This window comes from Rosa rugosa, chromosome 7 (assembly GCF_958449725.1).
Source record: "Rosa rugosa chromosome 7, drRosRugo1.1, whole genome shotgun sequence".
NCBI classification, from domain to species: domain Eukaryota; kingdom Viridiplantae; phylum Streptophyta; class Magnoliopsida; order Rosales; family Rosaceae; genus Rosa; species Rosa rugosa.
In genome coordinates, this window is record NC_084826.1 from 19,643,842 (window position 1) to 19,715,129 (window position 71,288).

At 37.2% G+C, this 71,288-nt stretch overlaps 6 protein-coding genes and 1 long non-coding RNA gene across 12 annotated transcripts in view; 4 read left to right on the forward strand and 3 right to left on the reverse strand.

Moving 5' to 3' along the window:
• The first annotated feature begins 7,053 nt into the window (after positions 1-7,053).
• LOC133721060 (fra a 1-associated protein) lies at positions 7,054-9,337 on the forward strand. The gene is made up of 2 exons (XM_062147578.1): positions 7,054-7,330; positions 8,736-9,337. The coding sequence occupies exons 1-2, from the start codon at positions 7,137-7,139 to the stop codon at positions 9,112-9,114; spliced, it is 573 nt and encodes a 190-aa protein (XP_062003562.1). The 5' UTR covers positions 7,054-7,136; the 3' UTR covers positions 9,115-9,337.
• Positions 9,338-12,589: 3,252 nt separating this feature from the next.
• Positions 12,590-16,729, forward strand: LOC133721179 (calcium-dependent protein kinase 1-like). Its single transcript, XM_062147718.1, has 7 exons — positions 12,590-14,270; positions 14,576-14,719; positions 14,847-14,999; positions 15,283-15,398; positions 15,529-15,696; positions 16,005-16,229; positions 16,319-16,729. Exons 1-7 carry the CDS (start codon positions 13,289-13,291, stop codon positions 16,442-16,444), a joined length of 1,914 nt encoding a protein of 637 aa, XP_062003702.1. The 5' UTR covers positions 12,590-13,288; the 3' UTR covers positions 16,445-16,729.
• An 8,248-nt stretch (positions 16,730-24,977) lies between these two features.
• Positions 24,978-28,736, forward strand: LOC133722134 (protein WVD2-like 4). Its single transcript, XM_062148957.1, has 9 exons — positions 24,978-25,334; positions 26,180-26,429; positions 26,525-26,890; positions 26,981-27,036; positions 27,192-27,269; positions 27,365-27,446; positions 27,529-27,600; positions 27,701-27,808; positions 28,001-28,736. Exons 2-9 carry the CDS (start codon positions 26,190-26,192, stop codon positions 28,508-28,510), a joined length of 1,512 nt encoding a protein of 503 aa, XP_062004941.1. The 5' UTR covers positions 24,978-25,334; positions 26,180-26,189; the 3' UTR covers positions 28,511-28,736.
• An 8,463-nt stretch (positions 28,737-37,199) lies between these two features.
• Positions 37,200-40,555, reverse strand: LOC133720069 (fasciclin-like arabinogalactan protein 16). The gene is made up of 2 exons (XM_062146255.1): positions 39,041-40,555; positions 37,200-37,625 (listed from the first exon to the last, which is right to left on the reverse strand). The coding sequence occupies exons 1-2, from the start codon at positions 40,368-40,370 to the stop codon at positions 37,561-37,563; spliced, it is 1,395 nt and encodes a 464-aa protein (XP_062002239.1). The 5' UTR covers positions 40,371-40,555; the 3' UTR covers positions 37,200-37,560.
• Positions 40,556-55,769: 15,214 nt separating this feature from the next.
• LOC133722103 (uncharacterized) lies at positions 55,770-58,889 on the forward strand. 3 transcript variants are annotated; one of them, XR_009852471.1, is made up of 8 exons: positions 55,770-56,407; positions 56,658-56,815; positions 56,982-57,061; positions 57,594-57,831; positions 58,060-58,286; positions 58,392-58,478; positions 58,592-58,649; positions 58,816-58,889. It is a non-coding gene; the product is annotated as an uncharacterized LOC133722103 (long non-coding RNA). The 3 variants fall into 3 exon arrangements; XR_009852469.1 differs by having other exon boundaries at positions 56,982-57,021; XR_009852470.1 differs by lacking the exon at positions 56,982-57,061.
• A 7,627-nt stretch (positions 58,890-66,516) lies between these two features.
• On the reverse strand, positions 66,517-68,535 carry LOC133720786 (uncharacterized). Its single transcript, XM_062147256.1, has 3 exons — positions 68,148-68,535; positions 67,704-68,053; positions 66,517-66,810 (listed from the first exon to the last, which is right to left on the reverse strand). The coding sequence occupies exons 1-3, from the start codon at positions 68,393-68,395 to the stop codon at positions 66,650-66,652; spliced, it is 759 nt and encodes a 252-aa protein (XP_062003240.1). The 5' UTR covers positions 68,396-68,535; the 3' UTR covers positions 66,517-66,649.
• A 1,905-nt stretch (positions 68,536-70,440) lies between these two features.
• The window catches only part of LOC133722493 (E3 ubiquitin-protein ligase RHF2A-like), a 4,427-nt gene continuing 3,579 nt past the window's right edge, over positions 70,441-71,288 (reverse strand). For all 4 annotated transcript variants that reach the window (XM_062149378.1, XM_062149380.1, XM_062149377.1 and 1 more), the window contains 2 exons: positions 70,870-71,236; positions 70,441-70,705 (listed from right to left, as the gene is read on the reverse strand). In XM_062149378.1, coding sequence (XP_062005362.1) covers positions 70,924-71,236 — 313 coding nt within the window. In that variant the 3' untranslated portion in view covers positions 70,441-70,705; positions 70,870-70,923. The remainder of the gene's footprint in view (positions 70,706-70,869; positions 71,237-71,288) is intronic.

Below are 71,288 nucleotides of genomic sequence, written 5' to 3' on the forward strand. Positions count from 1 at the left end.
GCAGTGATTTGGTGAACAAATCTGCCACATTCTCCTCAGACCTTACTTGATTCACTTGAATCTTGAGGAGGACCTGTTGTTGCTGATTGTAGAAAAACTTTGGCGATACGTGTTTTGTATTATCACCCTTGATATATCATAGCTTCATCTGTTCGATGCAAGCTGCATTATCTTCATAAATGCAAGTAGGCTCTTCAGTGGTAGAACTCAAACCACTAGTCTCTCGAATATGTGTGATGATAGCTCTTAACCATACACACTCACGAACTGCCTCATGTAGAGCAATGATCTCTAAGTGGTTCGAGGAGGTAGCCACAAGGGTTTGCTTGGTTGATCTCCAAGATATCGCCGTGTTCCCAATGGTGAATACATAACCAGTTTGGGAATGACCTTTATGTGGGTCAGAGAGGTACCCAGTATCAGCAAAACCAACCAAAACGTCATTTGGCGTTTTAGTGTAGGGAGTGGCGCTTTCGCCATCAAAATTTCCTTTAGGGATTGCAGTTCCATCTGTGGTCCCTCTTGTCTCTCTGTAGGGAAAGAACAGTCCCAAGTCAATGGTTCCTTTTAGGTATCGAAGATGTTCTTGATACCATTCCAGTGACGCTGCGTTGGCGCTGAGCTAAATCTAGTTAACAAGTTCACTGAGAATGCAATGTCTGGTCGAGTACATTAGGCTAGGTACAATAATGCGCCTATTGCACTTAGATAGGGAATTTCAGCTCCCAACACCTCTTCGTCATCTTCCTTTGGACGAAATGGATCTTTCCTTGCATCCAAGCTTCGACCGATCATGGGAGTGCTAGCAGGATGCGCTTTGTCCATGTTATATCGCCTGACTTTTGGACATACGCAGACTGGTGGATTAGTATTCCACAAACTCGGTGTTCTAGTTCAAGGCCTAGATAGAATCGAGTTTTCCCAAGATCCTTCATCTCAAATTCGGATTTCAAGTAGCTCGCGGTTTCTCTTATTTCATCAAGAGTACCTATTATGTTCATATCATCGACATATACAGCTACAATTGCAAATCCGGAACTTGTTTTCTTTATGAATACGCAGGGGCATACTTCATCGTTCTTAGATCCATTCCCAATCAAGTAGTCACTTAGACGGGTATACCACATCCGCCCGGATTGTTTCATTCCGTAAAGTGAGCGTTTCAACTTAATTGCAAACGCACTCCGTGGTTTAGAGTCACTTGACTTGGGTAATGTAAGGCCATCAGGCACTTTCATATATATCTCTGAATCTAGATCCCCATAGAGATATGTAGTAACCACATCCATGAGCTACATTTCCAGTCCTTCGGAAATTACTAAGCTAACTAAGTAGCGGAACGTTATAACGTCCATTACGGGAGAGTATGTCTCCTCGTAGTCAATTCCAGGGCGTTGTGAGAAACCTTGCGCCACAAGACGAGCCTTGTACCTCAGGACTTCATTCTTCTCATTACGCTTTCTGACAAAGACCCATTTATGTCCTATAGGCTTTACACTTGGTTGGGGTTAGCACTACCGGACCAAATACCTGTCTCTTTGTCAGAGAATCTAATTCTGCCTGGATTGTTTCTTTCCATTTAGGCCAATCTGCTCTTTGTTGACATTTTGCAACAGAGCGTGGTTCGATATCATCGTGCTCTATGATTCCTTGAGCAACAGTATATATCATCAATGTGTATGGAAGATATTTCTATCAACTCATACGCACTCTCATAATCCTTTGAGATTTCTTTGTTCTCTGGAATCATTTTAAACATCGGAGCGTCCTCCAGTATTGATTCATGGACATAACTATAATCAGAGACAATCTCATGAGAGGGATTCTATACATTGATGATTGGTTTATGCCTTACTCGCCCTCTTCTTCCTTGGGTGAGTGTCAATCGAACCAAGTGGTCTCCCCCTCTTCCTTGGGGAGCCACGGCCTCAACCACACCTCCACTAAGTGTGGTTGCAGTGCCTCTATCTGCGGTACCGTGCCCCTTGTTGGGGACTTTTAACCTTGCAGGAACATTTGCAGCTGGTATATGTGATTTCGTCACTTTTGCGATATCAGTAAACGCATCAGGCATCGAATCTGCTACGTTCTGAAGATCAATTTTTCTTTTCACTTCACTTTCACTTTGTGAAGTGCGGGGATCAAAATGAGACAGAGTGGGGACAAACCACGACAATTCCTGTCGTTCCGTTGGAAAATCCTTTTTCCTATCTCCCCCTAACGACGGGAAGACTGTCTCATCAAAGTGACAATCCGCAAATCTAGCGGTAAAAAGATCGCTTGTCAAGGTTTCCAAATGGCGGATAATTGTTGGGGAGTCGTATCCAACATAAATATTTAATGGTCTCTGAGGACCCATTTTGGTGCGATGTGGGGGCGCAATAGGCACATATACTGCGTAACCAAATATGCGTAAGTGTGAAATGTCAGGCTCATATCCAGTTACCAACTGGTACGCAGAAAATGGTTGGCTAGCAGTGGGTCTGAAAAGAAATAAGTAAAGTTGCGTACAATATTGCATAACCCCAGGCAGATATAGGCAGGTTGGTGCGCATAACCAATGCCCTAGCCACCATCTGTAGCTTTTTGATGGTGGCTTCTGCGAGACCGTTTTGTGTATGCACATGGGGTACAGGATGCTCTACATCGATCCCAATAGACATGCATCAAATGCTTTTGATGTAAACTCTCCAGCGTTATCAATCCTTATAGACTTGATAGGGTGATCAGGGTGGTGAGCCCTTAAACGTATAATCTGTGCTAGGAGTTTTGCAGCATTTCTTGTGGACAATAAAACGACATGTGACCAGTGTGTCGAAGCATCCACCAGAACCATAAAGTACTTGAATGGTCCGCATTCTGGATGGATAGGTCCACATATATGTCCTTGTATCGTTTGTAAGAATGGAATGTTTTGTTTTGTATCTTTAGCATAGGAAGGTCTCGATCCTGTTTTTTTCTAAAGAGCAGGCTTTGCAAAATGAGTGATGTGCCTTTGAAATAGTCAATGAGGCATAATGGGAGGGAGGTAGTGCTTCTGGTGCTTCAGAAGGCAATGACTGCATTTGAGCAATACTAGAACCGACACCTTGCAGTGTGACGGATTTTTGTCCCATTTTATTTTTCACTCGAAAGAAGGGATGTCCATATGAGTTCGTTAAATTACGGATCATCATGTCATTACCGGGGTGCCCTAGATGGTCATGCCAAAGCCTATATGAGTCAGTGTCCCACATTTCATTGTTGGTGACAGCATAGGATTCAATAATCCGAATCGTAGTGAGGTACAGTCCGCTAGATTGACTCATAAGTTTCTCTAAAATGGGCTTCCTTCCACATTCATTAGAGGTAATATAAAAGTATTCAGTTCCATTCTCACAGTTTGTTTTTACATGATAACCGTTGGCACGAATATTTTTGAAACTTTAACAAGGTTCAATTAGCTCTTGGTGCATACAGAGCATATCTCATATTCTTTAGAGTATTTGTATTTAGGTAGAATGATAATCTTTTCATTCTAATAATTTTTTTCTCTAGATGTATTGCTTTACATCTTTATAGTGCAATTTTGAACCATGTAAATATGTGTAGTAAATAAATTTGAATAAATTCAGTGCTTCAGAATAAAATTTGAAATTTATTAATAAGCCAACGGTAATCAAATCAAGGTCTTTGTTCAGAAATCTAATTCATCAAACCATTCTTTAAGACCAAATAATAGTCTAATTAAAAATGAGGCATTATGCCTTCACATCTGTCTTTTGAAAATAAATAGATAAAGCAGGTCAGTCAAAATCTAGTGCATCCATTGACTGAGCAAGTTCCTTGTTGCCATTGAGGTCTGCAATTGTGAGGTTGACATCTGGGTCATGGCCTCCTTCTTCCATATAGTGAGTTTCTTATTCTTTAGACTCCCTATATCTCTTGTAAGTGGCTGCAACTATGTTGCTTGCTTGGTAGTTCTTGTACCAATGTCCAATGACTCCACACTTATAGCATGGTTCATTGCCAACTCTATCCTGTTTGACTGAAGGGTTCTTAAGTGCCTTTTGCACCTTGTTTCCATCACCTCCACGTCCCTTTCCACGTGGTGCATTGTTTCCACGTGGGTAGGGATTAGCACGTCCAAACCCCTTTGCATTGGAGTTCTTTCCACCTTTTATTTTTCCATAATTAGCATCGGGAATTTTCTTTGTCCCAGTGGGCCTAGCATTGTTGTTCAAGAGATCCTCATTTTGCCTCTCAGCCACTTGCAGTAGGCTGATCAACTTATTGAAGGTTGTGATTCTTTTGTTGTCATACTCCATCCTATACTTGTCCGCTAGCATAAACGCTGAAGTAGGAAAGGTGGAAAGAGTCTTGTAGATCATATCATCTTCTGTGATTTCCCTTCCACAGAAATTGAGACGTGCCTTTAAGCGCAACATGTCCTTGTTGAAGTCATTGACCCTTTTATAGTCAAGCAAGCGGATTCCATTCCACTGAACAGCCAGTCCTGGGAGCAAAGTGTCATGAATGTTCTCAAAACGTCCTTTAAGAGCATCCCACAGTTCTGCGGGGCGTGACATGCGATGTACACCAAGAAGGTCTTAGGCGTCAACTTGTTAAGTCAGTGGCTTTGATTTAGGGTTTGAGTTTTTACATTTTTTTTTTTTACTTTTTCTTTTTTAGTTTAGTTTGTTTACTTTTGGTAGCTTTGCTTTATACAGTCTGATCTGTGCATCGAGTTGTAATATGAGGAATATTCCAATTCCTCTAGTTTGATCGAGAGAGATCATTATATTAATGGAACCTGATTCTGTTCCCATAAAAAAAAATTATATGCAAGGATTTATTGTCTGCTGAATTTTTTATTTTACAGTTACGATTTTTCTATTTTAATTGCTTAAGTTTACTCATATGAGGTTGAAAGTTTACCAGTTTCGTTTGTTGCAACCCGATGCACTATTCGATGATGTATAAGTTAATCTTACAGGTCAGGGTAATTGCGGTTGAAGTCGAGATCTTGGTGTTGCAGCTGTAGGTGTATGAAGCTAATTTTGTTGTTTTGCTTTTGTTAGACTTCCGCTATGTAGTAAGCTCTGAGGGAACGTTTACTTATTAAATTGTTAACTCAATTTAATTTGTAAATTTTGTGTAATCTAATATATGAAACTAAAAAATGAGTTTATATTGACATTGAGAGTTCAGAACATTGTCGTATGCTTGATTTAAAGAAAAAAAAATTTCCAATTATTTTGTCTCGATATCTAAACCATCACACCTAGTGTATCTGTGATTCTTTATCTTGTTTGTCAATTGTGTTTGAAAATCGAGGCATGACACAAGCTACCAGAGGACAGTGTAATCAACTATTGATATTTGAATTATGGAGGAAATTGTAAAGAGAGAAGAACTTGCGTATGTCAGTCTTGCCACGTGTGTGGTACTGCTTACCAATAGGTGCACATGTAGGGGGTGTTTCGGGGGTATTTTGGGTACTTCATTTTAAGAAAATAGTAGTAATTTCATAATAGAATCAAAGTTTTATGAATTTTGATTGGGCAGCCGTACCAGCCCTGTGGCACGACTATAGTATATAAGACTTTGTCACAATCCAAATGCAGTTTTTACAATCGGAGTGCTCTAGTTTTGTAATCTCGCAATTTCATCTTACCCTTTTACTTTTGGGAAAATGTCAGTTTACCAAAATTTGAGCTGCACTAACCTCACTTACCTAAACATCTTATGAGATTCCCCATTTACCCAATAAATTACATATCTTTTGCGTTAATACCCAATATAAGTACTTTTTATTGGTTATTTGTTGGAATTTTGCCCCCTCTCTCTCTTTACCACTTAGAGAGAGAGATAAGTCATCGAAGACTTCGTTGCACTCCGGTGACTTTGGAAATCGGAGTCCCGCGACTGGTGATGGGAATCTGGTGATCGGAGATCGGAGTTCCGCGACCATCAGAGTCAGGCATCCAGTTTTATTGCTCCCTCAATAATACCCAATAAATTGTATTGCCCCTCAATAAAAATTATTGTGTTTTATGGGGTAATAAAAGTCTCCGGTGACCTCTTTGGAGACCTCCAGCAACCTCCTGACCGGTGACTAAAGTCCGGCATCCGGTTTTATTGCCCTCAAATTATACTAAATACACTTTTATTGCCCCACAATAAAACCTAATAAAATTGTATTGCCCCCCATAAAAATTTATTGTGTTTTATTAGGGGATAATAAAAATTTTCAGCGACCTCTCCGGTGACCTATAAGATCTCTGACGACCTCTTTGGGGACCTCCAGCGACCGATGATAGGAGTCCGACATCCGGTTTTGTTGGCCCCAATAATACCCGATAAACTTTTATTGCCCCTTAATAAATATTTTATTTGGGGTAATAAAAGTCTCCGGCGACCTCTCCGATGACCTATAAGATCTCCGACAAACTCCTTGAGAATCTTCGGTAATTGATGATTGGAGTCTGGCATTTGTTACCCCAATAATATTTAATAAACTTTTATTGCTCCCTAATAAAAATTATTATGTTTTATTGGGGGATAATAAAAGTGTTCAGCGACCTCTCCGTTGACCTATAAGATCTCCGACAATTACTTTGGGGACCTCCGGAAACCTCCAGCTGTGACCGGATGTCGGCTACAGGTGACTGAATTTCGGCTATCGGTGATAGGATTCGGGCGAAGTAATGACTTTTTAATTATTTGGAGGGTAAATTTATCTTTTTTACATTTAAATGGGGTAAATGGGCACACAAATATTTTAGTGGAATAATTTTGTTGAACTTAAATTTGGTTTTCTTTGCTAGGGTTCGTCTATTGGTGAAACCCTAGGTTTGGGTTGGTTAGCGGACCATGCGGTCACTTGATTACAATTTTTTTTTTTTTTTGGGTTAACACTAGATTACAATTTTTCATGTTTCTCTTCATTAGAGTTGGCGAGCCCAATATTCATCCTAAGCCAGCCCAGAAAGGGCCCAATTTTAGACCAACGGTACCTTCTTCTTGTGGACCAAGTAAATTCCCATTTCCCAGACCCAAACACCGAGTACTAAAATCGCAGAGGGTTCCCGAATATACAGAAGGCACAAACAGAGAACAGAGCCAAAATCAATTCAAGCGAACGAAACCAAGAAATGGGTTGGGTATGGAGGGACGACGACGGCGAGGTTAATCCATCTGCGGCTGACATCAGCCCCAGATCGGACGGCGGCCGATACTCCACGAGAAAGATGCTGAGGACGCAGTGCAAGACGGAGGAGGTGGAGCCTGGAAAGTTCATCAGAAAGTGCGAGAAGACCGAGGAGCTTCTCCGCGACTGCGTTGGCCGGTAACTTCATCTCTCTCTCTCTCTCTCTCCATTTTCCTTAATTCCATAGACAATTAGGAGCTGTCACCGCTTTTGTGCTTTAGGGTTTTGGCAAATTGCTTGAAATTGCCCAGCGAGAGTATTTTGATTTTGTAGAATTGGGTTCCGATTACACGAACTTGCTTGGACTACTTTATGATTCTGTGAGAGTTGATGGTTTAATTCTCAGCATTACTGATATTTGAAGTTGGGGTTTTTGTAAACAAACAAAGGAAAACTAAGATTTGAAAGTTATAATCTCTGAAAGGTATTGAATATGCTATCTTGGATTAGGCACTGAATTTATGGTGTAGACTTATTTGGGTTCGAATAGGCCAAAGCTTGATTAGTAAAGTTGATTGTTTGTAATGCTGTAGGACAGTTTAACCTTTTTTAGAAAAGACTGAAATTGTGTTGTTGGGACATATCTTCGGAGTTAAGATCAGGAAAGGGTTGGAAAACAAAATTCTGATAATACAGTTCTTAAAGTGAATCGAAAGACGTTGTTCTTTCATTTTGCAAGAAAACAAAATTGAAGACATGTAAGATGAATCTTGATGCCTTCAATATGCAAATTTTTAAGTGTGTTTCATGGACAGTCTTGTGAAGAAGACTAGTGTGATTTCTGGTCTTCCTTATTCAAATCGGATTACAACTCATAAGCCTGTTTTAGCTTCTGAGCACTGTTTCATGATGGCAATGATCAACCCAAACATTAAACATGAAATATGCTATTTGTGGGAAATCAAAAAAGAAAATATTGGTTCTGCTGTAATTTGGTCAAAACACTTTCCAAAGTGAATCAAGATTCTTTCTTTCATTCTTTTTGCAAGCAAACAAAATTGAAGAATTCTAAGATGAGTTTTATGTCCTCAATATGCAAATTGGTATGTTCAGATGATTTGCAGTTTAGTGAATAATGAATAGTATGTTATTTTTAGGTTTGCTCTCCCTTTAATGACAACTCCTAAGACTTCTTGTATGATTACTCCGCATAGAGTTAGTATGAGGCTTTTGATTATCCTAAATTAGATGAACATGCTCAAAGTACTTGTATGGTGATGTAAAATAGGTTGTTGGTGCCCTTATCAGAACCAATGTAACCAAAGTATCAATATGATTGAACATCAGTTCTGCAAGTTTTGATGCAATTCATTTCTGGATAACTGATTCTTGTGGTTTTAAATGGCTTATTTGTAGTTTAAAGGGCATCCTAAACCATTTTATGGCTGATTAATGGTAGGATGAGCTACCTTTGCAGCAAAAAGTGTTCGACTAAACATATCAATCTTTTTTGTCTCTCCTCCGTTGAGCATTGTTGGTTCTTATTGGCTTGTTTACTATAACATTATGTATATAATCTGTTCTGCACTTTACTTTTTATTAGGCCCGTTGAAGTGGTACAATCCAACAAAGAGTACACCGAAGATGATGTCACGGACCAGGTGCTGAAAGGGTCTGTGCCCTTTGGGTCATCAGACAATGGAGCATTTAACTTCCCTGGACTACAGAGTGATATTGATGAAATTGAACGCAACTTCTTAGGTGGGCTTAGCCGATTCTTTGAAGCTGCTGAGGATATGAAGAATGGATTCTTCAGTTCATTTGGCATTCCACACATCTTTGATGAGGGACCCTCTACTTCACTACCATCTCCGAGGAGAGAGATACCTATTGACAGCCATCGTCAGCAGGAAGCTTTTCCCAGAGCAAATGGCACAAAATCTGGGGAGGTTGATCTTTCTGGGTTGGCAAGAGATGTTTGAAAAAGTCCCCTCTAGATCACTTTGAAGTTGCCAGGTGGTTTGTTGAGAGAATGACTGTTCATTTCTGCTGTTCTCATCCTACCTTTCCTTTCTACTTAGTATAGGGTACAGTGGTTATAGGAGTGGACTTTCTATGAGTGCTTGACTACAAGCCCATTGCAGTAATATGTTCACACGTTTAACGGTTTAAGCAATTTCATGGTTTTGGTTTTAGCATGAATCATTTCATTGCCTTGATATGTGAATGTGGATATTCAAAGAGTACAGAAATACAGAATTGCTTGGTTTGAATGGACTGTAATTGATCAAAGGAATTATTAGTCCAGATAAATGAAAAGGCCCCTTCTCAATAGAGGATATAATTATGGGTAGTTTTATCTGAATTTCCGAAGTTGCTCAGTGGAGGATATAACTAGCACACACTATTCTTTTGTTAATATAATCTTATGCGACGTTTCGTTTCATCATTTTCTGAACTATACTACGAGCGGCCTTGACGATGGCAGCATAAGATCGATTCGATCCATGGGCCAAATTCTGTTTGAGAGACATAACTCTTCCTTTCGGGAAGGGATTGGGAAAATCCTATTTTTTGAATCGAAAGTGTCAAACTTGATTAATAATTCGAGCAAGCAATACAAAAGTGATTCACCTCTAAAGGGTTATCAGAAAGAGCCTATTCTCAGGGTACAAAAACCCATTCTATAGAATAAGCTCTCAGTACCCCAAAATAAGAGTTTGAATTAGGGCTACCATTTGGTTTGGTAATTATCGAACTGACCAAATACCAACCGATATTTTAAGTTTGGTAAACCGACCTTTTTATAGTCGAAACAGATAAAACTGAAATCGAATATTACCGGAAAGGTTGATTTGGTTTTGGTAAATATCAAATCTATCGATTATCTAAATATTAGCTACTATACTATAGTTTTCACTACACATACATGTATATTAAGAAATATAAACATAATTATTTTCATAATAGTATTAACATTATTACTCATACTCGATTAATAGTATATTTATTTTAAGTAACATGGTAAAAGATCATTAAATGACTAGTTTAATTAAAAATGACTAAAACTTGATGTCATATGTACATAAGGAGAGCTATAATCAGATAAGCAGATGAATACAACGTTTTCGACAACTTATCAAATTAAATAATCTAGTATGGTTCATTCTAATTATATTATTAAAAAAAAAAAAAACTTATTGTAAAGTTAGTGATACCAAAAATTGAAATACCGAATTTGATAGATATGATTAAATACCAAAATTTTGGTTGGTAAATGGTATCTCCATTTTGAAACCGTGAGCTTTGGTTTTGAAGTTGTTAAGACATATAACCGATTCGAACCGACAGAGTGACAGCTTTAGTTTAAATGGTATTAGTCCTCCGTCACTCCAAAATAAAAAAGATAATCTCGTAATTCTTAGTGTTTAGGTGTGTCATTTTATTTTTCATTGTAGTCAAACTTTTTTTTTCTTTCTTTTTTTTTCTTTTTTTAAAAGAGGATCAAAAGATTTCACTCCTACCCCCATGGTGACTCGAACCCATGACTTCGTCCCTAAAATTGTAGTCAAACTTAAACATGTGTTTAAGAGATAACTAACCATATACTCATAAGGGGTATACATATTCTCAAGACTTTCGAGCCGTATGCGTGGTGGTTCGGGTTAGATCCCATGAGCGAACAAAAAATAGATCTGTATTGGATATCACTTGAATTACCTCATCTATCCTCAGGTTTCCCTGTTTGGACAGGAGGAGTACTCCATGGTAATATGCCTCAGATGATCCACATCTAAAGATCAGGCTCGAATGAGCACTCTAAATCTAAAATTTTGCTATGTTCGAATTCTCACGAGTTACGAATTGGTGTATATGACATTTCCCTAAATTTTCACAAAGATTAAAAGTGACCAAGTAAAAAAAATTGAGGTTTAAAGTTGATCCTCATGTGATCCTAGCCCCTAATTTTTTATATCATGCCTTTCTTGCATTGGAACATCACATGTTTCTTGTACATTGACCGAATTTTCAAAGTATCTTGAAGAATCCGTCCGGAGTTAGTGGAGCACCTCAAAGTCTTGCTGGAAATTTTGGTCAGCATTCTCTATATATTATCACGAAGTTTCCAAAACAAGCACCCACCAATCGAATGCAGTTAATGCTACACAACTACAATGCCATTGTTGACCAAACAAAGCAGCCAGCCAAGCCAACCCCGTGGAGAGTCTGCAAGTTTCTACGACCTTAATTATCTCCACTGTAATCCGTGTTAGTATCATCATAATCTTGATTAGCTGTGACTGCTACATTTCACCAACATATCCAATGTAATGTGTGCTCGCCATGTCGACCATAACCTAGGAACTTACAAGGAAACTTCTAAAGGTCCTAAATCCACGATGAACAATAAATTAAAGAGTAAGCAAATGCTTATAAGAGATATTCCATCTCTTACAACATATAATAGGATCCGGGACTAGTCTAAAGGGTATCTATAGAAAAATTTCCAAAAAAAAAAATGAAAAAAGGATTAGGAGCCATGCATTACTCTACAAATGGAGAAGTTGCATTCTAAGATGTTGTCAACTCTTGCTTTGTACGAACATGTAGTAGTCTTTCTTTCATTTTGAGTTTTGTTAATGTTTTACGAAACGAGAATTTAATGAGATAACTTTCACCAACTCAGTTTTGTAAATTGAAAAAATTTAGTGAAAAATAAAAGAAAAAGCTCGAATGGCATGGTTGCATAACCAGGCCTAGTGCTAGGTATAATAAGGCCTATTTGGGATTGTTTTCCGGAGTCCTATAAGTGCTTTTGAATTAATAGAATAATTTAATTATAATTAAAAAAAAGTGGCTTGGATAATTGGATCAATTTCGGAAGCACTTAACAACATTTGAAAGTGTGAGACAGTATTTTAGGAGCGGTCATAGACTTTTGAAAAACAATCTCAAACAGACCCATAATCTTCGCCATATATACAATCAGAAACAATATTTTGTTAGGAAAAAAATCAAGATAATTACGTAACTTATTCTTTAATCAAGGCCCAATTACCTAATGCACCATAAATGTTATCTTCCCTCAAAATGCACCATAAATGTCTCCATTTCCTTAATTTACATTTTTAAGATAAAGATGGTAATTGGTTAGAATATATAAATGTTGTTCAAAGTCTTTTTACAACCGAAAAGGAAAGTTCAAACCCGGCTCCGGCCGGCCACAGTTGTATTAGAACAGTGCCGGTCAAAACACAACAGTCTAAAATCCTCCAAACCACAGAATCCCAGCCGTTCGTTCCTGCACCTAATTGACATAAATATTTCATCCAATGGTCCAACCAATAAAACAAGGAGACAAATACCATAGTAATAAACAAAACAAAAAAGTCGCATAGGTCTATTCTGTTTTCATTAAAAAAAAAAAAAAAAAAAGCATTTATATGTTTGACGCGTTTGAAGAATTCCAACAGAAAAACCTAACCCTCTCTCTCTCTGTTTCATTTTCTCTTTTCTCTGTTCATCCCTTCTTCATTTGTGTGCGGAATGCTGGTGATTTTATGATACTTTTGGAACAATTAAGGTATAGAAACCGAAAACCCTAGTCTCAAATCCTCAAAAACCACACTCATTCGTCGTTTTTTCTTTTCTCCCTGTTCCTTAGGTCCTACGCTTCCTCATATATATTCTGATATTTTAAGGTTGACGTGGAATTCGTCAATATCACTTTGGCCCCTCTATAATTGGGTTTTTGTTGAAGTTTCTGTTTAGGGTGCAATAGTCTTCTGGGGGGGGAATAGCATTGGGAGGTTTGAATGGTTTTTGAGGAATTTCTGTGCCTTGGGAATGTGTTTTTCTAACTTGTAAGAGACTTTAGAAAATTGGGTCTTGTGGGTTGGTTTGGTTGGGTTGAGTCTTGTGTTTAATTCTCTTCGTCCTGGGTTTATGATTATTTGTTTGAAATCTATATAAAAGGTCAATGGTGAGTAATTGGGATTGAGTTGGCATAATTTGGAGGGATAATGCTCCATTTTTGGCCCTTTCATTTTAATATCCCTTACCTTTTTGGGAGAAAATTAAGAAATGAGATTTGGGCTTTTATATGATCATATGTGTGATCTTTAGCTGCTTGATGAGATTAGAGATCAATATCAGATGGGAAACAACTGTGTTGGAAATTCCAAGGACGGGCTTTTCCATTCGGTCTCAAATTCACTCTGGTGGACTCGATCAACCGGGGGTTTGGTTACTTCTACAACTAGAGAAATTAAAAGTAGTGATGCACCACCATCATTGAACAATCAGTCAGAAACTAATCCTCATGATGTTCAAAGCAATCCCCCGGAAGCAATCAAGATGATTACGGAGGGCTCTAAACCAGTGCAGCCCCCTATTCAACAGACGAAGGTTCATCCCGAAAAGCAAAAGGAAGAGGAGACTAAACCAGCAGCACAAGCAGCAATTCCGAAGGGAGAGACTAAACCTCAACAACCGGTAAATCATAGGGATCAAGAGACCAGACCAGCGCAACCCATAACACAAAATGGAGGGACTAATCAGCCAGCAGTGCCTGCGAGACCGAAGAAGCCCCATAATGTCAAGAGGGTATCGAGTGCAGGGCTTCAGACAGAGTCTGTCTTGCAAACCAAGACAGGTCATTTGAAGGAGTACTACAATTTGGGCCAGAAGCTTGGACATGGACAATTTGGGACAACTTTCCTTTGTGTGGAGAAAGCAACCGGAAAGGAATACGCATGCAAATCCATTGCCAAAAGGAAATTGTTGGCAACAGAAGATGTGGAGGATGTGAGGAGGGAGATTCAAATAATGCATCACTTGGCAGGGAATCCCAATGTCATATCGATTAAGGCGGCTTATGAGGATGCTGTTGCAGTTCATGTTGTTATGGAATTATGTGCAGGGGGTGAGCTGTTTGATAGGATTATCAAGAGGGGGCATTACTCTGAAAGAAAGGCAGCTCGGCTAGCAAGGACTATAGTTGGAGTTATAGAAGCTTGCCATTCTTTGGGTGTTATGCATCGCGATCTTAAACCCGAGAACTTTCTTTTTGTTGATGAGGAGGAGGATTCAGCACTCAAAGCTATAGATTTTGGGCTGTCAATATTTTTCAAGCCAGGTTTGTCTTCACAATTGTCCTCCTTTTTTTCCCTTCATAGTATTATGATTTTACTGGTAGTAGCATTTTGACAATCTGATGATCACTACATACTACAATGTATAACATTAATTTCTTCTACTTTCTGTAAACATATATGTAGTTATGTTATTATTGATCAACCCTTATGTTACATTGTGGACTGTTGTTTTGCATGCTTCCCTCTGCTTCTTGATCAACCATACAAGAATATAAGAATTTGGTGCTACATACAAATTTCCCGTGTCTTAGGACTCTTGTCTAACATTGACAACTTAATTTGGCAGGTGAAACTTTCAATGATGTGGTTGGAAGCCCATATTATGTTGCACCTGAAGTTCTGCGCAAGCGGTATGGTCCAGAAGCAGATGTTTGGAGTGTTGGTGTTATCATTTACATTCTCTTGAGTGGGGTGCCTCCATTCTGGGGTGGTAAGAGATTTAAGATGTCTAGTACTGTATGATATATTGTTTTTTTCCCGTCTCAAGTCTAAGTATTTTCAAAAGCACTCGTCAATTTTTCTCTTTTCCTAATTGTTTTTTTACCATATCAAAACAGAAACTGAGCAAGAGATTTTTGAAGAGGTTTTGCATGGTGATCTTGACTTCTCAACAGATCCCTGGCCTAATATTTCAGAAAGTGCGAAAGATTTAGTCAAGAAGATGCTTGTCAGAAACCCCAAAAAGCGGCTAACTGCTCATCAAGTTCTATGTAAGTTCATATATTTCTATTCACTCAGAATTATTAAGAAACACAAGGACAATACCCTTTTCAAGGGTAGCCTTTTGAGATATGAACTCATTTATATTTCAGTCTTACATTTTGAGTTATGAAAGAGTATGATCATTTGGCAGTTTTGGTGTTGAATGTAAAATGAATTCCAATCTCATTCCTCAAAACCATCATTATATTGGTTCAAATGAATTTAAACGTTGAGTCTCATCTGTTAGAGGATGCCATCAGCAATTGAAGCTGGTAATGTTTGTTCCGACAGGTCACCCTTGGGTTCAGGTTGATGGAGTGGCTCCAGACAAGCCTCTTGATTCTGCAGTCTTAAGTCGCTTGAAGCAGTTCTCTGCAATGAACAAAATTAAGAAAATGGCTCTTAGAGTAAGTCTTTGCAGTTGTATCTTATTTTGAAGTTCAGAAATTTTAGTGACTGTTAGCTTTAAATAGTTTTCAATACCAAAGTTCCTTCGAAGGTCACAAATGGTCCTCTAATTTACGTTATTGCCTGCAGGTCATTGCTGAAAACCTCTCTGAAGAAGAAATTGCCGGTTTAAAAGAAATGTTCAAGATGATAGATACTGACAATAGTGGTCAAATTAGTTTCGAAGAACTGAAAGATGGACTGAAAAGATTTGGAGCTACTCTAAATGAGTCTGAAATATACGACCTGATGCAAGCTGTAAGTAATTTTATCATAGTATTATTCTTCTAAATTCAATGATGCTACATTGCTACACGTATATTTACCTGCTTAATTGGTTAAAAAAAATGTTGAATTCTGGATATTCCCATCATCATACTTGCTAGGCATAAGGATTGCGACTATCAACGTTCTTACTTTTTGAAATTCCATTGGCCAATTATCGTATTTGAAGTTTCGTTTTATGATTTTATCCATCACATACTTGTCCAAGCATAGGGAAAGAAAGTAATCGTGCTGTTTGACGATTATTCTAAATTTCTAATGCTACCTGTTGTGAAATGCAGGCTGATGTTGACAACAGTGGCACAATTGATTATGGGGAGTTCATAGCAGCAACATTGCATTTAAACAAAGTAGAGAGGGAAGATCATTTGTTTGCAGCTTTCTCATATTTTGACAAAGATGGCAGTGGCTATATAACTCAAGATGAACTTCAACAAGCGTGTGAGGAGTTTGGCATTCAGGATGTCCACTTGGAAGAGTTGATCCGAGAAGTCGATCAGGACAATGTAAGTACACATATTTCAAATTCATTCCAGTGATATTAGCTAATGTTCTTGTCTCTGATATTAAGCATCATTACTGTTTTATCTTTCAGGATGGTCGAATAGATTACAATGAGTTCGTTGCCATGATGCAGAAAGGCAATCCAGAGTTTGATAAGAAGGGTATTCAAACCAGTGCTCTTGGCATTGGATTTAGGGAGGCACTATCTGTTTGTTAATATTGGTAGTGACTAGTGAGGCAATTTTCTTTGGGTCAATTTTTCTTCGATCTTCCTGAATTGTATGCAACTTTTCAAGGTTTCACATATAATCAGGTCTTCCGTAAATAACTAATAGATGCTCTGCTTCTCTACCGCTCCACATTTGAGTTTAATCAATTAGTTTTGGTTTGTTAATTTGTATCTGAACAGATTCGACAATAGACTACCTCCTCATGTAATATAGGAAAAAAAAAAAATTATTGTACATAGAGATGTTTGATCTCATTTCTAGTTCTTTTGCCATATTCGTTTCCCAATGACATTTGTAGGTCCCGCACTCTCGCAAGAACAAGGTAATATTGCCCCCTCCTATTTGTTTAGTACTTTAACTAGTTATATGCTTTATTTGATCTAATATTATTTCGAGCTGTTTTTCATTCAAACTTATATAATTAGTTTTTTTTTTTGTTCTAAGATTATCATTAATTAAGTCAATCAAATCGAAGATCTTTCAGTATTATACGGCTTAACCACTAAAAATCATATTTAATTCTTAGTCCAGGTAAAATGAAGAATATAAAAATATAAAAATAAAATCCTCTTGGCGGATGTTAGAAATTTGTGGTACTAAAACGACAAAAGAAATTTAAAAGGAAAAAGAAGTTGTATGGTCATGTTTATCTTATTTTCTCTTCAATATCGTTGATTGAGATCTCAATATCATGCACACTCCTAACTCATCATTCCCTCATCACGCACTCACAATCGAATATCTTTGAAACAATCATTTGTCTTTATGCCATATGCATAAAAATAAAAATAATTGAAGATTATTCAGTGTAGTTTTTTTTTTTTTTTTTCCAAGACAAAAGATCAAACGTTCTAACTTTTAAGCTATATGATCAAAAAGAAAAATAAAAGGGACCGTCTATTGTCATTTAGGGTACAACACTTTCATTGTTTTGTCTAATAACACGACGTTTGTATTGATATCCCACAATCTCGTTTTCATGTTTCATACTTTCATATAACTGATCTTGTCCTAGCTACAGTGGGAAAGGCAAATTAAAGTCTGTCTTTGTATAGGTTATCTGGACCATATATATTGTTGTAATAGTGTTGGGTCTGTTTTTCAATGACTGATCTGTCTTTGGATGGATCTGGATAGAGACAATTGTATCAAAAAGATCCACACTATTTGATTAGAGGAAAAACTTTTCTTGAGAATCGGATTAAAGAACATTATTGAGTGATGGTGTTATGATGATCCCATCCTATCACGGGTTTTCTCTTTTTTTTTTCTTTTTTTTTTTTTATGACTATCAGTGGGGTTTGTTTCGTAAGATAAGAACTTAGAAGGCAAAGTGGGGCATTAATTCAAGTTAATCATGCGTTTGAGTTGATCACATGTTAATCTTCTCTTCTTCAGAAAGATCCAAGTGCTTACTTACATAAACTATTCATTTATATTAAAAAGAAGTATATAAGGTAGTTAAGTTTATCCGTACGTTTTACGGTCTTAATTATGTGGAATAAAAACATTAATGAAGAGATTGTAGAATTCCGAATCATATCACGTAATCATTCATGAGCATGACCTAAGTGGCCGGCCATTAATCCAGTTTCACTTATACATGAGTGGATGAATTCAAAGACTTGTTAAGATAAATATTAAATAAAAGATGAGGAGTAGGGGAAGACTAATGAAGGTGCTTACCCTAGCCTTAAGGTGCTTAGGATACCTCACATAATGTATGATATTGGGAAAACGATGCTTGGCATTGTTGGGACATAGACAATGGTGTAGTTGCCACTGGGACAATAACTAGTTTGTCTACGCTAATCGACAACTATTGAAGAAAAACTGCAGTTTGAAAATCAAACAACTCATGAGCTTCACATGATGGAGCAACCCAATTATGTACTCATTTTGGCCTAAATGGCCTCCATCCACTTGTTTTAAACAAGTTTTGGTTTTATATATATGAGTTTTTCTATTAGAACCTCTAAATTTACTCACTTAACCTCTTATCAAATTTTAAAATACTAAATTTACTCACTAAACTACCTCAAATAACCTCACTCACTCATATAATTTGCAAACAAATTATTATCTTTAAAATAAAAAAAAATTAGTCATTTCAATGATTTAATCACTCTATAAATCTTAACTAAATATACATTTTTTTAATCAAACTTGAGTTTCAAAAATTAATGTCTAATCAATAAGAAAATGCCATGAACTATTATGTTTTTTTTTTTAATTTATTTTATTTTAGCTGTGCAAAAAAAAAAATGAAGAAATCATTTGTTTTTATTCTCAAAAAAAAAAAAATCATTCGTTTTTTAATGTTTATTTTTTTCTGTATTTTTTGTACCACATGATTAATTATTTAATTTTTTTTTTTTTTTTTTTTTTGCAAATATAATGATTTAGGTCATAAATCATAAGAGGATTTATTTTGTTTTCCCTCACCAAATTTTTAATTCTTATTAAATATATATGAATGCTTTAATGAGTACTAGACTCCAAACACACCCTATGGGTGTGGATAATTACCTGGGAAGTTATTCCACAGAATGTGGAGAAAATTACTGCACATATTTTGTTTTTTATTTTTGATTTTTTTTTGTTAAATTTCTTTTGTTTTTCTTTTATTTGTGAATTGACCATTTTGTCTTTCTCAAATATTTCAGTTCAAATATTTTTTAATATTTAAGGGATATTTTGATAAAAATTTTCTGTTTTGGCTGACAAACTCTCTTCTCTTAATAATAGTATAGATGTAGTGAAATTGAAAAATGAAAATAAATAAGGAAAATAATAAGGAATACAATCTAATATTATTGAATTGGAAAGTCTACATAAAATAAATATAATATTTTTTTGGTATAATTATTGTCCTTAATAGTCATTTTATAATAGGTTATATATGTCATTTAATAATTCATAATAGAGTGAGGTCAAGTGAGCAGATTTGGAGGTCCCAATAGAAACTCTCATAATATGGTTCGCTTTGAGTTTGATTTGAAAGGAATTAGTTGGCATCACCGTAAACTCTAAAAACTGTTTAAAATTTGGTAGTGATTATATATAAAAGAAAGTATAATAATATTTCAATTGAGGATGCACCTCAACTGGTATAGCATTGTGATATACTATTATAAAAATAAGCGTTTGGATTTAATTTTTTTTCCCCTAAATGATAGTTGATTTTGTCAACTCATTTGATATTACCAATAAAGACACAAAAGAGGAAAAAAGAAAAAGGTCTCTTCTTACCTCCATAAACAATACCTAGTCTTTACTGTGGAGAAAATTTTCTCCTCCAACATAAACCCTAAGGAATACATCAAAATCTATGAAAAAATGTGACAAGAAAGTATAGAAACCTACCCAAGATGAGTCGGCCAATAGAGGAAGATGGTTCCAAGAATGAGGAAGATGAGTTTAATATTGGACCACTTTCTGTTCTGATGATGAGTGTCAAAAATAACACCCAGGTCCTCATCAATTGTCGTAATAACATGAAGCTTTTTGGCTATGTGAAGATGGTCCTTGAGAATATTAATGAGATGTGGACCGACGTCCCAAAAACTAGGGCAAGAAGTGCAACCGGTTAAGAGCAAGTTCATCCATTTGGTCACTGGGTCAGACATTATTCACTGATTTTTTATGTTTATTTCCACCCTCTGGATCAGTTCCAGGTCAGTTTGTAGGTCACGAAACTGACCTAAAAAGTGACCCATAGTGATCCAGATCAGTTTGGAAACTGTGTCAGTGACTCAGATAGTTGGAAATAAACATAAAAAAGTAGTGAATAATAACTGACCTAGTAACACAACGGGTGAACTTGCTCTAACAAAGATAGATTCATCAGCAGGATGTTCCTCCATGGTGATTCTCAAGTCCACCCGTTGAGCTTGACCGGTCAAGCTCAACGGGTGGACTTGCTCTTACGAATCCTAAGTAAGATGCTCTACAACATTTGGAATTCCAAGAATTTGTAGAAATGGTTTTTGACTTTTGTGTGAATGGTAGATTGTAAATCCCCTAAAAGTTTCACAGAAGCAACTGCACCTTCATCCAATATAGTTTGGAAAAAAATGCAGTACTAATCACTTATCTAGACTTTTGATTCCCTTCGTAGCACGTAGTATGAATGTCAAACATCATAGTTCAATTTAGGACCTAGCTAGACTTGGTGCTAGTCTTGTTAGACTTAATTATCCAATGGAATATGTGTATCAATGTTTTAGACTTTAGAATCAGAAAGTTGGCATCACATAATGTGATGCTGTATTTAGAATTTATGTCTCTTAAGAAAAAGTTTTTATTGAACGAGGGACATTGTGGGAAAATTATGGAGGTGTAGATATTATATTGGTTATTTTTTTTTTTTTTGAAAGGATATATTGGTTATTTGTAAAAGTAAGTTGGAGGTCTATTAAATGAGGATGTCTAAATGCTAATTTTGGAAGTATGAATAGAAGCTCCTTTATAAAAAAAAATTATAGAAAATGACATAACATCACTAGACAAACATTTAAAAACACAAATAACTGATCTTATATTAGATTCATATATACATATCAGAACACAAAGCTCAAAAAGGAAATGGAGCAGGCCTAATCCCTAATCTTTCATGTGCAATTACGAATTAAAACAATTTTTGTTAAAATTATAGCTCTGCCACTAAGGTAGACTAACGGCAAAACAGGGGTCTTCGTCGGTAATCCAAAAAACTTTAGGATCATCAACACTCGAATCTTTATTCACAGCGAAGAAATCAAAGATATTACATAGCCATGCATCGATCTTCTCATCTCGATCTCCATTCCTAGTAGCAAAATGCTTCATCCTCGAATCCATCTTCAAGCAGTAGCAAAAGGTTAAAATCATACCTTCTCCATCTCCGGCCAGTAGCTTGATGCACGTTGATATCTTTATCACTAATACATATCGTCTCGATATACAAGGAATAGCAGAATTTGCAATCGATCTCAAATCCAACTTTAACCACTAGCAAAAGTTTGTCATTTATTTTTCATCTCAAAGTATTAGCAAAGCTAACCTTCATCTCACTCCATCTTGAAGCAGTAGCAACTAACTTCAATATTGTCTCAATCTTCAAGTAGTATCAAAACTTTGTCATTTATTCTCCATCCTAAAGCAGTAGTAGAGTTAACATTTATCTCATCTCCATCTTAAAGCGATAACAGCCAACTTTCAATATTGTCTTGATTTTCAAGTAGAAGCAAAATTGAACCAGTGCCACCAATTTTCATAAGGTAATTTTTCATGCATGTATGCTATTGTTATTTTACTGTAACGAAAGCAGAATATGTGTGCTATTTATGATGTGTACTACTGCTTGCGTGTGATTCATTGTTAGTGTACAGTTGATTGACATATTAGAAAAGACAATATCCAAGCATGCACCACCATGTCTAGGACAGGGTCATCACTCATCAGAAGGAGAGCCACCACCGAACTCCACCAACAACGCCTTCAATGGGAGGAAATTGACACTATACCCCGAGATAGACTTATTTAACACCAACAAAACACAAAATCGGTCTGCGCCATCATGAAACTTCCTTCCGGTAAGAGTGAAGGGTAGAGACCCGACTCCGCTAGGGTTGAAAAGCTATTCAATGTATACTTGTATAACAAGAAAACAATTCTTAGCCTTTGTTGTGGAGTAATGAAATTTTTCCTATTTTCTTTTGTTCGAAAGAAATCCTAGGTTTGGAATCTCATCTACTTTTTTGAGGAAACTCTCTTTACATTATTGAATTGTTTGGCCTAAAATTAAAATCCTTGTGTTCATATATATAGGAGAAATTTGTGTTTAAAGAAAAGAAAGAATTTTTGTTGGGCCATGAGGGCCATGAATGGAGGTGCCAAATCAGAGTGAAAGACGACACTCGAGAAGCCAGCCTAGACGTTGAAGGCAACTCACCACCCGCAAAATCCCAACCCCAGAAACCCAAAACAATTCAAACGTCGCCGAAACGTGGTGCATGATTGAGGCCCCAATCGACGGCTGACAGTGGCTGGTGAAACTGGAAGCCGCCGTAGGATCTTCGCAATCTTCTTCCCACGCACGTTGTCTGAGCTCACGCGCGGTAGGTGGACGTGGTGGGGTGTCCAGGTTGGCCTAACGTGAGACCAATCATGTTGCTCGGTCGTTCCACGTCAGCAAATCAAAACCTCCTCCCGGAATTTACGTTCTTGTGCCGTCCGGCCTGCTTTTCAATCATTCGTTCGTTGTTAAATGACCATTTTGCCCTTGCAGTTCATTCTGTTGGTTTGTTTTGTCATGACCATAATGCCCTGTTATTAACTTATTTTTAATGGCAGTACTGTACATCTAATCAGTGAATTTTTAACATAGTGAATGATAATTATCAGATTTGCTCACCTAAGAGACAGTTATAAGAGACTGTGAGGAACAGATGCATCTCAACCACATGTATTAAATATAAAAGCATAAATTATAACACCTTAAAACTGTGCATTTATTTTCAGCTGTCAAGTGAATCTGTCCCTTAAAAACTGTCCCTTAGGTGAGCATACCTTTGATAATTATATTGTCAAAATTTATTTATTTTCTCATTATTCTCCACCGTTAGATTTAGATTCAACGAAAATCGAGCATGACTGAGAAGAGAATTCATTTAAGTGTGAACATGACTATTGTTCATGATTAGTATTGAAACTCAACTATCATTGATTTTGATCATCAAATTTCATTAAATTTTATTATTTTGATGTGTAATGGTGTACATTAATCGTTCTTTATTTTCCTTACAATAATAGAACCTTCAAATTGATTAATCCATAAAAAAGTATTTAATTAATTTTTCTATGTCTGATATTGATCCTTACATCTTCATCTGATTATCTATCACAACCACTAAATGAAGGAGACTGACAATGAAATAAGAAAATCCTTAATTATCTTTCGAACCCCTAATAAAATATTTGAGTGAAACCTCGATTAGTTATACTCATTGTTAATAAGGATAATCAACATAACTAATTAAGCAATAAATATATTGTTGAATGGTAACACATGATTAAAGTGATGACCAAAATTGCAGTCTTAGAAGTAACACTTCCCTACCCAAATGTACCTTTAGTTCTCATAACTTCAGTGCTAACCAAGGAAAGTTGTCCTTCTCTGGAGTCAATTGGAACTACACTCCCCCTATATTCTTCCCTCGAGGGGCTTTTTAAATTTAGAAGTTGATAGTAAAAGGCTAGATTGTCATGGATCATTAGATCCTTGATAGTTATTATGATCATGCTAGCTACTACATTAAGGAAGTTCAGATTAGTGTAAAAAAGGTAGCTTTATGTATGGATTTGTATTGCATAAAACAAAAAGGCAATAGAGTTTCTATTGAAAGAACAAAATGACATAACAGAAGAAATAAGCAGATAAGTTACGAGTAAGATCTCATCCAATGTACTATATTTCAAAAGACTAATGATGAAGATGACCAAATTTCTTACATAGATATATGCCTGCACTAAAATTTCTATTTGAAGTCAAGCACACCTACAATAAAAGTTGGATTCTAACCCTCCATAAAAAATAAAAAGTTTTCAAGCAATTGGGTCAAAACACAAATGAGCCATTATTGTTGACAATATTAGTTTCTTATTGTTTTAATATTCATTTTTCTTTGATAGGGTTCAATACTCTTTCAAGTGAAATATAAATGGAGATGAACTCTGCAAATTTCTTATTTAGGTTTGTCACTATTGGGACACATTACTTAAAAATTCTTAGTTATAATTCTTAAGCTTGTAGTTGAGACATAATTGACTTTCAACAGTCATTTGAAGAAAAATGAGACAATTAATTAAAACTTTCATAAGTATCTCTAGTTGAAGGTGTTTAAACTATTTTGATTGAAATAGAGTTCTTAAGTGAGACTCTCTTTTTTCGGACTAAAAAAAAAGATGATACTGTTTTAACTATTAATAAATCTTATATATTAGTGGACACGAGCATTGAAACTCAACTAGTATATGACAAATCGATTTTAGAGTGGACGCCTACTGTATAAACACTCTCCGAATATAAAAAAAAAGTGTGCAAAATATTCTCTAGCTATATTGAACCCCGAACCCCTTTATGTATTTTTTGTTTGCCAGAACTATTGATGAGCTCCTATAGATATGAAAAGAGCTGCAACGGTTTTAGCATATAGCATTTATGTCTAATTTAACGGTTGACAATCTTGAAGTTCTTTAAATTCATTAGAAAATAACGCTCATTCCAAACTCATAAAATGGTAAAGAAAATTCCCCTCAGAATGCAGAGGCATGTGAAGTTATTTTCCATAACCTTCCTTCTCTTTAGTCCATGATGAAGACCCTTGCAAGTTGCAACATCCTTCCCTAACTCCCTTTCCCTCCATTACCATTCATTTAGAATTCAAAACCGCCATGTAACTTCCGTAGTGGCAGTTTAGTCATTGTCTTCTCTATTTACCAATCTCTATCCACTCCAACCAGAAAGTCCTTCGTTTTCTCATTTACTTTCCCCAACTCACTCTCGGATTTCTCGAACCAATCCAGAGCAGCGTGCCACCAACTCTCTCTCTCTCTCTCTATACTCTACAGCTTTCAAGTGCAACTATGAGAAGCACTTGACCATCAATCACCCAAGTGCTTCTAATCCACACTGCTATCAACATATCCCCCAATACTCCCTCTGTTGTTTCTTTCTTCTGTTCCTCTCTTTCACTTTCTAGCATAATTCAGTCTTGGAAGTTTGTTCGCATTGTGCCTTTAGTCTTTCTATCAATCAGTCTTTTAGCGGTTACTTAAATCAGTTTGGCCCAAATTCAAGAACCCAAGTTTGAAAACCGCCCTACTCAACACTCTGTAAGTTCTATCTTTCCTTGATCTACAATGGTTTGTGTCTTGAATTCCCTGACTTCTGATTCCATCATTGTATTGGGTATCTGTCTTTCCGTTGTTACTATTGCTTTTCCTCATCTGGGTGTGCTTTGAGTTCTGCATACATTGTTGATCCTTGGAAACCTCTGGTTACTTGGAAAAACAACACCATTTGGCTTCATGGGTTTGACTTCATTCTTCCTTTAAGTAATTTTGTGAAAAGCTTGATGGGATTGGGTTTAAGTGTTGAGTGTGAGTCTGTAAAAGGGTCAACTTCCATTGATGTGGAGATGGTTATGATAGAGCAGCCAACTGTTTGCATGTTAGAGAATTGTGGCTTGTGCTTTGAAATCTATCTACATAATCATCTAGAAAGCTTCAGCATTTGACTGAAATGATGGGAACCCTTTCTCGAGGAAGGTCTCTTAGGATAATTTCGCAATGATCATTTTCAGAGTGTTTTTGTCAGGCCATAAATTTTGTTTTACAGTTTCTTCCGGATAATGAATTGATTATCTGCAGGTTAGCTGCTCATCTTTCTCTTTTGTTACGTAGCTCTTAACCTTTTGAGGATCTCATTGGGTGATTCATGATTGTGGATGTCCTGTATATTTATATCTCCTGCAATCGTTATGTCTTGCTGGTGTTTACTGTAGCTGCAATATTCCATTATGTGTTTTGGTTTCTTTGTTTCCTCCAGATTTCTTTGAATGCTTCCTATGGTGTGTTCAATAGTTGTGATTCGCTTGATTGTCATTTTCCTTCCCGTCCCTTTAATGATTGGGGGAAATTGATTGATTCTGCTAACATTTGTTTTTGGTTTCTTGAAGTTTTGGCTAAATGGAGTCTGAAAATGGGATTGCTTTAGGGGATGAGAATTGTGCTGTTGTGGAAAAACATGTAGAAGAATCAGTACTGGATTTGAACACTGAAGGAAAGAATGTTGATGCTAATATAGAAGTTCCTACCATGAATGGAGTATCTGAACCTGTAAGCAAAGATGAAGGCATTAACCCTTCAGGAGGTGCAGTTGAAGTTGCTGCAAGTGTTCCGCCTGGTAAAAATTCAAAAACAAAAAAGGTACTTGTGCCACAACTTTTTGTCGTTTCGAGCTGTTTCTCTTTTGAATTTTCATGACTCAAACATGTATAAATGTATTTTTGCCTCCTGCTCAGGATCCTCATGCTCCAAACAATGGTGTTTCAAAGGGAAAGTTGGCCAAGGATAAACCCAGTGTGAAAGGTGCAACTCCAGTTTCTCGTACACAAAGGACAATACTTTCTCAGAGTCTTTCGTTCCCAGCCAGGGGAGCTCGCGTTGATGCTATGAAGAAGAGCATTGATGTTTATCCAGTGAAAACAGAAGTCAAACACACTCGAGGGAATGCAACCAAAGCTGAGGCCCCTTTTCCATCTTCTCGTTTGAATCATCAAAATAGGCGTGCATCCACAGGAATACACTCAAATGATGAGAACAAAGCTGGTGGAGCTTCAGTTAGGAGGACTACTTTAGCATCAATACCTAGCATTAGATCCTCTGCAGTAAGTCTTCTTGGTTTATTAGATCCTATATTATATACTCTTCATATTATTTCCTCTCATGTCACTAATATCCGCTCTTTGTTGTATCAGTCAATGAAGTCTGGCTCTGTGAGTAAACCTGCTAATTGTTCATATGATGTGACCCGGTACGCTTTATTTAGTACAGAATTTTATTTAACCTTTATTATTGGTCAAGTATGTAAATCGGTATGCGCTACTGGCCATTTTGCTTTTATAATGTGCACGTAACACATTTGTCCACATGAAACTTATTTTTGTAGAATGTTTAATGTAACTACAGATCAGTTGGGCAGATCTTAAGTGCTGTAAAAACAACCCTGCCAATCAAAGAGGATGATGATGCTCATTCCATTGCTTCGTATGACTCATTTCCCATGTTATTATGACTTATCTTATTACTCCATTGAAATCTACTGGTTCATTTTTGATACTTATACGATATTCTGTATTCAGAAGCACTACACCTGGTGGGCGGAGGAGCAGTGGTTCTGCATTTTCCTTCAGGTTGGATGAACGTGCCGAAAAAAGGAAAGAGGTTGTTAACACATACCTCTAGACTTGGTTGCTAGTGTTATTCCAATGTTTAACTCTAATCAACTTCATTCATTGTTCACCAGTTCTTTACAAAGCTAGAAGAGAAGATACAGGCTAAGGAAGCAGAAAAAAATAATTCACAAGCAAAATCAAAGGTTCCATAAATCTTATATAGAAATTTTATTCTGCTTTTGTGTCTCATATATGTTCCTCTTTCAGCAAATGCAGGATATCTTATGTATGCTTGTCTTGTAGGAAAACCAGGAAGCAGAGATCAAGCAACTGAGGAAGAGCCTGACATTTAGGGCAGCTCCCATGCCAACTTTCTATAAAGAGCCTCCTCCAAAAATTGAAATAAAGAAGGTAAGTTAACTATCTTATCAGATGCTAACTATGCTGGTACTTCCCTACCGTTCTTACAATTAATCTAAAGTTTACCTCTTTTTCTTTTTTTTTTCTCTTGAATTCCTGTACTACTCTCCTCTTCCCCTTCTGCTTTGCTTGCTTTTGTATAGAAAAATTGTGTATGACTTTCATTTATACCGATCAATCTAGATACCGACCACACGTCCCATATCTCCAAAGCTTGGAAGGCACAAGAACTCCATTTCTTCATTGAACAACCCCTCAGAAGGTGGCGGGACGTGTCTTAGCCCGCGTCTGAATCGAGAACAGAACAATTCAAACCAAGGGTTAAAGGCAACAGGTGAAAAAGATGTCACAGAAGCAAAGAAGCCTATCAGGAAGTCCCAACATCGGCTTCATACTCAGGAAAATGTGGCTGCTAAAGCTGAAGGAAAGCCCAGTAAGTCACAACTGAAAGTGGTCAGCAAAGAAGAAAAAGAAAGCCCGAAGGCATGCACTGGAGAGACAGAAGAAAGCTTCCAAGACCAATCTGAACATCTTTCTGAATGCAAAGATAAGATAGAGCCTGAAGTGAGTGTTGACCAGACCAAAGAACCAGTCGTCAGTGCAGTTCCTGCTCCTGAGATCATGCCTCAAGAAGTTACCATTGCAGCTCCTGCCCCTGAGATCATGCCTCGAGGAGTTACCATTGGAGTTTAAACAACATATTTCTGATATATTACCTTGTGTTTATACCATTTTAAGTTCCATGTTGTTGTGACTTGTGAATATAGCAATTCTGGGATCCTCATATAAAGTCATATGTGGATATATATCTACAGGTTTATGTAGCTTATGTGTATTATCTTGAGTTAGTATATCACTGTGGAAATTTGATGTTAATGCTGCCTTCAGTAATATTATATGGACTATGCTTTCATATATACAGTGGTTGACGATTGCCCTTTCATCCTACCATAAATAACTAAATGCATGACAAGTAAAACATGAAATCTGATGATTGCTATTTCTTCCTAGTAGTTTACCAGTAATGGCAATAGTAACGATGGTGGTGGAAATAGCTGTATCAGTGGTTCAACATGTATGGATGCTCTAAAGCCAGGTACACCTGGGCCTGAGGGGGCACCCAAAAATGCACTATCTCATCCATCTTTAGGCCCTCAACAGCAACTCCCAAGGGAGAGCCTTGTTCATCAGCGTTTACTTCTGATAGTGAGATTGGACTTCAATTGGTTCTGTCTTGTCACAAATGTGGACAGCAGTTTACAAAATGGGAAGCTGCTGAAACAGAACTCTATCTAAACATGGTGGTATGAACCATTGTTCAATTAGACTCTCATTTTGGGAAAATACTTCTCCTTTTTTCACATTGTAAATATTTGCTAAAGCATCTACAATATCTGTTTTCCTTATCCTCTCGGGAATCAAGACCAACCGAGTACATGCCACAGGCAATTTTTTTTTTCCCGGTTACAAAGAGGCCTAAAAGGGCCTTAAAACAGAAAAGAAAAAGGCAACTTAGCCCCCAGGGCTTACACCAGCTCTCCTATATCTATATGACAACCAAGGTCTTCCAGAACAGCAGTAATGACATATCTAGGAGGATCATCAAGAATATTAATCATATAACAAAGTCATGCTCAATACTTTTCTTAGCCATGGAGTCTGCAAGACTGCAACCATATTGCATTCTCGACAAATACGAATAAGAGACACAGAATTGAACCTTGTCATCAGCTCTTTGCAGCAAGAAAGCAGGGAACCAAGACAGTGAATAGAGAAACTGTCTCCTAACATAAGCTTGACCAAGATGGCTGAATCAGACTCCACTTCTAAATTAGTACTCCACTTGTACATTATTAACATGACACTCCAAAGATAATTCCAAACCAAGATAAAGTCCCCAAGTTTCAGCATCCAAAACTTCACCTAAGCCAAGGTTAGAGTGAGATCCCTTTATCCATTGGCCAACAGAATTTCTAACCACACCACCAGCTCCAATTTTTCCATCTTGACCAATCTTTGTGCCATCTACATTGAGCTTGGCAAAGCTACTGACAAATTTTATTGACAATTAATAGTTGAAAATGGTAAAAAGAGAAGTATAACAATAACTTCAAAAACGTCGTACTGTAGCTTACAAGTCGATGAACTGCATTTTTGTAATTGACACATGTTGGTAGTTTGGTTAACTATATATAATACAAATGCTACATGCAGTTGATCACTGGAATCTTAATTTCTCCTTTAAAATTGTTGATGATATAACTTAATATAAATCAGTGACTAAGGAATAAGCTTTGCTTTGGCTCCAATCAAAAGCCATACAAGAATATTCCCTATTACCACCTAGCCTGCTCCATACAGCATGTCAGATTTTGAGAATAAAAATCTTCTGGATTTCATTCGAAATTTCCAGGTGGTACTAGCAAATTAGCAATGCTGTATTGTGGAATAATTATTTAGGCATGACTCTCTAAAAAGAAGAGCTAACGAGAATAAAAAATTTCACTGCAGTTAAAAAAATATAATAAACCGAAAGCCAACATAAATTTAAGAGAAATTAACTCAAGTGGTAAGAGAAGGTTGTCTAGAAAAGTCTAAAACAGGCCTTTTACGAAGAGGAGGGTCTTCTCTCTCTCTCTCTCTCTCTCTCGAAGTTAGAGGGCGGCTAGGGTTTTTGGGTAAGCTTGGAGGCTCTCGTCCAGCGGCTCCCGCGCCGTGCCAGGCTTTTGCCTGGTCGGTGAGTGGTGAGTGCAGCCGGGCGGGGATCTTTTTTTGATAGCCGTATCTCAGCCTGTGCTGCGGCGGCGTGGATAGAACCTTGACGAGCTTGCAAGCCTTGTGGTGGTCCTACGTTTTCTGATCGCTAAGAGATTCTAGAGGGAGCAGCCTGCTGGTACCGATGTTCTATCCCTTGATCGGCGGCGGTTGGCAGGATAATGTGAGGCGGGGTTTCGACGGGCTTCTTCGGATCGAATATCTGATGGGTGTTTCGGAACCATGCGGGGAGGTGCTTTTGTCGGCGTGCTGGCGATGATGGAGGAGTGGATGGTGGCCGACGGCTACTCGTGGCGGTGGCTAGAGTCTTGTAACCGTGGTGGAGGCGTGGTGGCTGCTGCAACTTGGAAGTTTGGCTAGGGTTTGAGTGCCTTTGGGTCTGGGCTGTGTTTTGGGCCCAATTTCTTTTTTTGTTGTTAGTTCTTTTGTCTAATTATGTTCCATCTCTTACAGGTGGGTGCAGTGGGTCTTGGCCCTGTATACTTTGTTCTTTTGGACGTTACAATGTGCCCATTGATCAGTATTGATGTACACCATAAGGGTCTTAGGCGGACGTACTGATTTTTTGGTGTTGTAGCTTCTTATTGTTCAAGGTGTAGTAGTCTAGGCTAGTAGTCATTTTTATGTGCAGTCAGTGCACTACCTGAGCAATGATTGTAATATGAGGGGTGTTTGTACCTTTCATGCTTGACCGAGTGAGGTCGTATGATTTTATATCAATGGATCAGTCTTCCATTCTCCTCAAAAAAAAAAAAAAAATGGCAAGAGAAGGTTGAGAACTGAGTTAGAATTAAACTATATCAGCATTTTGATTTCTCTCTAATATATATAAGGGAAGACTTTTTTTATAGTCCTATCTTAATTTAGCACCAATATCAACTACAAAATTTACCAATGAATTTATTTTAAAAAAATTACCAATCGATAATATTCTTTTCTCTCTCTTTTTTTTAGGACAAAGATTCGATAATATTCTGACAACGAAATCCTCCACGAAATGCAAGTCTTTGTGGAACATCGAGTAGAAAAATATGCCAGTTTGTCTAAAGTTAAAACCTGCCCCATTATTGAGGCTTTCACAAACTTCCTCAGATACGTATGGATGTTTTCTTCTTCTTTGACCTTATAGGGAACTTATTAGGATAGCAAAGCAATAAGTTAATGTAATAATAGAGATTAAAGAGTATGATTGGCATTCCATTGACGTGAAGTTTTCTTGTGCTAAATGTGACCACAAAAATGATAGCTGCATTAGTGGGATCACAAGATTTCCACACGTACCCCATTGTACCTGCCCAAATGGGAAAAAGGAGGAGAGAAATGGAGGGGACGAGAAAGACCATATAACTCTTGGTTATCACCACCGACAGTTTTTTTAGATTTTGTTTTTTTTTTTGAATAAACGGTTTTTTTAGATCTTAAACGAAGTAAGTTATGACTATTAATGTACTAATACATTAATCTATTGCATGTAGACTTTTTTCTTAATTAAAAAGTCAAACATATAATCGAACCGAATGGTCAACGTACTCGCGTCAGATTTTCAATGCCACAATATCACCTTATGTGTATAAGCCAACAATTTACACTCAATCTCTACTTGTATCTCATCCCACCAAACATAATTCATCAATGCACGTACATGACAGAAGACGTTGAGAATATGTATATATGCTAACTTTACAAATATATTTATGAGATTTTAATCGACTGGATATTTCTTTGGCATTGTGCTTTGAAGTTGTTCAAACCACCAGTATGGTCACACATGTATAAAGTCTCAACTCTCAAGCTTTAAGAACCGTCGCAATCTGCAAAATCGACACTTCGAACAAGTAGCGTAGGCTGTGACATAAATGCTTTGTGTAGTGTTGTGTCCAGCCAAGCCTAGTTTGTTTTGTGCTCAATATATATGTCAGGCCAAATATATATATATATATATATATATATATATATATATATATATATATATATATATGCATGTCAAATAATGTGTGTTTGACTGTTGCTAAAATGGGACATTATTTGTAGCAGCTGGCTTGCTGAGTCGGTGGCCGTCACGAATGATGTTAAAAACGTTCAACTTTTGAAACAGGAAGAGATGAAGGTCATTAGTAAAAATTGGGGTTTCTTATCTTCAGCATTAGGTATAGACTTTAGTTCGGGGTTGAATAGCATATTATTTTGCTTTCTGTTTACCTTTTATTGCTTTTTGAAAATTACACACAAGTGATCTTTTGAAACTTTAATTAGTGATAAGGCCACTTAATTTTTTTTTATACACATAAGGTCACTTGTTTCCATAAATTAATTCATTCCTGACAATTTTACCCTCCCACTTAAAAAATCCAATTAATTCCCATCGGTCTACGCCCTTACATCCCCCCCTCTCTCTCTTTCTCCAATCACAGTCTCTCTCTCTCTCCTCGACCACAGAATTTCACGCCTTTGGTCTCTGCCTCCGATTCCGGCGACCACCGGCACGACGCTCCTCCCTCTGGATTCCGGCGACCACCGCTTCCGATCTGGTGAGATTCCAATCGATCCAAGCTTGCAAAACCTCGAAACGGCGCCGCCCTACCTGTGTCTGACCTGCGACTCGAAGATCCACGGTGCCAACAAGCTCGCGTCGCTCCACCAGTGCGTGTAGATGTTCAAGGTTTGCGAGCAAGCTTTGGTCGCCGTCACTAACAAGGCCGACGTCGCTGTCCTCTGAATTTGGTGTTGGAGTGCTTCCGGATCTCATTCTCGGTGTAGATCCGAGCGCTGTCGGCGTTTCTCGGTGTTCCGCCATCGACGTTTCTAGCGTTCTCGTGCTCCCATGCCTCACCGCCATTGCTCTCACCTCGATTCAGACACCTGCAATTTCAGCTCGCCTCCGACGGCGGCCACTGAACCGGTCTCAATCCACGGCTGCGATTGCGTTTTTTCTAGAAGCTCTGGCAATTGGAGCTGCCGTGGAGGCTAGGGTTTCGGCAGGGAAGGCTCGATTGAGTCGTTGATGTTGCGCATGGAGAGGATGACTGTCGCTCAGGCGAAGGCGGGCCCACTCGAAAGGGACATTCACTTGGTAAAGTTTCCTTCTCTCTCGAGCTCAATTTCACTTTTCGAGTTGAAATTGTTGGTGATTGTTGACTGAGAAGCTTCGGATACCATCGTTTTTTACTCTTACTTCGGCTTATAGCTTTGGTAGTTTTCCAGTGCTGCTTAGTTTTGTTTGAGTTTGGACTAGAGCTGTATTGATGAAATACAGCTCTAGTCCAAACATCAATGGTGGCCATTTGAAATATGACACTAGCATTACCACATTGACAACAGCTTTCTACAATTATTGACTATTGTAATAGATTTTCACAACTATGGTTGTGGCATTTTACAACTATGAAAGTAGCTTTTTACATAATTATATCATTATTGGACCCTGCATACTTTTTATATCATTGAATTTGTTTTCTTTTTCCGATTGCAGTAGCTTTTTTATTTTAGCTGTATCATTTACATTTCCATAACTTTGTTAGTCTCTGAGAATAGTTTTCTCATTCTCTGGGAGTAGCTTTTGTTCTGCTTGTTTATTGCTTTTGGCGTTGTTGAGAGTAACTTTTGATGATGGTTAGAGTTGTTTTTGTTACTGGTGAGAGTAGTTTTCTGGTGTTGGTGACAGTAGTGTTTGTTGCTGGTGAGAGTATGTTTTGGTGTTGGGGACAGTAACTTTTGTTGGTATGGATAGTAGCTTTTGTTAGTGACAGTAGTTTTTGTGACCTCGTTAGAAATCTCACCAGCGTAGCTTTTTGTTTGTGATAGTAGCTTTTGTTACTGGTGATAGTAGCTTTTGTAACCTCGTCGAAAATCTCACCAGCGTAGCTTTTGTTGCTAGCCACAGTAGCTTTTATGGTTGCCGGAGTTCGAGGAAAGTTGGCCGGAGACTCGCCGGAGTTGGCCGGAGGTCAGCCGGAAGTTGACAGGAGACCCGCCGGAGTTGGCCGGAGGTCCTCGCCGGAGAGAAGAGAAAATGATTGTTGACTTTTTATTCTAGTGACATTTATGTAAATATGTTGGTTTTTATATCCAAAATATAACACCATTTTTAATCTAGTGGCCTTATGAGGGAAAAAATTAATTGGTGGCCTTATGGCTAAAAAAACATTCAAAGATGCACTTATATGTAATTAATTCTAATAACAAATATTAGTTAGTTTCTTTAGGGAGTGATATATATATATATATATATATATATATATATATATATATATATAGGATTTTTCTCAGGTAAGAATGTCCTTAGTTTTTCTTATGGAACAGATTTACTGTTTTCACCCACTTTCCGATGACATTTTCACATCTTAACCGTTCAGTTTTTAGGTCCTAATGTATGGATCACCTCTGCAAAATTTCAGCCAATTTGGTGATCGTTAAGGCGTCCAAAACTGCAATTTACACGAACGAACCGAATCTGTCGAACTGGAACCGTTCGTTTACATTGTTGTAATTTGCAGTTTTGGATGCCTTAATGATCACCAATTTGGCTGAAATTTTGCAGAGGTGATCTATACATTAGGACCTAAAAACTGAACGGTTAAGATGTGAAAATTTGATCGGAAAGTGGGTGAAAACCGGAAATCCGTACCTAAGAAAAACTAAGGACGTCCTTAGTGTAGCCGGACTGTATATATATATATATATATATCATATAACCGTATCATTTTTATTTTATTTTTTTTTTTTTTTTGAGCTACGTATCATTTTAATATTAGAGTATTACATATGTTAATTTCTGAAGCAATTTAATTACTAACGGAACCATATTTGATTTAATCATGAGACAATCTCTAATAGATAATACTTATTTAATCATGAATTACACGTTATATTCAAAGCGATTAAAAAACTATAAACCACTGATATGTTGTAGGGAAGATCATCGGAGATCAAAGTGAATGTGCCACTAATGTAACCGCGAAAATCGCCATAGAAAAGGCATAGAAACAACCTGCATCCAATCTCTAAGAATCTGACGACAACCTCCGAACGAGTCTTTCAAAGATGGCCAAACACCACTATAAAAGGATGGACACCACCTTTACGAACCAAAAACCTCGACAAAGCTTTTAAAGATATAGAAGAAATCAAACAAAAGAGAAGAAGAAAATGCAAAGAAGTAGCCCGTCTACCTACGCAAAGAGACGCAGCTAACCATAACAAAGAGTAAAAAGGAGGCTGCAATTTTTCTTTTTTCTTTTCTCTCTAGTGGTTGTTTTTGTTTCTCCTTTAAGGTAAGTTGCAATGAGTGCCCATAGACTAAAAGCTAGTGATCCATACAAAGGCCAAAAGAAACGTTGATTGATGTTATGGGAGCTTAATGTGTTACACGTGGAACTAATGGTTAATCAGTCTACTTCTTAAGGATCCTCTACAGTTCTGTTCAAGTTTGATAACTTCGATTAGGAAAAACAAACAAAAAAGAGACTTAACAAATATAATTAGCTGATATTAAAACTATACACAACAACCTAAAATTGACCACAATCTGTACTCTAGTATGTGACCACAATCTGTTTCGTTATACAGTGACAATGAATACCAACTAATACCGTGAAAGACTACCAACTGATTCCTTCTATTTAAATCCTTCAACCACCACACCTCAATATCACCACATCTTTTTTATTCCCAATCAAAGAAAATTGGAAAATAGTGGTCTACATTCATATTTTCATATAGCCAACAAAAGACCATAATAGCATGACAAAATAATAAATTTGTTCCCACTTAAAAAAAAAAAGGTAGCTTATTGACCCACTTCTTTTCTATTAGTGCATGCAAGAATATGAGTACTCTGGTGTTTTAGCATTTTAAAGGATACTAATTTAGGAACCAAGGGGAATCCAATGGGATTCATCTCCCCCACTGCCATTATATAAAGGATGACGAAGAAGAAATGACAACCAATGATCTCACCAATCACTTGAGAAGTTTCCTTGGTGTGGAAGTTTTCACTGTTTTGATTACTCCATTTTAGCGACTCTATTACAATACTTTTATACTTTGTTTGGTTTCTGTTTTGGGTTGTATATAATACCTTCAGATGATTTCTGATTTGTATATAATATCTTCATATTGATAATCAAATGCCTTTAAGTCCCAAAAGCATGCTAAAGAACATCACCTATAAACAGCTGGGTTGTTCCTTTCTTGTTAACCAATTATTCAGAGTAGAGGTAAGATTTTACTCCCCAATTCATTAACTTACTGTTTTATACCCTCTCTAATTCACTAAATTAAAATGAATTATAACCTATCCGAATAATTATTGAGTGATAAAATAATCAAGGTATTATACTCAAAACCAACTGACAATAAATGAAAACACCAGACCGTCGTAAAAAGGCTTAGAGTTTCACTTTCCAATACGAAAGTTTTTATTTATTTTTGGACAAATATTCCAATAAAAAGGGACAGAAGAAGTTTGCTTCTTTTCTACATAAGGCTTCAAAGAAAACATGTTGAAATTTGATTCACAAGTAATGGTGAAGGAGAAAAGGACAAAAGAACAGACAACTTTTATACCAGAGGTATACAGCTTGGCTGGTCTTTCAAGTACGCATACATAGAGAGCAAGCAAACCCAACCAATAAAATAATTAAGAAAAGAAATCGTATGTAATTACAGATTTCATAGCAAAACAATGGATGGAATTTCCTCTGTTTTATACATCCATTAATTCACTGTATTATGCATCAACCCCATCATCCTACACTGCATTGTGTGACAAAAACTCTCTGTTTACCCAAAGTGGAATCATGTTTTTTCAAAAAACGAACAAATTACAATGAACATAGGAGGAGGAGAGAACCCATGTATTTACCATTTTATCATTAACTGTTTACATGAACACATATTTTTTTTTCCGTAATTTCTTTTTGGGGGGCTCAAGTAAGAGACTGACTGAGAGAGCATCCCATATATCTTCTTCATTGACATGTACTGAAGTGCCCAAGAGTTCCAAGCATACTACAAGCTACTTCCATCAACTTCCCTGCGATTAGGTCAAAAGAAGAGGGTAAGTCAACTGTTCAAAAACCAAATGCTTATATACAATAATACCAAAGAAGAAACCCACTTGGGTCAGGCATAAGTTTAATTATTGGACACTGAAGCCTACCCAAACCCCACACCAAAATAAACAAATTAAGTGGTTAATTAAGTAATGGCATAAAACGAAGGTCAGCTACTGAGCTGGTACCAAAAATCAGAGAAGTTAATAATACAAAGATCTGGAAATTAAATTGGCACATCATGCCAGCTAAATATTTGGGTGAGTAGCATGGACTTAATTAGGGACAGGCTGTAGTGTTGGGTATCAGCAGCATCAAATGGTTAAAAGGGTGGTGGTGGGGAAGAAGAAGAAGAATAATAACCGAGGCAACAGCTGGGCAACACAACACAGAAGCAAATGTAAGGGCCAGGCTTGTTTTGCTTGCTTGGCAAACAAGTGGACTCACATGGCGGTAGAGAAGCATTAGGGGTTAAAGAGGAAATGTCATTTCTCATATAATTTTTGGAATCATTTCATTTCATAATTCATATAAGTAAAGAAGGGACCCTTCTCCTGGCCCCAAAGGACCCGTGACACATGAATTCTAACTTTGCGCCACCGACAGTTGCACTATGACTGCTCCATTTCCCAAGCTTCCTCTCACCCCAAGATTATGACTACAAAACATAACATTCCAATTCTAATCCACTATTCTAATCTGCCTCATTCCAATTCTCTGCTCACTTCTGTGCTGCTATTATGTCTCTGTCTAAAACCCTAGATCCAAAATTTTCGACCTTAAACCCAAAACTAGATGGTTTTGGATATGAGCACAACATCAACACAGAGAACACAAGTTGAACTCAACTAATGCGTTCATATGCACAAGTGACTGAAAATCGTTAGATTGATGTAATCGCGCCATAATAATCAATGGTTTACGCGCTAAGAAAGCTCAACACTACGACTTCTAGGGCTGTTTAGCTGTCTTTCTCTTGGACGTGCATATAGCAACCCAGAATTTGACGACGAATTTTATAAACCTCCATCAATCAATAACTAATCACATCATTGTAATCATTTTAGTGACATCTAGCCATGACATAATTGGCCTTAGTTTTCTAATGACCAAACGTTATCCCACCCCCCATTTAATATTAAGCCGATTCTCCACTATTCAGCATACTCTACAAACTACATTAGCATCAAATTGTAGTAGAACTCTGGCTTTAACCTGACCTTTTAAAAAACAAATGCTTTTTTTTTTGTTTTTGGCAAGGAAAAACAAATGCTTTTTCATCACCACGATCAAGCTATCTTCTTTGATCATAATTTCATATCAAGACACAACCAACCCGAGATAGCAATTGAAGCAATTAATAAATGATTTAGATAGTGAAGCAATTAGAACATACCTCTTCTGGGCTTAGCAGCAGCGGCCTTAACAACCGGAGTTGCTTTCTTCTCTTCTTCAACCGGAAACAGAACCTCATCAATACCTTGCACCGAAATCCGACCATCCGTATAGATATCCGGGTCGAAAAGATACGCCGACACATCGCCCGACCCGAATTTCACCGACCCATCAGCCTCCTGGGCCACAACCCTGTGCGGCAGCCTCAGCGTATCGTATTGCACCTTCCCGAATCTCCTGACGGAATTGTACATACTCTCCTCCGTTTGGTATTCCGGTATGATATGATAGTAAACAATCTGCTCCGGCGCACCCGGTTCGCTCAATTGGTCCGTCGTCAGCTTCGCCATCGCCTCATCATTTGGCGCCAAAACCGTCAGAACGTAACCCTCTGAGACTAACCGGCCCATCTCCGTCGCCAACGAGGTCAGGTTTACCAAGATATCGGCCATTTCGTTGTACCCGCCGTAATGCAAAAGTGTGTGGATGAAGTCTTTAACCTGGCTCATGCCGTCGAAGTGGTGGCGGGGACCGCCGGGTCCGGGTGCCGGAGCCGGAGCTAGAGAAGGACCCGGCGCCAAAGCGTCGTAAATGGGCAGAACCGGTGGGGCTCCGGCGGGTACTGCCGGTGCGGGTTTCTTCAGCCGGTGGGTTCTCGGATCCACTTCCGGGGCACCCTCGGGTATAACAGCGGAAATCGACCGTAAACTTCTTCTCCGGTTGAAGTCTTCTTGAACTGAGCGAGGAATTAGGACTCTTTCGATTCCGTGGATGAGACCGTCGGGTCGGATCACGTCGTCGGGTCGGACAACCTCCGCAGAATCCACCGCCTTTTTGTTGCCGGAGTCTTTGCTGGAGAGGTGGAGATGCTCGTTTTTACAGAGGGTGCGGTGGCGACCCGACCCGGAATCCTTGGGCCACTGAGTGGACCCGATACGGCTGGGGATAATGTGGAACATGAGGAGGGTCTGGAGGGACTTCAAGTTACCGGGTTCGAGCAAGAAGCGCTTGAATTCGGGGTCCAATTGGCGCTCCAAGGCCTCATTTCTGGGCGCGAAGATGGTTATGTTGTGCTGGCCTACTGCTTCCTCGAGGGTCTGGAGAAGCAGGGCCTTCTCGACGAGCTCGGCGAGCTCGGTGTAATGCGAGTCGAGGAGGGCGACGAGGACGGAGTTGGAGTTTATCTGGGCGGAGGAGTTGGATTTGGGGGATAAGGGTTTTGGGTTGCGAGGCAATGCGGCGGCGGAGACGGCGGAGGAGAGTGAGAAGAGAGTGAGGAAGACGACGAAGAAGAAGGAGAGGGAGGAGCGACCATAGATGTGAGAGTCCATGGCGCTGTAGAGAGAGAAGTACGAGTCAAAATTAGTGAAAATGGGGGTCGATGGGTTATGTGTTATGTAGTGGGCTTGTGGGTGTTTGGTGGGAGAAAACTGGGAGAAGCTTTTGGTATGAACACGCAGAGTCTGAAGAGAGAGAGATTAGAGAGAAGGAGAAGAAGAAGAAGAGTCTGAAGAGAGAGAGAGAGGTGATGGTGGTGTGTTAAAGGGCGAAAAAAGGTGAAGTGATGACTTCATTGTTTGGACAGGCTGGAGGTGGGGGACCACACGGCGACTTCCTCTCTCTCTCTCTCTCTCACTACCACCCGATTCGGCGGCTTCGGCTTTAGTGGTGTTGGGGCTTTCTTCTCTGGCTGGCTACCTAACCTGGCTATTGGCTAAACTACAAGGCTTTGCCGCTTTAGAGCGCCACTTGGCACGTACCAAACATCATGTTTAATTGTTTATTACTTTATTTTTTTTATGGTATGAAGCAAAAAAAAAATATATATTATTATTACAAAGTGATAATAGTTTATACACTATATAATTTTTAACTTTTTTGTTTCTTGTTTTTTTTTTTAATAAAGTCTAAATCAATCTGTCTCAAGCTAGAATGACCATTACAAACTTTTCTGCTGTCATTCATGTAAATATTTTTTATTTAAAAACAAAAATAATATGTATTACTATAACTATTTGCCACAATTTGTGTTTGGAGGCAAACTGCTCACAAAAGGCTGTTCAAGGTGATACTGTTTGTGTACTTTGCAATCATCAATATGAAGATGTTAATCATGTCTTCTGTGAGTGTCTAGTTGCAAAAAACATACTTGCAACTGCACCTTTTAATGCACATGTATACATCTTTCTTTCCAGCTTTTAATTCAAATAATGGATGTTGGAACAAGCTGCAAACTTACAATCAGAAACTTTTACTAGATTGCTCATGCTCATTTGGTCCTTGTGGAAGAACAATAAAAAAAAAAAAAAAAGTATGTTATAATCAGGTACCTCTCAACCCTCACACACCATATTTCTGCATAGCATGCTATGATGAGTATCAAACAGCTCAAACTCGCACTACCAAGTATAAAGGCAACAGAAGGTAAAATATTGGAAACCACCTTTTGCATGATAGGTAAAAACTCAATGTAGATGGTGCTTTCTTTACCTCTTCAATCTCTGGTGGTATTGGGGGTGTTATTCGAAATGCACAGGGGACTTTGTGGCTAGTCTCTCATACCCTATGAACTATGTTGCCCTCTGCACAAGTGGAGCTGATGGCAATCAGAGCTGGTGTAGAGCAAATCCAAAAACTTCAGTTACAAAATGTTGGCATTAAAAGTGACTGTCAGCTTACAGTCCAAGCAATCTCTACTGATAGACTCAACCTTTCTGAACATGAGAGTCTAATTCATGACATTCAAATGAATATCGAGACCATCACTTGTCTGACTATGACACACACTCCTCGAGCTACAAACAGTGTAGCACATCGGCTTGCTAGCATAGCTTATGAGTCAAGTTTCAACTATGAGTGGTTGAATCAAGCACCAATTATTTTGTTGGATGCTCTTATCTTTAATTGTAGCAATATATCTACACTCTTTTATTCAAAAATTATTATAACTTTTTTTCACAACAACGATTTATGTTTCAAAATTTAGAGGTTATAACAGTTCACATACTAAAAAAAATAGATCATATTGATTCTCATCATAAATTTTATACATTTCTAAGCGTCTAACATGAACTAGGTATTTTTTTTTCCTCTGAACTAGCCACTCTCTGCTAGGATTTCTAAAGAGTCTCATTCTCGATACTTTTTAATCCTCACCCCCTTTCTAATAAATCGTTAAATAAAATTTATTTTTTGAGTAAATTATCTCTTCTCTTCTCATACTTTAAATATCGTGCTTGCGAAGTTTACAACCATCAATTTAATTAGGGGATGTAATCAGTTTAATTACCATACTACAAATTAGGTTGAAATAATAATTTTAAATCTTTTTAATATCTTTAGATACAAAAAAGAGAAATTTTAAATACACACCCCTAATCACTTAATACACATCCCTATTATTTTATATTTTAAATTAGATTTTGTAGGTAGGTTGAATGACCAAAATAGACATCTATGAGAAAGAAAGAAAGAAATAGTCATATTTTCCTTATATAGAATAATTTATGTATAAATAGTTAGATAAACACAACAAATTTCTATACATGGCCTCCTAATTTGTACAAGAATAAAGTTAGAAACTATCTAATTTAATTTTTTCTTAAATAAATTGTAATTAAATGAGGTTAGAAGCCATAATATTTAGAATTGCAAAATCAATGGTATTAAATGTTTTTAAAACGGATCGTTTTACTCCCATTTTTTAGTTAATTTCCTTTTCTTTCTTTTTTCTAAGAGATACGATTAATCCATTTATTTTCTAATATAAAACATCACGGGTGAAAAAACTTTGTAATTGTTAATTTGTTTGGCCCCTCTAATGACAACTTTATAGTTCCACCATTGGAGATAAACTAGTGATATAGTTTTGGTTAAATGTTCAACTCATAATTTTATACTTGATCAACATGGTGTTTGGTGGATGAGAACTCAAATAATATAAAACCTATTTATATGCATCTATTTAAAAGGAACAATAATAAATCTTTACGGATTTCTGAATAAGTAACACAAGTAATCAATATGGTCATTTAAAAACATCAATATACTAGAATATACTAATCATATTAAATAGTAGCCTTAATATAGTAAAATAATAGGATATTTCATGATTTTTTAGATTAAGGATATTTTAGGTACTTTGGGTTGTGTATTTAGTAGAATATTAGAATGAGAAATTAAATGATTGGTGTATTAAGTATGGAGTGTGTATTAAGTAATTAGGGGTGTGTATTTAAAACTTCTCAACAAAAAATGCATAAAAAAAAAAATTTGAATGTTAACTTCTATTTTGGTACAAGAATAGTAAAAGTTTTTTGTACATATATGCATCATTACCTGGTTTTCTTTTGCATATTGTACCTTTTTTTAAACTCATGTGGTGTTTTGCCTTCTTTCCTTCCATATTAAATGAGCTTTCTTTTCCTTTTTATGCAAAAAGAGTTGGGTGTGCTTGAAAAAGAAAAAAGAAAAAAAAAAGAATAATGTGAGTAGGCGCGAAGGTAATTAGAGCCGGGGGGTGAAACGGCTGAGACAGCTTAAGCGGCTTGAAGGCGAGCTGTCGGTGTCCTTGAGGGCTTGAGAGAACAAAATCCCAAAAATTGCCCTCAGTTCTACGCTAAGCTACCAAATCCCCGACGTCACTCCGAACCACGCGTGTAACGCGTGCCAGAAGCCATTGCGATAATAAAGCCGAGACGGCGACGTTTTGTCCACTGGCAGATTGCTTGTCAGCCTCAGCTGTCCAAAATTCCAAAATCCCCAATACTGTATTGTACACAAAACAATACAAGCATAAAGGTTTCACACATGTGTCCAAAGTAAAACAAATATTATTAGGGTTTCGGTGTCCTATCACGGTATCACCTATGTAAGTCAATTTTTATTTATTTATTTGTTGTGGGATAATCTCTCGTGAGTTTTAGAAGGGATATTTGGTGAGCATAAAATAGTAAAAAGAGAAAGGTTATTTTACTTTGGTTAAAAAAAAAAATCATCATAATGATTTTTGGGGTCTAATGAGGTTAAATGACTTTTGGATACACTTGTGAAAGATTAACTTATTTTTGTATATTGAGAAAGATGTACAATCATAATTTTGTTATTGAAATTTTAATGAAATGTTGATAAAAGAAAAGTCTAAATCGTATCAAGTGTATACATGTATAATATGTTAAAGTTGATCGCCTGTCTGTTTCTGTTATTAAGCCGATAACAGTAGCGGCTCGAATCTCTTACGATAGTTGATTGGGCAACCAATACAAGTAGTGTTGAGTACTAAGTACAATGGTGCATGATTCATGGTTGTATTTGTTTGTTATTCATGAGAAGGAAAAGTTTCATTTTCGTGAGATTATGAGTAAAGTAGTACGTGAAGTTGACTCTAAACCTCTAATCAAATAAGTTAATGACCTCCTAATAAATTTAACAAATTATGAAGACACAATCTATGAAGACACAACCAAGATTATAAAAGCTAGAATTGCACTATTATAAATTGTCTTATTTATTAAAGAAGTTCAGTGTAGTGCCATTTTATAACACTTAATTCTTTTTGTACCTCATTTTCATATGAAATTGCAGTTTCTTAAAAGGGAAATTGAGATGAGAAAACAACCTCCAACCTTTTGGAGCATGAAAGTTACAACACAATCTTTAAATTTTCAAAGACACTAACTATACGTGTGACTTGCTTAATGCATGCCAAACTTTCTCCTACTTTTCTAGAATATGTCTTTTCTCTTTATCAATTATTGTGTGTATCATATACATAATTGGAAAACGATATGGCAACCTGTGATGTGTTTTCTATAGTTAATTAATCTATATATAACTTTGAAAGTAAGGTTGGGCAAGTATTCTCTTTCTATCAAGGCTTAAAGGAGGTTAAGATGTTCAATTATACGAGGATAATAACTGAGTCTATCACAGTTGTAATAATAAAGTTTTTCTCAAAGTCCTGTTTTGATGATTTGGTTTTGTTGTGCTCGTTTTTTTTTTTTTTTTTTTTATAGTTTGAACATGAAAAGTGTACATGGGATCTTATATAAATAGGGAATAATTTTAACTAGTAGAAAAATTATTAAATCAAATACTATTATGATCTACATATTAACCTAAAGTTGCAAACTGATCCACTACCTATTGATGTCCCAAACACCGTTACTTGAAACTAATGAATTTGCATACTTTAATTCTCATTTTCCAGAGCACTCTATTCCTATCATTGACAATCACCACTCAAATTCGTCATGTCATGCACAAAATAATACCCAAACAACGTGCTAAGAATTATTTAATATTTAAATAATTTTACACCCAACGATTATTATTATTTTTTCCCTGTGTTATTTGCATAATCGTCTGTCTATCTCATAACTTTTGGAGTTTTTGGTGTTAATAATTCTTCTAAATATTTTGCACAAAATAACTTCCAAGCTCGTAAGTTTTTCTTTTTTTAGCTCGAAACAACACTTACTAGAAAAATTTGATCGTATTAATTTTTTTCATGTAATCCCTACATGTTTAGGTTCGTCATATACTCATATAATTCAAAAAAGTGAAGTAAAACTGGTCAACAAAATTGTATTACCATGTAGCGATTTCCAGTCTAGTCTAACTACATTAGGATTTAAGGGAGTCTTCAAGCCTATGCATGCAAAAGATCTATATGGTGGTGATTTTTGGGAAAATTTCGCAAACAGTACACCAAATAAAGGCCACTAATAATTCTTATACATAAAGTTCGGTACACGAAATCTAAAACTCGACCCACTATCAGTACACGACGTCAATTTTTGACACCAAAATGTCCATTATGCCCTCAGTTCTTTTTTTTTTTAATAATTTTTTTTTTCTGTTATTTTTTTTTCTTCCTTCGTTTTTATCTCTTTCTTTCTTTTCACATGACTAAATATTGGCTGAGTTACAAATATAAGCTGTAGGACCATAAATCTCACCAATTGGAGGGCAAGGGCAGTGTTAGAAGCGAGGGAGTGTGCGTGGAGGTGAGGAAGGCGGCATTGGAAGCGAGGGAGTGAGCCCCGAAGAAGGAAGAAGAAAGAGATAAAAACGAAGGAAAAAAAAACAGAAAAAAAAATTTATTAAAAAAAAAAAGAACTGAGGGCATAATGGACATTTTGGTGTCAAAAATTGACGTCGTGTACTGATAGCGGGTCAAGTTTCAGATTTCGTGTACCGAAATGTTTGGTTTGGAACTTTATGTATAAGAATTATTAGTGGCATTTACTTGGTGTACTGTTTGCGAAATTTTTCCTTTCCATAATGGCAACCAAAAACGTAATCAACTTTTAAGACAACCAAAAACGTAATCAACTTTTAAGACAAGGCCTCCAAACAATAGGTGCAAGGAGACGATACGAGACCTTGATACCTTACGCCTGATTGGTGGTGGAGCATTAGAGCCTATGTGACTCTGTGCTTTTATTGTCAGAACTATAAATCACGTTAATCACCGGAGGCCACTACCAAGGATTTTTTTTTTTTTGTGGTGATGATTAAACAAAGGGACAAGAGCAGAAAAAGCAGCAAACAAACCCGGAATCAAAACAGGGGGAATTGGGGAAATAAAACCGGAGAGTCTTCGGTAAACGGCCGTGTACATACACGGCCCATGTGCAACAACTCTGATTGGTTACACTACGTGGGCCCAGATATTTTGGATCAGATGATCAACTTGGATAACGTATCCGACGGCTCAGATTTCACCACATACGCCGTGCACATTCACCCTCCGTGTACTGAAGAATTTTCGAAATAAAACACAAAGCTGAAACAAGCTAGGGAGGAGGGCCTGCGCATTAGGGAGGGGGAGGATTGGATATCCAATCATCAGGACACACCCTTCGCAAAGCTGACGACGACGCCACCAGATCAGCAGCACCGTTTGCCTTTCTACTGGCCCAGTGCCAGTTAACACGATGAAATTGACCAGCTTGAGTTCGGATTCGAGAAACCAATATAAGAAACATTTTGGCAAATAAAAATTATATAGAAAAATAAGAATCAGAGGTGATTTGGTTGTGTAATACTTTATTACATAGGTCTGTTCTTACAACATAAATGAAAGCAAGGTTATAATTTATTTCTCCTAGATCCAGATCTTCAGAATTGTGATGCCGACCAATCTCGAAGGAGGATTTAAAAAAGCAGAGATCAAAACAAGAGAGTCTGATTCCAGTTGAAAAGAGGATCCACTACCAAGGATTGAACCATGGCTGCTGCAAAACATGGATAGCCTGCATCCTATATAGCTTTATAGTTTTCTCCAATATCCCACATTATAATTGATTGTAAATAATGTATTCATAACCAGGTTACAAGACATTTTACCATATCATCACTGAAGATATTCTATATATAGGGAAAATATATACACAAATTTAGGGAAAATATATACACAAATTTCAACTCATGTGTATGAAGTGATCATACATCGGCCATGTTTCATGCGCTGAAACCCCAATGTATATTCACCAATTTACATGAGTTTGCACTAATTAAAGTTCTATATCCAGCAATTTACGTAAGATAATGCCGCAACTAGTAGTACCGTCTGGTGATGTGCCACAAAATCTGCTACAATACCTTAAGCCACCATGCATAGCCCTAACTGCCTGGAGGCTAGGACCAGTAGACCTCCCAACCGAGCACTGGCATTTCTAGGATCGACTGATTGGTGGGAACTCCACCATTGCACCCGGCTAGGAAAGGCCGACCTTTAAAAAAAATAAAAAACAAGGGAAAAACATCCCCAATTTCAAAACAACTTTTTAAATGCCACCATGATACCTCTGCTCGGAGAGGAGAGCCCGAACACAATTGCCAGCAAAGGTCCAAAAAAATCCGATCAAAGACATAGTCGTGATGGTACATGCAATTGATTCCAAAGATGTAGCTTTGGAATCATTGCATGATCCACCAAATCACATCGGAGAACAGAGTACCGGCATGTTTCTAAATATCCCAAGTACTTTGACATAAGACTAGCTCGTTGGGGATACTCATACATGTCCGATTAGGACACCCCTAAATGGATGACCACAAGATGAGGAAAGGAGGTTTAACCACTAATTGTGGCAAGGAAGATGGAGAGAGAATAAATATTTATCTATTTTTTTTATTACATCAACAACTAATAATTACAATAACTATTTTTTTGCGAGTCGTCCACTTATAAAAAAGGAGAGACTTATGTCACTACATTAAATGATACGAGACTTTTTTATTTTATTATTATTATTTTAGTTCTTCTGTTCTTTTTTACTATTCTAGTCTTTGTTGTGCTTGATGAATTTTCTTTTTTTATCAAGATCTTAAATGAAAATTTAATTTATCTGACTGACAAAAATTATTACTGGCAACTGGCAAGACTTAACTACTTAAACTAGTAACAAAAATCCTGTGAAGTCCTGAACCACTGCGATGAATGCAGAAAAATAATATAGGTTATCAAAACAAAATAAAGTCACAATAGCCCCTACAAGCCTAAAAAAGATTATATTTTTTTTTTTGAAGAATATCATGTCGATATATTAATATTACTCAGGCCAGAAAGGACCATTACATATCCTCCCTCTACCATCTCTGGGCAGATAAAGAGTTTGTGGTAAAACCACAGCGATACATAGATTAGGTCCGATCATTTGACGGTACTCATGCTCACTTATTCAAGAAAGCCTATTCAACTATGAACAATAATGCATAGTAATAGGCAAGCAAATCCGAAAAAAGACTAACTAAATAATGGGTACAGAAACCCATTAGTTATTCTAGACCCAAGAGAGAGCAGGCCCAAAATCAGTTTCACAGCCCTAGGCCCAACCATCAGCCCACAAAGCCCATCAAGAACAAACCCTAGCTGCCTCCAAGTTGTTCTTGCCGCCATCAGCAATATTGGCGTTGTCCGGCCAAGCATCCATGCCGACCACTTCGAGGGTAGCCACACATCCACCTCCTTCGTCGAACTTCCCAAGCTCTGGGCTTGGATTTGAGCCCAAAGACATCCCGACCACATGCTCTTTGATCTGGATACCCAAACTCTTTTGCGCTCCATTTGCAGCTTCAGCAGTATCTGCAACTCCGGCCACCACCAATCTGCAAGCGCAGCAGGATGACCAATAGTACCGCCACTCATGAACGTCACAGAGGAGACCCTATCATTGCCAAGAAGACCCGACCTGATAGGCTGCATACAGGCAGCTGCAGCGTCGAGATTGATGGCCTCCACGGGGAGGGTACAAGCGGCAATGAAGTCTCCGATGGAATGAATAGTATCGCCCTTGGGTTTTGCTGCGTTGGTTATATCAGATGATTCTGTCAAGAAACGCAGGCCATCGTCTGGGTTTAGGAGCAACCAAGCAATCTGTCGGCCATTGACGGGCAAGAGACGCCGCCATGGCCAAAGCCGACCATCGCCGTTCCTAGAAGATGCAGAGGACCATGTATGCCTAGGACGAGCAGAGGATGGTGATAACCGAAGTTGTTCGGAAGTTGGATGGCCAGGTCCATCATTTTTGTCACCGTAGGACGGTGGCGATGCTAGGATGAGCGCGAGTGTGAGCGCCGCTAGAGGGAATAGAGTGCTAGGGTTTCTCATGGCCCCGGCTATGCTAAAAATATCTATAAATTTAATAAAAAAGATTATATGTTTTAACCAAAGATTTAAAAAATAATAAGCACTAAATCAGTCACTTCTGGTTGGAGGGTTTAATGGACTTCCAAAAATCGCTAAATCAATTACATCCGGTAGGAGAGCATTAAGTCCTCTAGTTTGTATCCACAATCTTGGAGCGATTCAAAACTTCTCTTCAAATTAATTGATATGTCTTAATATGTCTCTCTTTCACTACAATTTTGACCGTAAAAGCTTCATGTGTAGGGATTAAGAGTCATCAATTTTATTTACAAAATCATTGTACATATAGTTCAAGGGGTTGGCCAGCCACAATAGCAATGTAGGTGATTCTAGTTGGACCTCCAAATTTGATATTTAGACCTCCATCTTTTTTCAATTATCAATAGACTTTGTCAACTCATATGAAAAGACAAATAAGGACAAAAATAGAAAAAGAAAAAAAATAAATACTCTTCTTACCTTTCCATTAATATAACATTTGATAAATTGTTTTTCTTTTCTTTTCATAATTTCCTTATATTACCTATATAATTTTATAATTTACCTAAAATAATTAAGGAAAAATAATTAATTTATATACATGGCCCCATCATTTAATACAAAAATACATTCAAAACAATCTGATTTGAAATTTCCTTATAATTAATTCATTGAAGATTTTGGTGTAGTTATTACTAATTAAGATCCGAGATCAACTCATTTTAATTAGATTTAATCGATATCTTATATAATTAAGCCAATTCTTCATGGAATGGTTAAATTTTTGAACTACCATATATGCCCTCACATAATATAAATATTAATAAATAAATTATTTCTATATGAGGATAAGATAGTCAATTGACTACATCATATTTCAAAAGATTGCAATAGCTCCCATGAAAAAAATGAGAAACTTCCTCAAAATCAGGAGAGAAACTGCTGTAACTTTTTTTAATTTTAAAAAATAAAAATAAAAGTCAATTGACATGTGCGGAGCACATGTTAAGGCGCTAGTATATTATTTATTTGAGAACCAAAATCTTTTCTAGAACCTTCAATATTACAAAACAAACAAAACATGGATTAACAAAAAAATATTTGTAATTGTCTACTTGTTCAGCCCCTCCAAAAATTACTTTATGGTTTCGCCATTAAAAGTACACAAAAAATGTAGGCAACTTCCTCACAAAATTCTTCGCGGATTCAGAGATAAGAAAAAAAAAACAAAAAAGAAATTGTTGAAAATACAAATTTAATTGTTCAAGGGTGTTTTGGTAAAATTAGGGAGGAATACTTAGCTTTTTAAGTATTAGAAAAAGTGAATTGGAGGTTTGATAAGTATTAGAGAGGTCCTAATATCAAATTTGGATACCGATACACTCTTTGTCAATGAAAGTTCGTCATTATATAGACTATCAAATATAGTAGACAATAGAACTAATGCGACTCTGAAGCCACTCCCAAACCCTATTCCTCTTCCTCACGGCAGTATCCTTTACGGCCCCCTGTGCACTGCAAATGGCGTCCATTGACGACGTCACAGCGAGCTTCGCTACATCCCTTGCCTTAGCAGGCTCTGACGTAGTTGACATCTCACACTTGAATGGCTCAGAGAGGCGCTCAAACTCTCAGGCTTTTCTCTTAGCCAAACCGCTGACAAAGAAACCATTCGGCACTCAAGATCTCCTTCGCCACTTCCGACGCATCTGGGTCATCGATGGAGTCTTTAAGGTTCAAGATTGTACCCAAGGTCGTTTTGCCTTCTCCTTTGATCTGAAACGTGACCGAAATAAGATCTTAAGGGGAGGGCCGTGGTATTTCAACAAAGCCCCAGTTCTACTTCAGCAATATGATGACCTGGAGGATCCCCTCCACATCCCCATGCATCTGCTCTTCTTCTGGGTCAAAATCACAGGTATCCCGCCAGCCCTAGAAGATAAGAAAACTATCATGAATGTTGCTTCTGTGGCGGGTAAGTATTTGGACTTTGATCAAAGACTTTTTGACAATAAAGGTCAGATTAGGGTTCACGTTGCTCATGCCATATCTCATCCATTTTTTCTGAAGAGGACTCTCAAAATCATTCCGGGAGTAGTAAAAGAAATTACCTTTTTCTTTGAGAACTTACGTGGACAATGCAGGGGTTGCCATCTTTTGTTTCATGAGCAGGGAGTTTGCCCTAATGCTGATGCACCAACTGTGGATGAAACTGCTGCAAGTGCGACGCAACTGGGGAAATCTCTAACATCCCAATTCCCAGGTTTTTCCGATCTTCGTTTCCAGAATGGAACATTTCGGTTTCAGGGCATACAAACCCCTATACTGCCCCCAATTGCGCGCAACCTGTTTGGCACTCCTGTCATGCACAAGCACCGCAAGCCTATTGTGCTCCGCAGTGAAGACTTCAAGCATGTTAATGAGGCAAATGGTTTAGCCTTGGTCCCTGTTGAAGTGGAGTCCTCCACGGCGAAACGAGGCCGTCTTCCATCGCCATATACATCCCCAAAAAAACTGAAGCTTCTGTTTCATGAAGGTGAGACTGCTGCTAGCTCATCTATGGTGCCCAAGAAATTGAAGGTCCCGGAATTCCACACAAAATTTTCAGCTAAATCCCTAGGTCTCATTGAAGCTCCAGGGGGTATCTTAGTTCCTAAGGAAGGCTCACTCCCTCAGGCATCTATGCAGTTGCTCAAGGTGGATCAAAAAAAGAAAAAAGGCCGGCCTCTGGGATCGAAAAACAAAAACCCTTCACTGAAGAAGGTTGCAGCTGAAAAGGTGCTTAGCGTGCTTTGCCCTGGAAAACCTCCTAGCCCTAGTGTTAAGGGCAAGGAGAAGATTTAGTTTTACGTTTCTTTGAACTATGCCTATTTACTTGTCATTGGTAACATAGTTTATAGGCTTTTCTTTGAATAAGTGAGCATGGGTACCGTCAAATGATCGGACCTAATCTATGTATCGCTGTGGTTTCACCACAAACTCTTTATCTACCCAAAGTCGGTAGAGGGAGGATATGTAATGGTCCTTTCTGGCCTGAGAATTATTTATATATCGACATGATATTCTTCAAAAAAAAAATATCAAATTTGGATATCCAACTAGAACCACCATAGCAATGTCCATAATATATATATATATATATACAGATCCTATCCAGAGCGGAGCTCCGCTTTGAAAATTAACGTGTGAAGTTCGAGTTTTGGGTCACTTTTCGGTCGCATATCCACATCTCGACCGTTCAGTTTTTAGGTACTAGTGTATAGGATCTGTATATATATATATATATAATAGTAATGTGTGTGTGTGTGTGTATATATATATATACAGTAAAGAGTATTTAAAAAAAAATTATGATCACTTCATCATGACAAAATTATGTAAATCGCTGAATATAGAGATTTTGTAACCCAAATTCATACAAATAGATTTAGAATGAATCATGACTAATGTATAATAGTTTAATGAACATATCTAAAAAGAAACTTTTGTATATATAGAATATTTTTAAGTAATGAGATGGTAAATATGGAATGATTACGTTCAAATATGATGTAAAATATTGATTCGTTTAGGCTGAGACGAGTCTAATTTTGGTTGGTTTGCCGATTTCTTGTATACCCGATTTTAATGGTTTAGTCTACAAATCTCAAGGTCGTGGTAATTCTATTGTTAGTAATTATTTTGAAGAGATTGAGGATTTACTTTGAATTTTTGCTTGTTTCTCTGTTAGTGTTTCAGTGCAGTGTTTTATTGTACAAGGATAACTTATTGGTGTAGTACACCCCTGATTTGTCCTTTCTTAGCACTAGGGTCAAGTCGGGTCTGGCCTTTGTATGCTCCCAATTGGGATATCCTCTTGAGCGATTTTCTTTCGCTATTTCAATGAAGTTTTCCCTTTTCAAAAATAATGTGGAATATTGATTGTGTGAAACCTAAGTTGTGCTCCTAAGGCCGTGCCTCCAAGCTGCAAATCCGCCATTATCAGCGCCTCCGGTGTCTGCGTCCTTGCCCTTTCAAGGCCTCTATGTCCTCTTTGTCCCTCCTCCATCCTATGTTGCTACACAATGTCTTTCTCAATGAGGTCACTGCCAGTTTTGCAGCTTCTCTTGCTTTGGCAGGAGATGACGTGGTTGATATCACAAACTGTCTCGTGGAAGAACTCAAAGAACCTCCCGCCCCTATTTGTTGGGACGTCTCTCTCACCCAAGCCTATTGAAATCAATGATCTCAGGCGTCACTTTCGCTGAATATGGGTTCTTGAGAAAAGTTTCAAGGTTCAGGAGAGACCAAATTTCTCCTTCCTCTTCTCTATTGATCACCGAGGCGATATGCGCAAAGTGATTAGAGGAGAACCATGGAGTTAAGCTTGGGCTCCAATGGTGCTGATGGAGTATGATGGTGTCACTCCTGTCGACAAGATCACTCTAAATATGCTCTAATAGTGGGTACGTATCACTAATATCTATCCTGCTTATGAAGGAAAAAAAAAAAAAAAAAAATATATATATATATATATATATATATATACAGATTTTATCCAAAGCGGAGCTCCACTTTGAAATTAACGTGTGAAGTTTGAGTTTTTGGTCACTTTTCGGTCGCATATCCACATCTCGGCCGTTCAGTTTTTAGGTACTAGTGTATAGATCGTCTCTGCAAATTTTCAGCCAAAATGATGATCGTTAAGACATTGATAATTGCCTTAAAGCTAGTACGGTTCAGGTTGACAGATTCAGTCCGTCCATTGGTTTAAGTGAGTTATATACCTTAACGTACGATCATCAATTTGGCTGAAAATTTTCAGAGATGATCTATACACTAGTACCTAAAAACTGAACGGTCGAGATGTGGATATGCGACCGAAAAGTGACCCAAAACTCAAACTTCACACGTTAATTTCAAAGTGGAGCTCCGCTCTGGATAAAATATATATATATATATATATATATATATATATATATATATATATATATATATATATATTACTATTCAGATGCAAAATTCCCACAAGTTACAAAATTCATCACGTTTTAGACTATCTGGTGAATGCGGACAGAACCGACACATCTCTTGAACAGGTTTAAGGGAGCCTTAAGATACATTAATAAAAAATAGGAGCACAACAACTGAATCCAACTTCATGATCATAATGTCCTTAAATCATAACAAGATGTATTAATTCTGACCAACAACGCCATACAATGCATGAATGATTTGTATTGTTCCATCAACAAACAACTAAAATAATGCGAAATCATTTTTTTCTTGTTCGAGTTTTCCATGCAAGATGAAAACACAAGTTGTTTGTGTCCAGTTATTTTCATTTTCATTTTTTTTTTGTACCAAAAATAAATGAACATGAAGGCAGATTAGGGAATAACATACTCTTTTACAACCATGAAAATGGTAATTAGAATTTGGAAACAGATCTTGAGATACTATGGTCGGAATATGGCTGGCAGAGGCAAGGGACCTCATATATTTATGTATAGCAGGTCAATGAATAATGAATTGGCTGGGTCCTTTTGGTCCCCTTAAGACTCTATTATGAGTTTATGATGGTATCCTCTTTTTAATTAATAAGATTATCATTGTTGTTATTTCATGAATAAAATGAGTGACTAGAATCAGTCAGAGTCCTGCACAACAAATAAATAAGAATGGCTGGATCAAAATTGCATGGGAATATTAGATTGGAATGGGAACTATTGGAAACCATAATCGTTCAAACTATTTTGAGGCTTGTAGGATCAAATTCATCTAACACGCTTGGTGTGATCCGCAAGGCCTTGAGCTAGGCTTGCTTGTTTTGCAGTTATTTAGGGATTCAACGGTGCTAATTAAGTTTCGAAATTTGCATAAAATACTTGTGTTTTGGTTTAAGGGTTATGCCGTACGCGTATTCCCATTGTGCTGGCTGGTTGAGAGCTTGAGACCAGTCAGAATCTTTGTCTAGGGGGTGATTCCCAGGTCTTCTATGATCAGTTGGTTGAATAAATGAATAATTTTTGTCACCCTTGTTTTCTGAATAATTTGATTAGGTGGTAGCTAGAAATGGCCGAAGTTCCCGTATACCGCTTTAAGGTGGGCAACAACCGGTGAGTCCAGATTGTACAATGGTGGGCAGAACAACAACTGCAATGTCTGATCCACTTCAAAGTTCATAGCTTTTTATAAGAATAATGGAAGCAGTCAATTTTACAAGAGACAAGCTATACCGAACTTGTCCTCAATATAATGACACATGCATGAAGAAAACTTCATACCTAGCTGACTCAGTATTAAGAGCTAGCTAGGTAGTGACATTATCTATAATCTAAATGGCGTAGACTGTTCACTGGAGTCGCACTGTTCATTCGCGTGGCCACTGTTCATTCGAGCCCGAAGTAAATTACGCTTTTGCCCTTATTTATTATTATTATTTTTTTAAATTTCGGGCTGCCATCAGTCTGTAATCTTCTATGCGTTTCTTCAATAACCTATTTGCTCAATTACGGGCTGCTTAACGGGAAGGAAGTTCGATTGCTGGTATCGCCGTCTTAACGCAGTAGAAGACACCGGAGTCTGAGACCTCGATGATCGATTGGACCGGTCTCAAGTATCGTTCGAAAGCCTTCTTCACTATTCATTTTGGGAAACTTTCAAACTTTCGATTTTGTGAAATTGAGCTCACTTGATCAAATCGGAGGATCCGATTGAGCAATCAGAGATATATGAGAGATTAAGCTCCAGGTAAGCTTCTTATTTGATCGAATGGTTTGGGTACGATTGATTGGGTTTTCAATTTCGGTGCATGCAACTTTGGGTGGTAGAAAATTGAAATGGAGAGGAAATAGCTTTGGTTGGATAGATAGTTTAAAATTAGGTGAGAGTTTGAGAGAGACCGAGATTGATTGGGTTAGGGATAGGGATAGGGATAGGGTCTGGATTCGAATTTTGTAATTGGATTCAATCTCTAAGAGCTTTTGCTGGACTTCCACAGAGTGAGAGACAGATAGGGAGGGGACTTTTCTCTGCCAATCAGAAGAAGAGGATTTGCTGAGGGAAGGTCTAGAGAGGAGGAAGGGATGTCTTGGTCGATTTCAGTCTGTTCCCAATTTGGGAATTTCTGTTTCACATTCAAAGTTTCAATCTTTAAAGGTATCAGCTAACTTCATTATATAAATTTTTCGGTCAATTTTGGGTATTTGGTTCAAACTTATCAATAAAGCATCAAAATTTTGACCACAGTTGATTTTGATCAAGATTGAGATTTTATTGATTTCGATATGTCATTGAAAGGGTTTTCATATTTTTGTTTTTGCAGGCAATGGCAGTCTCCCCAAGCTAAAGACTCCCCCTCTGAGGTAAATACCCATTTTCCCCTTTCTTTATTTACATCTCAAGGTATGTGCTTTTGTTCTATTGATCTGTTTGGCTGCTCAGAAACTGAAAGAACTGTAATTTGGATTTCACAGCACTTGGGAATTCATCAAAGTTTCGTTTTTGATTAAAGGTTTCAACTTCCTTGCCTCTAGAACTGAAATGAATGAGTATATTCATAGTGTTTAGTGATAACTAGACATACAATTGCTTAGTAATTAATGTAAATTGTGATCATAGGAAACAAGAACAGCATAATGTTATGATTTTGGACAGAAGTTGTTTACTTTTAATGGGAATTGATTTCAAATTATTCCTTCAACAGCAACAAATAGTGATAACCTTTATGCCCAAGATTTAGATATAAGAAAGAAATTATCTGCATTCTAGATGTTTAATAATTAAATGGGTAAGGTTGGGTGATCTCACAAAGTTCAATTTCTTTATTACTTGACAGAATTATTTGTTTGCTTTCAAGAATCTTATATTATTTCTCTTCAACAAAAATTATTAGATCTGTAATTGGAATTTAATAACTAAAACCCTGCTTGATCAGGAGCGTATTGAAAGACGTTTGACATATCTCAAAAGCCAAAAAGAGAAACTCGAATCAATGTCTGTGTTCAAGGTGTGCGAAGCGTTGGGAATAGAGAATTTCACACTAAATCTCCTCCAAAAGATAGTCTGTGACTGTCGGCGTTCTGCTCCGGTCATCCTTGGCCGAGCCCAGGTCTATTCCTTCCACTTCTGTGTACCTGCCTGTCGATGTGAGTGATCGTATTTTAGCTGAGAAGGTCAGTAATGTTCATATCAGTTCATCATTAATCTCGAATTTGCATAATGGTTTTTAATTTGTATGTATTGGTGTGAACTTAAGTGAATAATAATTATTGGTAGTTGATTCATAGAGCATATTGGTAGTGGAGATATTGCTTACTGTTTGAAATTCGATTTTATATGCTCAACCAGATTATATGTTTTGTATGTTATCTGAGAAATCTCTGCTTCTGTTTTGGTGTCAGGTTTCATATCTCTTTAGAAAGCCTGAGGTTTCAGATATAGTAATTTTCAAGGCATCTCCAATGTTGCAGGTAATGTTTATAACATTTTATATATTAATAGTGAATTGCTGTTTGTTGTTTTTAAAAACTTTGTGATATGTGGTGTGGACACTTTCTCCTTGGGTATTCTGTGCTCGGGCGATGTATTTATAAAAAGAATTGTGGCCAAGGCTGCAGATTATGTTCAGGTAAGATCTTGATATTCTTGGCTATTGCGTGCATTAACTGGATTCATGTGAAAGAAGTAGAATTTATATTACATTTTCTAATGTTCATGTCGTTCTGTGCAATAGATACATGATGAGAAATTGTTGGTGAATGGTGAAATTCAAAATGAAAATTACATATTGGAGCCTTTTACCTATGAAATGGAACCAATTGTAAGATCCTGTTCTTGCTTCTTTTTTAATTCAGTTGATTGCATGTAATAACAGGTTCAATTACTTACGAGATCTGTGTTGCCTGTTTTGCTTGATTCTGCAACTCATTCCAGAAGGCTATATCTTTGTGATGGGGGACAACCGCAACAACAATTTTGACTCTCATAACTGGTAATTTCAACTCCCAGTATTATTTTCGATTATCCCCACTAAACATTTTTGCTTCTGGGTCAGAGGTATTTCCTTTGTTTACTACCAGTCTCTGTGCATTGAATTGATCTGTTTACTGTGTTTTGTTTGGTAGTGTGATATGAGTAACTTATATGTTTGTTTTTAGGCCGTTCACTACAGTGCACAAAACAAGTCTGTTTCAGAATTTAAAAGCACATTACTAATACAACTCAGAGGTAATTATGATTAAATTTAGTTACTACCTTTGTTTACCCTACCAAGTCTGCGATAAATTCTTTTTCTAACAATAATCTCTTCATCAAGCAAGTCAATCTCCACATCACATTGATTGACAACTTCCACATTGCAAAGTATTAATTGTGTTAGCTACAAAACTACATTCCTTTGCTTAAGCAATTCTGTAAGTTCCATACATGCAGTTGCATATCTTACTTTAAGAATATACTGAATTCTTTTTTGAGATATCTACATAGTGATCTGAGGTTTGGTGTGTCTATTTAAACCAGTATGGTAGTTAATAATTAAGGTAAAAATCAGATTATTAATGAATTACAATTGAGGAGAATGAAAAAATTATTTGCAACAGCAATAAATGCATTTGACTTTCAATTTCTCATTGATAGCATCATTTCATAGTGATCAACAAAATTAAAATGTGAGTCTTCTTTTTTAGCAGTATTTTATTGTACCAAGAAGAAAATTCTACCAAACATTTGCTCAAACTTTCAATTTATTTAATTGACCTGCAAGAGTTTTATTTAGGGAAAATGTTCATTTACCCAATTTTAGCTTAAAATGTGCCCACTTGCCCGACTAAGAGTTTTTAAACCCCATTTACCCAAAACACTCTAAGGGATTATTTCCCCTTTACCCAATTAATTCTTTTTATTAATTTTTGGGACTTTTTTGCCCTCTCCTTCAATCTCTCTACTCTCAGTTTCTCTCTCTCTCTCTCTCTCTCTCTCTCTCTCTCTCTCTCTCTCTCTCTCTCTCTCTCTCTCTCTCTCTCTCCAGAAGACGTCGGATCTCTCTCTCCCTCCCTCCATCCCTCCGGCAGGTCGCCCACGACGCCTGCTCTAGCCATCGCCGCGCCGAAACTCGTCGTCGTGCTCTCCGCTGCCAGGCTCGACGCCAAGCCGACGGTCCTCGTCGCTGAGAAGCTCGGCGAGGCCGGGGTTGACCTTTTGAAGGAATCGACGACGGACTGAAAATGGCTATCTGCTATTGTGCAGTCATAACCATAAAAGTTGTAACATTAGTGCCCCCCAGTAGACTTTGTATTGGGGGCCAATGATGACTGCTTTATTTATAGACGGACTGAAAACTGCTATTCCAAAGTAAATGTAGTGTTAAATTGCAGTAGTTGATAAATGAAAAAAATTGTGTTGTTTGTGTCAGTCTAGTGGGGGGCAGTAGACAGAATATTGACCCTCATAATGTGGGTTTTTAGACATTATCTGTTGTTTTGAGTGTGAATAACTTGTATAATCTGCGAAACATAGGAAGCGGTGTAATGTTTGATGGTCTATTGGGGGGCAGTAGACACATTAGTGCCACCCAATAATGTCTTTCTTAGGAGACAGTAATCATCTCTTGTTGATTTGTTTGTGATAAAGTGCAATACACTGTGAATCCTTGAAACTGGTGCAAGTTTTAATGGTTTAGTGGGGGGCAGTAGACACATTACTGCCCCCAAATAATGTCTTCATACGAAGTCAGAACCCTTCACAAAACTGGGGCAAGTTTTAATGGTTTAGTGGGGGGCAGTAATAATGGTTTAGTGGGGGGCAGTAGACACATTACTGCCCCCAAATAATGTCTTCGTGTTAAGTTTAGGGTTTAGGGGCAGCGTTAGGGGCAGTAGACACATTGCCGATGAACTGCGACGAGGACGTTGGAGTGGCTGGATCGCCGATCAATCGAACGGCGACGAGAACGTTGGATCGCCGACTGGAGCTTCATCGTCGTGTTCAGATTTGGACTGCATCTCCGGCGCGGCGATCAGAGAGAGAGAGACAGACCGGAGGTGGAGATCATGGGGAGGAGAGAGAGAGAGAGAGAGAGAGAGAGAGAGAGAGTGGAGGTGGAGATCGGGGGGAGAGAGAGAGAGTTTGGGAAGGAGAGAGAGACTGATAAGAGATGGATGGGTTTTAATTTAATTAACAGGGGCTAAAATGTCAATAGATGTAAGATTGGGTAAATGGGGTTAAAAAACTCTTTGTGGAGTAAGTGGGCATTTTTTGGGCTAAAAATGGGTAACTGGTCACAACCCCTTTTATTTATTTTCATAATTTAGCACAGTTTCTGACTTCTATTTAGTATCTACACACTTTGCTACTATTGCAATTTCCCATTTGCTCAAACTACTCCTTTAATCAATATTTAAATGACATAATTTTCACGTGACTTCATCATAATCATATTAGTTTGTCAAAAATGATCACCATCCCATTGTTCAATGAATCAATTTGATTGTCAATTTTTATTTTCCAAATGTTTTTTGAGCTGCAGCACTGCTGGAATTATCTTCTTTGATTTTGTCTATGCTTCCTTTTCTTTCATTTCTTTGGTTTTTCTGCTCATCATGGTCACCAAAGTTTACAAGAAAAGAAAAGATTGTACCAATCTTAATTCCTTACAGTTTTGGCATATCATTTCTTTTATTTTCACTTTAGTTCTTTAGCTCAAATGATGCAGCAGCCTACTCAAATTCAGTCAAAGTCCAATCTCTTGCTGTTCAACCTGATCATGACATTTTCCTTGCTGATAGTCTTTCATTGTGTATGATGTGTTTGATAATACCTCTGTGTTATCACAGGCAAAACAAGCACTATGGAGAAACTGGAAGTTAATACAAAAACCAGAATTGAAGGACGTATTGAAGGACGGTTGAGATATCTCAAAAGCCAGAAAGAGAAACTCAAATCTTGCATTATATATGACTGATCTTCGGTGCTTTGTAAACTCGAAACAATTTTAGGGACATGAAACTTTGTCTTTTATTGTAAATTGTTTGCAACAACAAACCCCGCAGCAAAGCGCGGGTACCATTACTAGTAAAAAACTAAAAGTTTATTGCTTACTTTCAACTACTTGCAAATTGCTTACATGCTGGACTCGGTTGCCTTGTTTCATTACCAAACTAGATGCAAAGAAGTTCAACGGGGCCTTTTAAACATCAGAAGGATGCAGGTGTTTCAGGGGTCGATGTGTGGTTCACAGATTCGGCCACTCAGGTTAATGCAGTTTTATCATTATCTTTGACAAGTAATGAGAAAGCTAATTTTTACAAGCGCATTATGATTCACAAACAGGAGTTATTTGATTCATCTGAACTCAATCTCTTACAGAAGCCCTGATAAGAAAATAACATAACCTTACAGAAATCAAATTAAGTCATTTGATTCATCTGAACTTAAACTCTTATTGAGGCCCCTGATAAGAAACTAACATAAAGTTACCAATGTTCTAATCACTATACGTTCTAAATTCTAATCACTATCCATCGTTCTTATCTTATGTTGCGTCACAACTCGATCTCTATGAACCTCTTGCAAACTCGCTTCCTTGATCAACCGTTTAACACTCTTCCCATCATTAAGTACATGATCTGATTAGCGGAGAACTAATGCTACACCTAGTACGTATTTCAGGAATACATAGCCTTTTTCTTGAAATTATATATCGAAGTTGTGTGTACAATTATTTTTCTATGTATTTCAAGAAAAAGGCCAGGTCTAGAGAGAATGCAAATCATGTATGCCGAGTTTAGGAAAACAAGAACACTCATAATAGTAGATGAAGTAGCAGAGATTCCATATATATTGGCTTCCAGTCTTGCAAAAAAGACTCGGCCAACTACAATAACATTCACCCACTTTCAAGTTTGTTGTGCACAAATATACATGAATCCTGACATTCATTTGTTGTGGATATTATTTTCACATGAAGCTAGCAGCAATAGCAGTAGCTAGGCAGTACGTAGTAGGGAGTGTGGATTAATTTTGACTCTGTGAGGCTCGTTTTATATGTTTCAATCGGACGAGCTAGGTGTGATTAATTGGAATGAATAATTCTTACTAGGATGATCTGATTGAAGCTAGGACTAGATGCTGTCTCTAAAATTAATGCCAACTGAATGGTACGTAATTACTTTTGACACTTCATATCTAACAAGCCTAAACTCAGCTCGTTTATTGACTCAGGACGAGCCTATCCCGACATGATGTCAACCGAGGCCAACCAGAGAATGGGCTCGCGTAAGCACGACCGGAGCTTGAAAGAGCCTGTCCAAAACTAGCTGGCCAGCCAGACCCCTTTTAATCTTTTATACTAGACCGAAGAGCATGGTTAATTGGTTATGGCTACCGGATATGTGCGTGGAATAACGACCTTACGTGGTGGATCTCAATTATAGGACTCAAGTAAAGCACGGAGTTAAAATTCACACCCATTTTTTTCATGCAACTCCTACATTTTTTATTTTGTCGTGTAAAAAAAGAAAAAAATCTGCAAATCTAAGCCACTAATATAATCAACAAAACAATTTTCAGTTCAATCTTCCAATCTTACTACATTCTTTGCATTCTCCATCCTTTGCGTGTAAGGTATCTAAAATTTAGTGGCGATTATCTAAAACGGCAACCAAAAACAAAATCTATCACTAAGACAAGGTAGCTATCTATTTGGTTCAAGCAAGTTTTAGAGATACGTGATATCGTGAAATTATACACACATAAAAGAATAAGTAAATAAATAATGCATACACTATAAATATAGGTACAAAATCTCATAAATAAGAATATACAAATTAACCAAATTCTCAATATGCTTCTTTAACTATAATGAACCAACCTAACATACGCTATTGCTAATTAAGAGTTGTAATGATATGAAACCTTCTACATGTTAAATGGTGGAGTGACAGAGCACTACACAGCCTTCTTCCATTATCAGAATAATAGATCTCCAATAAACAGGAGTCCACTACCAAGGAGTAAACCATGACTGCTGCAAAACATAAGGAACTTACATCCTCAATAGTTCATTAGTTTTCTCCGATATCTCACTATTCAATTACATGTAATCCTAACAAATTTATACAATTACTTTAAAGTTCATCTCCTCACTAGAGATATTCTATTTGGAAACTATGTACAAAACATGAAAGACTTTGATCATGATGCAATTAACTTTATGTCTTTCTTGCATTAAGGCTATACTAGAACATTACATGTGAATGACTCATATATACAATATGTTGATATTCAAGTTACAAAAACAACTTATGTTTATAAAGAGCCCTTTTAATGAGGACCACTAAAATGAGGATTAGTTGAGAATTTTTTGTGAGACTCACTTTTCAATTACATTTCCACAAATCAACCGTTAGATGTTTAGATATTTATATGTAGATCATTTATGAAAATTTTCAATTAAATTGAAAATCTGTAAGGCATTTATACTCGTGATTTATCAACTATGAACATGAACGGTTCATTTTTGACAGATTTGGTTCGTCCATTGATTTGATCTAGTTCGGTACCTTAACGATTAGCAATTTGGAAAAAAAACTTTCAAAAGTGATCTACTCATGCATATATATACATGTAATGGTCGATTTGCCGTAATGTAATCGAAAAATGGGTCTCCCAAGCCATTGATTAGAAACTCCTCAACTAGTCCTCATTTTAATGGTTCTCATTAGATTTTAGTGGTTCTCATTAGAAGGGCTTCCTATGTTTATATGTTTACATATATATCATTAACAATTGAATGCAGATAGTTTCCTTACAAGATGCACTTGTGTTGTCCATGACAGCCTTCTCCTCAATTCGCCTTTATATTCTCTGTAGCAAATGGGACTAATCAGGAAAAACGAACGTGTTTCAGAAGGGATTAGCTTGACATATATATATAGCAGCACTGCAAAACAGTCCATCAAGAAACTGCTGCTGTACGTTCTTTGACTGCTTATTCAAACTCAAAACTGTTTATTAACTGCAACTGGATTTCAAATTCATATAAGCTTATCCAAATGTGCATAATTAATTGATAGCTTACTTCATGTTCAAAACTCAGATCAATTTCAATATATATGTATGCAGAATATAAGTCCCAAGGCAATGTCTAGTTGAACAAGCTCTATCAGCTTGCTTACAAAACATTGGTCTAACTTATGTGCAATACAATGGCCATGTTTCATGTTAAATCTATTTACAAGAATTTGGGCCAGCTAGTGAAGGTTCTACATTCAGAAACTTAATTACATAAAGTTTTCATGATCATCAACCTATGAGTCCATAATTTCTTTTTTAATGAAAACACCACGAAGTTATTCGTTACGTTTTAGATATGTGCGGGTAATCCACAATGGATTGATTTGCCGAGTCGGGTTCGCTTCTTGTTTCTCGATCGATTGAATTAAGTCGACCTAGATTTGCTTAGATCTGTTGCTGAAGGTGGTGAGTGCGGATCTCCCTGCGAATCTGCGATGATTTCCTATTGACTTAGGCTAGAGAAGGTTGGCAATATAGATTCCTAGAGGCGCAGTCTGGGTAAGTGGGTATGCATGGGATTGGGTTTTGCACAATTTTGGGACTTCCAAATTAGGTTCACGAACTTGGAGTTAGGTCTATCATATGCCTGACCCTAACGTCAGGCGAGGATGACGTTTTGAGGGTTGGGACCCTAGAAAATGAGTTAGAAATTTAGGGGTTTGGGGTTGGAGAAGCTGCTTTCTACACTCTCCTTCATGCTTGGAGAGTAAAATGGAAGCTTGGGCGCCCTTCAATTCACTAGATTTTCTACTGGTCAATTTCATTGATCGCAAGTCACTTAAGCTAACAAGTGAGCTTGTGTATAGTTAGTAGGGAGTGTGGTTTTTGACTTTTTGTGTCTTTGCTATTTCGCTTTCTTAGATGTGAATCTAGCTAGGATTAAGGCCATAATTTGTGGTATAAGTAACTAATTTGGGACTTGTCATTTAATTGAGTGATTAAAATTTTTCCTTAAAGAAATAATAAACACTATATCAATTACTTTCCATTTGGATGGTCGATTCAATTACAATCAGTATAAGATTAAGAGCATCCTCAATTTTTTTGGTATATTAAATTGCTTATTTAATCTCCAAGTAATTCAAAGCCTCACTCAAAATTAATTGCTTCATCCCAATACTGGTTAACAACCCTCTAGTGTAACGATTCAAAAAAAAAAAAACCCTCTAGTATAAGAGCATCCGCAATTTTTCGGTATATTAAATTGGTTATTTTGCAAGTAATTCCACAATATATTTGAATGTCATCATAACAGAGTTGTAGTGCATTTTACCATCTCATCACTAAACAATATTCTATATATACAAAAATGACATCTAAGATACGTTCAATGAAATGACCATACAATAGTGATGATCAATGAAATGAATTTGGGTCACGAAAGTTCCATTTCAGCAACTCGCATACAGTTTTCATGATGATTAATCCAAGAGTATAATTTTTTCTTTTATAGAGAATATATATATTCACATGCAAAATACTGACAAGATACAAAAACCACCATGTTTTAGACTATCTAGTGAATGTGGACAAAAACTAAAATATGCAATGAAAGGTTTAAGGGAAGCCTAAGATACACTAATTGAAAAAAAAAAAAAAAAAACAGAAGCCAACTTTGATTAGTCAATGATCATTATGTCTTTTTTTTTTTTTGAAAGGATCATTATGTCTTTTAATCAAACAAGAAAGTGTTGGTTCTGAACAACATCGCCATCCATCTCACACAATGCGCGGTTCACATTATAGGTCACTCAGGTTAATGCCATTAAATCATAATCTTCCACAGATGATGAAAAAAGTTTTGCAAGCAGCAAGATGATTCACAAAACAGGAGTATTCATATAAACTCAAACTCTTCCAAAAGCCCTGATAAGAAAACAACATAATTCTTCAAGAAAACGACATACAGTTACTAATGTTCTAGTCACTTGAATATCCATCGTCCTTATCTTCATGTTGTGTCACAACTTTCTCTATGAACCTCTTGCGAACTCCCTCAATCACAGCTTCCCTTGATCGACCATTAACACTCTGCCCATCATTAAGTACAGGATCTGATTGACAGAGAACTAATGCCACACCTAGCATTTCAGGAGAACATAGAAACAATTCAATAGAAAAGACATTGATAATTTCAATAACAAGGCCAAAGTCTAAAGAGAACGCTAATCATGATCATCAGCTCAAGTATTTGAGCTACATAAACAAAAGAAGTTAATTGTATGTATTGAAGAAGAGACATATTTGCTTCTATAAACGGTATTGTTTGCAAGAGGAGTATAGAGAATGATTTGCGTGCATTTAAATGTCCAGCTTTAAGGAGTAATTCATCATCTATGCTAAAACCCACCGGCCAATAGATTTCTCCTCCAGAGGTGAAATCATGTTCAATAACAACGAAAGACACAAATTGATTCTTTGCACACATCAATAAGAGCCCTACCCTTAGCGGAAATAATATCTGGCACCATGAGTTCTTGAAACTCTTTGCTACCCGAATCAAACGAAACAGTCCTCTGTTTTCAACCGTACAGCAGGCCAATATGCTATTCCATTCAAAAGTGTATTTCCCGTAGAAACATTATGGAATTTAACCTAGAAACAGTTACTGAAATCCTTTTCCAAAAGTTCATGCTAAGGGTGTGTATTACTTAATTTAGGAAAACACACACACTCGTAAGTAGTAGATGAAGTTGCAGCAATTCCATATAAACCGCAAGAAGCCATGTATTGCACAAAAAACTTGGCCAACTATAATAACATTCACCCACTTTCAAGTTCGTTCGTGCTCAAATATGCATCCTGCCATCCATTCTAAAGATTTCTACTTTTTACCCAGTTCATTTGCAATTTCATAGTCCACAGAGAAGCTAAAAACTATATTCTTATTTTTTTGGAGTGGATAAGACCTATCAAACTGTCCAGATACAAAAGAATAAGTAAATCAAAGCGGCATTCAAAACGAGACAGATACCTTCAGGTGTGCACCTCCGACCAAAGCTGCGCAACCCAACGTGATTGGCCTTGACAGCGCCACTGTTGTACACTAAAAGAGTGGGAAGATTACGATCCGGGTAGTTAGGAATGCAGTCTGTGGATATTATTTTCACAAATTTGGTTGCTGGGTACTTGGTTGCCAAATCTTCCAGACACTGCATCAACAATCCACACTCTGCAATTCCTTCTTTGTAGAGAATCACCACCACCCAAACGTCAGGTGGAGCTTGCGAAACCTCGCGCACAAAATCTGATCCCGAAATCGGAACCACTGACCCAAACCTTGCAACCTTCGCTGCTTCTCTCAATTCAGACAGCCTCTTCCTCCTACCAAACAAAACCACGCTAATCTTTTTTGGTGATTCTAACAAGATGGGAAGAATTGAGTTGGAAATTGGAGAAGGAAAGTGGAGGGCTTTACCTGTATTCCTCGAGGAAGCGATCGTCGTCGAGATCGGGATCGTCTTCGAGATCTTCGAGGTCCTGCTCGGTCTTGTCATCGATCCAAGACTTGTCTTTGGGAAGAGAGGCTTCGTCGTCGGCCGGAGTGAAGGGCGGAGGCTTAAACGCCGGCTTCTTCGGCGGAAGATTGCCGAGCTTTGCCTGAATATCGTCCCACTGGGTGGAGGCTCCGTCCAAGTCCTTGTAGATATAGTGATAGTCCCCCATTCTCTCTCTCTCTCTCTCTCTCCAAATACAACTCTGTGTTCACAATCAAGCTCTGAAGCTGTGCTTTATTATTTCTGGGTTCGGAAAGGCTCTAGAGCATAGTGAGTTGTTTTCTTGTAATCTATACTCGCCGTTTTCCTCTCCTCTCATCTCTATTATTTGATTCTTTTTTTTTTTTTTTTTTTGACAACGATACTATTATTTGATTCTAAATAATTAGTTATAGAGATTTTACGAGAGAAATTTTTCGTATTATTATTATAATACTATGTTTGATTCTATAATTAAATTTATTTAGAAAAGTGATTGCAGATACTTTGAAGGTTTATTCAATATAATTCATGCATTTTACTTTTACTATTTTGCTATTGACCAGGATTGAAAAAGAGGCCGAATATATACACAAACTAGCACCAACTTAACCGTCTGGTTAACAAAATCAATTTGAAGTAAAGTGGCTTTAAGAAAATCTCATTCGACACGATAATATTCATGTGTAACTTGAGGGCTTGCTCATGAAGTCATGATTAGTTGGTCATTTCCTGCTGTTCAAGTAATGATACACTTCATTGGCGATGATAAGATTGTTGGGCTTATCGGTCGAAATAATCTATTGATTTCTATTTGGGAATATCATTACTCATACTCAAATGCCTTGAACAATGCAGCCAAAAATTTTTGATCGAAATATAAATTATGAAATATTTTTTTTTGAAATAAATCAGAATGAGAGGATGATCTCGGTTCGAGTGAATAGTTTTGTTGATCAGAGACTTATGAGTAGTTGGTAAAATGTACTCAGGATTAAATTAGACATTTTTTTTAAAATAAAAATATTTTGTAACTATAAAATCTAAAATTCAACATGTTCAAATAGGCCAAAATAACAACCAAAAGACAACAAAGAAAAACTTGGCTAAACAAAACCAAATTCTTGAATCTCGAACAAATCGTCACTGGAGCTTAAAAGGTGGTTACATAAAACATCCATATTGGATAGGAAGAGATACCTGTTAGTACAATAGGAAACAAAACTAAAATTACATGACAAAATAAAAGTAAAAATCTATAGTAATCTAGAATTAAGAAAGACATGTTCCTAATTACGGTAGTTCTCATAGACTTAACCATGAACAGAAACACTAAATTGAACGTGTAGGCTCTTTTTAGTCTTTCCCACCTATATTAGTTTTCTTCAATATCCCATATTAATACTAAGTATAATCCCATTCTAAAAAAAAAAAATACAAGCATAATCCCAACAAATTGTAGCTTCTTCCACTTTCCAGTTAACCATTGCAAGGATTCAATATACGCAAAACATTTTATCTAATATGTACAAGCCCCTTGAGTCGATCTACCGAGTGATTCATCATTCATGAAACTCTCATGCTTAATTTAGCTATTTGCATAAACTTTTGCCTAACGAAACTTGTATGACCAATTTACATACAACTTTCGTGGTCAATAGAACTTATGCTACATCCAAATACCCCCAACCACATCATATTGTTTGAAGTTCATTGAACCGGTTCACCAAAATGTATCAGTTTTCAATCATGTATATTAGTTTGTTTTGCTAGTCATATAAAATTCATTACGATTTAAACCATGATAGTAAATGAAAAAGCTCAACATATCTGATCATGGGAGGACAACAGGTGAGTCGACTTCGATCATAGTGGTAAAAGTAAATAGTCTATTACAGAAAGCTCGAAAATTCTACAGTACTCTTTTAATATATGAGTCAAACACGATCGTAGACTTAATTACTCAACTGAGAATTATATATATTTACTCTAATGATGATCTTATTTATCGGAAGTGGTAAATGGGCAGCTCTGTTTTATGCAGTGTTTTGCCACTTAAATTACAGCATTCATGAGTCATGACTGAGTTTAGATTGGAATAGCAACCCTTCGAAACCATCATGACACGAGTTACGCTGGCAAGCCACAGAGAGTCTAATAAACGCTTCTACCTTATTAGACGATACTTGTTAATGTGTAATGGCATATTGCTCTGCAGCTTTACCATGAGTCATATACTTGGAAAGGGTTCCAGAAGTCTCGACACTTGGTATTCAAAATAAATCAGTGCCAAGAATCAGATCATTCAGACATAATTAAAGCACTACATATTGGGTTATATATAGAAACATATTTACATACAAATATATACCCATTTATATATGTCGACTGTCCAGATTGAACACTTCATCTCAAGACTTGCTCTTCCTTATTTGATTTCATTCACAGCTCTTTAACTCTAGCCTGAAGTGCAAGGCATCTCATCCTCAGCATGTCATGCCTGCAGAAAAAGGTAAACAACCTTAAAATCGAAACTACACTTCTAAGTTGGATCAGTAAGATAGGTGTAAGAATAAATGAAGCTGCAAATATGCTGGCATTGGAGATGAAGTGGTTTTTACTTGAGACTGAAACGACAAAATTGAAGCCAATGCCATTACTCACCTCATATAATAAAATGCTGAGGATAGATGCACTGCTGAAACAATTAATGCCTTATCAATTGGAAGCAGGACCTGCAGCACAAGTTGTCGCAGGCCTATTGTTGTCGGTCAAACTTCGTCCATGACTCTCAGCACTGTTCTGGTTTCCCTGGTCAGTCAAAGAACCATCTGCTGTTGGATTTGCTACAGGATCCTGGTCAACTCTACTATTATCTCTGGTCTCAAGGCGCTCTATAATTCGAGATACACTAGCAATTCCAGCATTGACTTCTCTCCGGACTTCGGAACCAAGTTCTGACATAGAAGTGCTACGAGAGAACAGCCTCTCCTTCCAGCCTCTTGTACTTTTTGAAAATGACTCCTTATATCTTGGGTAAAACAAGTGAAAATGGTCAATCAAACAAAATATCGAAGTAGTCA

Bases quoted from the DNA above. Each gene is read 5' to 3' on its own strand.
- LOC133721060 (XM_062147578.1), top strand. From the start codon at position 7,137: ATGGGTTGGGTATGGAGGGACGACGACGGCGAGGTTAATCCATCTGCG. The intron at 7,331-8,735 runs GTAACTTCATCT...ACTTTTTATTAG, and splicing joins CTCCGCGACTGCGTTGGCCG to GCCCGTTGAAGTGGTACAAT.
- LOC133721179 (XM_062147718.1), top strand. From the start codon at position 13,289: ATGGGAAACAACTGTGTTGGAAATTCCAAGGACGGGCTTTTCCATTCG. The intron at 15,000-15,282 runs GTAAGTTCATAT...TTGTTCCGACAG, and splicing joins AACTGCTCATCAAGTTCTAT to GTCACCCTTGGGTTCAGGTT. The intron at 16,230-16,318 runs GTAAGTACACAT...TTTATCTTTCAG, and splicing joins GAGAAGTCGATCAGGACAAT to GATGGTCGAATAGATTACAA.
- LOC133722134 (XM_062148957.1), top strand. From the start codon at position 26,190: ATGGAGTCTGAAAATGGGATTGCTTTAGGGGATGAGAATTGTGCTGTT. The intron at 26,891-26,980 runs GTAAGTCTTCTT...TTGTTGTATCAG, and splicing joins CTAGCATTAGATCCTCTGCA to TCAATGAAGTCTGGCTCTGT. The intron at 27,809-28,000 runs GTAAGTTAACTA...CGATCAATCTAG, and splicing joins CAAAAATTGAAATAAAGAAG to ATACCGACCACACGTCCCAT.
- LOC133720069 (XM_062146255.1), bottom strand. From the start codon at position 40,370: ATGGACTCTCACATCTATGGTCGCTCCTCCCTCTCCTTCTTCTTCGTC. The intron at 37,626-39,040 runs GTATGTTCTAAT...ACCTAATCGCAG, and splicing joins TGCTGCTAAGCCCAGAAGAG to GGAAGTTGATGGAAGTAGCT.
- LOC133720786 (XM_062147256.1), bottom strand. From the start codon at position 68,395: ATGGGGGACTATCACTATATCTACAAGGACTTGGACGGAGCCTCCACC. The intron at 68,054-68,147 runs GTAAAGCCCTCC...TTTGTTTGGTAG, and splicing joins CGCTTCCTCGAGGAATACAG to GAGGAAGAGGCTGTCTGAAT. The intron at 66,811-67,703 runs GTATCTGTCTCG...CTGAAATGCTAG, and splicing joins TCGGAGGTGCACACCTGAAG to GTGTGGCATTAGTTCTCTGT.